This window comes from Simochromis diagramma, unplaced genomic scaffold (assembly GCF_900408965.1).
Source record: "Simochromis diagramma unplaced genomic scaffold, fSimDia1.1 OVJJ01000672.1, whole genome shotgun sequence".
In the NCBI taxonomy this organism is placed as follows: domain Eukaryota; kingdom Metazoa; phylum Chordata; class Actinopteri; order Cichliformes; family Cichlidae; genus Simochromis; species Simochromis diagramma.
In genome coordinates, this window is record NW_024387215.1 from 440873 (window position 1) to 512429 (window position 71557).

The window sequence follows — 71557 nt, forward strand, 5'->3', positions numbered from 1 at the left end:
TTCAGTCAACTGAATACATTTTTAGTCTCCTAAAGTCTTATGATATTTAGTCGACTAAAACTATGAATTTAGTTGGCTAAATTATGACTAAAACAAGATGATGTTTTATTCAACAATTTTAATCAAAGGTCTGCTATAATATTAATCATATTCAGTCAATTAAGACAAGATTAAAATTCAAAAGATTTAGATGCCTAAATGTTGTTTTATCCACAAAAAAAAAATAAAATTAAACTAAATTAAAAGCTAAATAAAACATTTGATATCAAAATTAACACTAAAAAAACTGCTGAGGGACTAAAATCACAGACCAAACAATGCAATAGCAGGTGCATGTACTAGGGTATACGGTTTACTAAAGGACTGTGTTTCTAATTTCCATGATCCTGCAGATTTGAAGTTCATGTTTTTTATTCCTAAACAAATGTTGGCCTTCCTGACCTGTTTGTGCAGAAGAGGGAGACCGGAAGGAGGCAGTAGAATTTTGAGCACCTGCTTATAAAAAAGACAAAATAAACAAGAAAAAAAAGTTAATTATTAATATCCACCAGGAATCACTAAGCATGCTTATTGTTATAAAATAAAAAGACATGTTTTGATGAGTATACTGTCAACATACCTGGTGTCAAAGAAGTTTCTTCTGTGTGATTTCTGATGGTTTGTTGATGTTTATTACGTTGAAACACTCCTACCAATATTAGCAGAATGACCACCAATAAAACACCCAAACCAATGCAGAGCCCCAGGTAGATCTCCAAGTAAGGCACTGTAGGATGACCTGCCGGAAAGACAATTGCAATGTGCATTAGAAAGGATTAAGATGTTTTAAATTACTCTCTCTCTCTCTCTCTCTCTCTCTCTCTCTCTCTATATATATATATATATATATATATATATATATATATATATATATATTCATGTAAAAACTTAAATAAATCCTATTCAAGACAATTATGTATACCCAATATGATTTAGTCCCATTTCAGAAGGCGGCATACTGATCCAATCATTAGCCAATAGAAAAAATGTGCTAGGATACATGGGACAACAAAAGGCAGCTAGAGCTGACTGTGTGTTGCGTGAATGATAGACAACAAATAACTTTGACAAACAAAAAGTGAGCCTCTTATAGAGGGTGACAACATGAGTACACAAACCAAGGTAAAAAAAGAACTGGGACAAAACTAAACTAAGGCTTAAATCGGAAGAAACAGTGACTACGAAAACAGTGACATGAACACGATTGTGCACAGGTGTATGTGAGAAACTATGAAGAGTTTGTATGGACAAGAAACATGAACATGAACATAACCTGAACAGAATCGTGAACGCCTTAATCTCGCTGTGATTTGGAGTAAAGAAAAAACAGATGACCTCACAAAGACTGAATGACAACGCACAGACTAAATGCACACGGGAGGTAATCAAGGGAAGTAGAAACACATAGTGAAACAGTTGACACAAATGAACAACATCGTAGGAGAAGAGTTAAACTAAACACTGAACAAAGAAACACAAGACTTACAAAATAAAACAGGAAACATGTAGAGACGTAGACATGATAACATGATAACACAAACTTGACAACATGAACACGCAGACAAGAAACCTATGACAGACTAACACAAAAGACAGGAAAAGACACAAACACAGAGACATGGGTGAAAACACAACTAGACTAAACGTCAACTAAACCCTTACTAAGAATAACACCACAAGAACTTCAGATATTTCAATATAACCTAAAAGTTTGTTGTTAAAAAAAAAAGAGATGTCAACAACGACCACATTTTGACTACACATACCTGTGTACAGCAATCCTATGGACGTCAACACCAGACTATCATTAGATATCGAAATAAAGATGTTGCCTTATGTTACAAAACAACCAACTTCAGGACTGAACCTCCAAAAATGACATGTAAAGGCATCATTCTGATGTCTCTTTGAACCGTGGCTATGTTCATCATGGACCATATATTATTTCTCATTTACACACTTTATCATGAAGCTTTAAAATATAGTTTGGGTACTTTGGCGCGGTTGCAGGTGAGACAGACACACCTTAGCTGCATCAGCTCGTCATGCCTCCCCTGCATAGGGGAGACCGGGGATAGTTGTAACGTGGGTCAGTTGTAACACTTCCAATTTCTCCAATCAGGGCTAAGTTTCAAATGATGTGACTCATCCTGTGCATGCCCAACTCAGTTCTGCTATCACATGTGAAAAATCAGCACATTTTGTCAAACACAGACAATTTAACACGAAAAAAAGTAATTTGTATGCCAAAAAGTACGTTTTTCTACTTTATTTCAATGTTTAATAGCATTATCTGCTTTGCAGTTAAACTCATCAAACTTAAATTATGTTATTTGTATGTCTATGGGGATATATTCTGTGTAGGTCTTTAGTGCTAATGTTTTAGCCGTTGGCTGTAATGTTAGCTAGTTCATGGCTATAGGAGTCTGGGTCAGTTGTAACAGCAACAGTCTGGGTTAGTTGTAACAATAATGCAGATGTTACAACTTACCACACTATTACTTTAACTTATATTAAACAAGTTGGGGCAACGACATCAGCAGAGAGAGGTTCACTGGTCGCTTTTGTATATGCGGTTAATGCCATTGGCAACACAATTCCTCCACTGTTTGTGTTCCCACACATACATTATGCAGACCTCTGTGTCAGAGATGGACCAGTAGGAAGTACTGGTAGTGGAAATAAATCAGGATGGATGCAAGAAACAGATTTCCTCATCTTTCTGAAGCACTTTGCAAACCACACCAAGGTAAGCCATGATAAAAAGTAATGGAATTGCGATGCTGGTGAACAACTACATTTTTTCAGCTTCATTGTTATGTTTAAAATTGGTGCAAGAGTTGTAGGTTATAATGCCCACTGAGCCAATGAGGCCAAACTCAAGGAAGACAAACCAAAATTAATGAAATATTCAGTTGCAGAAAATTCCATAATTTGTCTTTTTTGGGGGGTTGGAATATGTTCAAAAGCTAGATTTCTGCATTCTGTCACACACACAGGTAGCTACATAAATGAATGAAGTGCATTCATGTGTTGAATAAACAAAGATTACATGTTAATGTTTTGTTAGTACCCTTATTTCATTGTGTTACATTTTACCCCAGGATATGTTACAACTAACCCAGACTATGGGGTTAATTGTAACATTTCACTCTTCGTGTTTGAGACCATACCATGCAATGGGTAATTGTGCTGCAGAGAAAATAGCTGCACTATTTAATAGCAGAGACATGTAAATACTTTGCATTACATTTTGAATCCACTACCTTAAAAGAGCTCCAATTTACAGACAGAAATGTCGAAAATGTTACAACTATCCCCGGTCTCCCCTATAAGGGTGAACTGGGTCCTGACAGTGTTGTTGTTGTGTACATGTGGCTGGCAGCTAAAAAGCTGCGGCTGTGAGTGTATGACGCAAGAAACTGAGTGAATAAAGATGCTGAAAAGCATTCAAGTGTAATCAGGTCCATCTTTGCTGCCACAGATAAAAAGTTTGTCTCCATTTTTGGGGGGAAAATATTGATGCATCTTACTTCCAACAGTTAGCCAGCTCTCTGGTGATTCTCCAGCATCAGCAATGCTACATTTGTAAAGTCCTTCATCAGATTTGGATACAGTGGGAATCATTATGTTTCCTGATGAGCTGCTCACAGTGGGAGACGCCATTTTTATAGAATTCTGCAGTGTAGTTGGAGTTTGCATCCTTTTTTCTACAATGCAAGGTCACGTTTTCTCCCTGTATCACAGGTTGGGACAGGAAACTCCAGGATCACATGACTCTCTAAATCTAAATGGAAGAATGTATAACAGTTATTGTTTCAAAAAGTGATATTTGTTAAAATTATACATATATGGAAATCATTAATTATATTCATTCATTACTAACAATAATAGCTCACATCATTTTTAAATAGAAATCTCTTTCAAAACATATGATACTTCTGATTATTACAATGCACATGCAGTAAATAAATATGTATTTGTGTTATTTTTTATTATGATTGTGATGCATTTTATGAAGAAAAATTATCCCTTAGTGTTATGAAAATGTATATCAAATATGACATTGTGCATTACTGTAATCGATATACTAAACAGAAAAAATGGTGAATGGACTAAATATGTTAACGCATAATTGCTTTTTTTCTATGTACATACCAGTTACAGTGATGTTGACAGAGTTGCTTTTTTGTATTCCTCCATATTCACACCAGTATTCTCCACTGTCTGTTGATGGATATGCATTGATAATATTGCAAGGTCCAATCGATGTTTCCCAGGTTGAAGCACATGTTCTAACATCTCCATTTATCTTTTTCATCACTCTCCATCCAGTCAGCCCATTTAGCCGTTCACAGCTGATAGTGATAGGCTCTGTTTGAAAGAACTGCTGTCTGTTTGGAACAACTTGAGGAAAACCTGAATCTGAGACAGAAAATCAAATAAAGACTCTGCCGTCAATGTCTGAATATATAGAATAAAACTTGGATATATAGAATAAATGAACCTCATGTTGATGGTTAAGGTTTTCTGAATTATCTGCCTTTACAAAATGGCAACAGCAGAACAATTTCAGTAGTTTGAAGAGTTTGACAACTGTTTTGTGACAGCTGTTCAAACGAAGAGAAGATTTTGCACAATACTTGAGAGAAATTATCAATCAAAGATGGAAATATCAACTGAGATAACATGTCAAGCAGAAGCTGAAGCACATGATAACACATAATACCATATCACTGAAACCGTTACACCATTTTACATCCAAGATAAGTCATAAAAATGCAAACAAATTTAATGTCACTTTTCATTAATTTAATGTCACTTTTCATTAAATATATTCAGAAGATCATTCTACATATATATATGTATATATGCAACATATATATACATACATATATATACATACATATAGGGGGCTATTTCAGAACTGTTTTAGAGGTTTATGTTGTAGCTCTATTTTTAGCTGGAAAACAACAACTGCATTAGTTTCACAGACATTCAGATTGTTAAGAGATTATAAAATCAATTACACACACTATTACATTCACACACACACACAGACACTTAAAAAAACACAAAAAACAACATGAATAATTAAAAACTTACTATGTGTTTGAGAATCACTGAATTCAGCTACTGTAACCAACAGCAACAGAACATTCAGCACTGAAAAGGTTAAGAATGAGACTTTTAATATTTAATATTTTTGTCAGTGTTTTTGATAACACTTTTTAACACAACCAGCTAATAAAGCGCAAGTACCCTGTATTTACTTGCATTTTGCAGGAATGTACTGGCAGAAGATCTAAGATGGAGAAATATAGTTGTTGGGGTTTTTTTCCCCAGGATTTTACCTTGAAATCACCCAGTATTAAAATTACCTAATTAAATTTTATGTTATTATTGAAATATTTCATATTTCATATTTCATGAAAGTACAGGCTACTTGTGCCTTAGTCATGTGTGCTACAGTGTAATTGTTTAATTGTTTCAGGGGTCTTGCAGGTGACTCACATTTTAGAAAGTACACAGTACTTACAATCTACTTGTTTCATCGTTGACTTCAAAAACATGAGTTGTACTTACAGTGTACTTTGTTCACTGCTTCTTGCAAAAACCTGACTTGTTGCTTGCAAACTGCATGTAAGTACAGTGTATTTGTGCCTTGTTGTCTGCAAAATGCACGTTAGAATAGGGTGCTTGCACCTTATTTATGGTTCATATTATAAAGCATAACCATGTTTTTTTTGGTTGTTTTTTTGCATCATTAATAATAAGTCCTATGCATTTATTAGTGAGCTGTTACAAACAGCTGTTACAAACAGCTCACCATAAAAATACATGCAAATATATGGCTGTATTTTGGATATATTAATTTGCCCTTCAGTCTATCCATGTATTTTTTTAAGACAATGTCAGTACTCACAAATTCTGATGGTGGGAAATCTGACCTCCATGCTGTCTTGCTGCTGACTGCATGAGCATCAGACTAAATTGAGGATATATTATTTTGTACGAACTTCCTCTTCCTGTGCTTCTGTGGTGACTGAGGCCCAACAGGGTTCCATTTCAAAGACATGTGATTGCATGAAAATGTCCCTATAGCCTACTATTTGTTTTATGCCCTTTTATTTATTGAATTTTGTGTTTTCTCAATTTTAGATTTCGATCAGTCAGCCTACTTTTTGGCATCTGGTGAAAATTTTAAAAAATAAAGTAATTGCTCAGTCATAGAAACCCACAGTGCACCGTGTTTTATTGTTTTTTTGTTTTGTTTTTGCTGATGGCTGATGGTAATGCCATAGTTTAAGATTTCTGCAGTTACTGAGTCAGCAGAGTTTGGGTAATAGAGAGAACTTTAAAGCACTATGGCTCTAACCACTTGGCGACCCCTGCTTTGTAACTTTTTTTCTTCCACTTTGTGGCTGAGTCACTGTGATTCCTAAAAGCCATTTTGAAATAACACAACATATGACTGTGGAATTTTCCCAGGAGCGAAAGACAAACGGTCTTGTTCCTATTGCAGTACAACCCTTTAAATCAGTGACCAGGTTTGTAGAAGCATAGGTGCTTGATTTAATGAGACTAAGAACAAATCATTGCCTTTTGACCTAAAGACAAAGGTGGTTTTGGCCTTCTGGACTTCATGGACCTGAACTGTACATTTAAGGAGAAAATGTACAGCTAAAGCTATAAGCTAAAAGAATGCTTAAAATCTCCTGAATCATTATGGCATTTTAATCCACACAACATTTTTAGGAAAGATTCAGATTAAGTGGTGTGGCATAGTATTTTTTTTCCATATAGTTCATGTTGTCCCAGGTATCCCATTATATTTTTTTAAGCTTCATTACAATTCATGAATAAATTATTACAAAATGGCTTTTTTTCTCCTCATGGCTCATTTGTACTGTACATATCTATTCTATGCTATACATTAAAACAGAGATGCAGTTTGGTCAAGAGGGAAACAAAATTTTATGCCAAATGCAATGAATTATTATGAATTATGCATGTTGACTGTGCTTCTTATATGCATCCCTCCAATTTTGCACCAGTATTCTCCAATTATGTCTCTAAAATGTAAAATCTCTAAAATGTAGACTTAAAATGTGGACTTAAAATTAGATATCTAGAAAGCTACTCTTTCTGTAGTTGATAAAAATAAAATACAAAAATAAATAAATTAATTAACTAATTTAAGAGTTAATTAGATGGTTGGGCTCACGTCGCTAACCTGGTCACAGAGGGAATACCGGTGAGTCTTGGCTAACACTGCTAACTCCGAAACGAGCGTGACACTAACTGGATTCCAGCTGCTGCGGGCGACCAGGACGAGAGAGAGCGGTAAGCAGTAAGCGGTAAGCTCATGGGTTGTCAAGTCCTGCGCAGACCAACTGTGTGGGATGATGGAGCGCATCTTCAACCTGAGCCGGAGGGTGGGGAGAGTCCCACAGCTCTGGAAAACCTCTTGTGTTGTACCAGTGCCAAAGATTCCACGTCCCAAGGACCTCAACAGCTACAGGCCGGTGGCTCTGACATGTCCAACTGATGAATTTTATTTTATTTGTTTTATTTATTTATTTACAAAGCACATTTAATAACAACAGAGAGTTGGACCAAAGTGCTGTGCAAAGTAATAATTAAACAGTGACATTAACATCAACAACAGGTAAGAAAATTAGGATAAAAGAATTGGTAACTCTCATGCAGTATCGAAAGCCAAAGTGAAAAAAAAAATGTTTTAAAATGGGATTTAAAAAGAGTAACAGTTGGGGCCTTTCTAATGTGGAGAGGTAGATCGTTCCACATTTTCGGTGCCACAGCCGCAGCCCCCTGGTCCCCTCTATGAACCATCCTAGACTTGTGTAAGGTAAGGATTAAATTATCACTTGATCAAAGGGCTCTAGAGGGCGTATAATGCTGCAAAAGGTCAGACAAATAGTCTGGTGCCTGGCCACTTAGCTCTTTATAAGTCAAAAATTTAATTCTAAAATGCACTGGAAGCCAATGAAGGGAAACAAGCACCGGAGTAATATGTTGATGTCTCTTCACACAAGTCAAAAGGCAGGCTGCAGCATTTTGTACAAGTTGGATCATAAAAATGATCTCACCTTGGATAGGAGCCTTAATTTAAAAAAGGAGAACTGAACAACTAATTTAATTTGTTTCTCAAATGTAAGTTTGTTCATTGGCAGAAGACTACCGCTAGCTCCTTGGTTAACCAAGGAGCTAGCGGTAGTCTATTGCACAAAGATTCTCCACTGCAACTACTAAACATCCAAGGAAAGTTTTAAGCCTTATCCTAATAGTAGAGATAGTGTCTCCCTCCCAAATCTAAAACTTTACAAGTTAACATGTTTTCATGTTAACTAGTTAACATATAGTTAAAGTCAAAGTTAACAGAGAAAATGATTTTTAGGGCCAAGTACAATAGTCTCAGTTTTACCTGAATTTAGAAGAAGAAAATTAGAGTCCATCCAGGTCTTTATGTCTTTAAGACATTGCTGCAATTTAACCAATTGGTTTGTGTTATCTGGCTTCATGGATAGATTGTCACGGTTGGTGTTTGGAGGACACAGATGAGGGGGCAAAACTTTTACTGAACTCAAAGCGAGCCTTTATTAGGGCCAGTAAACAGTAAAGCAAAAATAACCAAACATAAACTATGGCAATAACCCAAACAAAGAACCTAAACTGGGAAACAACTAAAGACTATCAATTACTAAGACTCTGACTTATTACTGTAACTATGAGCAATGAACACGACATGAAAAGGCAAAGAACAGAATTCTGGACTGGTACATGAAAGACTATGAAAACACAACAGGAGCAGATAACTATGAACATGACCAATAACAGAGTCTTGAGAACTATGAATTATGACGTGTAGCTAAAGTGACAGGGATGGTAACAGATGACGCGACGCAGACTGAATGAAACACAGAGGCTGTATCCCAATTCAGGGTCTGCACGCTTGAAATGCGCGCACTACGCGTACTACGAGTAGTACGCGTAGTACAAGAAGTGCGGAAGTAAGAGGCTTGTGAAATGGGACGGTCTAGCCTTCGTCGCACTGTTCAGGTTGCCTAGCAACCATGATACTAACCGCGAGAAACGTTACATACAGCTTTGTTTGACAGAAATGAAGGAGAAAAATGTTTTGTTGGTCATTCATTTTTGTCATGACATCACTTTGATTAGTTGAGTATCTGAGGCTGAGACCACAGGACTGTAAAACACGATTGTTGGGCTTCATTTCTGTGCTGAACAGTCATTTAAGATTAGTTAGTAAATAACAATTAGTCAATGTTGTTCATGAGACTAAGGTCATCTCACTGTGGTAATGTAAATGTAATATGACAATATATGTATTGTCAGATTATTATGATATATAGATATATATAGTGAGCTTGAACTCTTTTTTCAAGTTGCAGTTATTTATATTTCCTATCACCTTAAATCTTCACTCAAAGACAAGTGTAGATTTAACAGTGTATATACAGATGTATTATATATAAGAGACATATTATTCGTTTAGTATGGTAAATGGTCTGTATTTGTATAGCGCTTTACTTGGTCCTAAGGACCCCAAAGCGCTTTACACTATACACAATCATCCACCCATTCACACACTGGTGATGGCAAGCTACAGTGTAGCCACAGCCACTGACAGAGGCGAGGACACTGAGACACCGGGCCCTCTGACCACCACCAGTAGACAACGGGTGAAGTGTCTTGCCCAAGGACACAACGACCGAGAGCCGGGGTTCGAACCAGCAACCTTTCGATCACAAGACGAACGCCCAACTCTTCAGCCACGATGTTGGCATTATTACATTTGGCTCAATGCCTACATATATGTGTAAAAAGAAAATGTAAAAGCTGTGATAACTATTTCTGATAGAATGAAGAGTAGACTGATATATGAAATATTCCTTTATTGGGTGTGAAAATCAGACCATGTCATAACTGCTTTAAGTCATACAGAATAGATATCAGAGCCTTAAACAGGCTGACTTCTGCTAAATGGGTCAAACTGGGTAGAAAGTATACAAACACATAACATCCTTATAGAATATGATGTAACACTATAGATCAACTTACCTCAGAATATATAAAGCATATAAACAATTACAGCAATATGATGCAACAAACACAGCAGTGCTACTAATCCAAAATACTCAAAGCTTCATAGAACTGAAACAAACATTTATTTTTAGCTCCATTCTGCTGCTGATACATACTTTAGATTTCTGAATGTTAAACTTGTTGCTGCCTTTCATAGTGTGTAACTTGAAGGCCCTGAGTACTTTCTCCCACACTGAAAACACTGGGATGATAAAAGTATTTGAACATTACCTAATAAGACTGATTCAGGACAGACAATTAGTTATGTTAAACTTTCCTAGCAGTCCTTCACAAACAGGGAACAGTCTGTCTATTCTCTCCACCTGTCAGCTGCTGCTGGCTCTTCCTCCTCCTCTTCCTCACACACTGCTGAGTTTGTCCTGGTGGATCATCAGGGATGCAAAGCCTCACAGATGATGTGCAGCAGTGTGTCCCTCAGTCTGTCCTCACTCTGGACACTTGCAGTTGTCGCACATGGAAATCAAATGTGTGATAAGCTGCAGGATTCAAACACAAGTGTAACTTATAAATACATGTTCATACTTTTATTCCACAATCAGAGAGAAAGAAACAGAGAGAGAGTGCAGGACAGACAGGTGACAGTCTCAGGTGTATACACTGCTACAAAACAGCACCAGAGAAGGAGGATTTAGTGTTTGTGTTATTACGAGGGCTAAACAAGAAGAGTTCCCAGATGGTACAGTGGACACATGTGTGACTCCTGTGATTAAAGCATCTTTCTTTCATCTTAACGAGTGAACCGTCAGCTCGTTCAAACACACGTTAAAGTCCGTTTGGCTCGACACCACCGAACAGAGGCAGCAATATAACATAGATAACATTAACAGTGCAGTGGATCCTGCTTGTGCCGTGATATTCAGGACTGCAAACCGAGCAGCATCACTGACTTTCAGCTTGTTGTGTTTGTGGATATATGACTGACTTTAATTATCCACAAAATCATCACATTATCTGTAAGATAAGATGTGATAATTATTAGGTTATCTACATTATTATGTAAATAACAAAATAACTTAAAGCAAAACTTGGGAAACGTAAAGTCCGAAGTCTTTATATTAAGGGCCATCAGTCAAACAATATTGTTTGCTCTGGGTGTACAGAGCACTTTGTGTGTGACGTCTTCTTTTGCGCATGCGGGCCGCTTTGAGGGTTCACACTAGAGCACGTTTGCTGTCCCATTTTATTTGTAGTGTGAACAAGCAGACAAAAAAATCGGATTTGATCCAAAAATCAGAATTGAGCATTAATACCTGCAGTGTGAACGTAGCCTTGGTTCAGGGGGGGATGACAAAAAGAACTAAAAAACAAAGGACTAAAATGCAACCTAGAAATTAACTAGATGAGCTAAACTAGAACATAAATGAATACAAAAGATACATAAAAACTCAAACACTGGGTCACACGACCCAGTACTGTGACATAGATAAAGCTGTATGCAGTGTTGGGGAGTAACGGAATACATGTACCGCCGTTACGTATTTAAAATACAAAATATGAGTAACTGTATTCCGTTACAGTTACCGTTAAAAAAGGTGGTATTCAGAATACAGTTACTTTGTTGAAATAAATGGATTACACTGCGGTACTTTCCTGTTTCATTTTGTCGCGGGTCAAGATTGTTTGGGTTTTGTTTGACAGCTATGTTCTGTTGTTCCAGGCAGCAGCGTTACGGTTGCCATGGTTACAGGGCGACGCTCTCTCTCTCTCTGCGACTGTGTGTTTCCTGGGTGAGAGAGCGCCTTTTCATTATTGTTGTTGTTGTGCTAAGCTAACAGGCAGAATGTTACAAGCATAGCTCTAAAGAATGTAGCATCATGGGCAGTGTAGTCCGTGCTGCAGGGAGAATGGACTGCCATACACGTTATGGGTCTGTGAGCGCGAGGAGGGAGAAAAAGGGGAGTGGAAAGGTATGAGTTGTCATCGAGGAAAAACGGGAGCTGGAAGCATGTAAATATAATAATAACCACTTCAGCCAAGAAGAGTGGCCTGACCAGCCCAGTTGTAAGTAAGCTATTAAGACTCGACTGTACACCGTGTTCGTGTTTTCCTCCGAAACAATAAGTTCCGTTGGAGCAGTCTTTCAACGCCTCTCTCTGTCTGTCGCAAGAAAAGTTGACCCACACAACAAAGTAAAGCTAGTTTTCGGCTACAAGCCGACAGGGACCCCGCCGTATTAGTCAGAGGTCCCTTTACTACAGTTCGGAGTCGCGGACCTTCAGTAATAGTAATAAATCACACAGCAATAGTACATTCACGTTGTTGTAAAAAGCATGATAATATATTAAGTAATCCAAAGTATTCAGAATACGTTACTGTCATTGAGTAACGTAACGGGATACGTTACAGAATACATTTTGGGGCATGTAATCTGTATTCTGTAATGGAATACATTTTAAAAGTAACCTTCCCAACACTGGCTGTATGTCATCTGCATAGCACTGAAAATGTTTGCCATGCCTACTGATGATACTGCCTCATTTGTAACCTTCACTAAAGCTGTTTCTATGCTGTGATGAGCTCTGAAACCTGACTGAAACTCTTCAAATAAGCCTTTGCAGATGACCTGTTAGCTGTTCGACAACACCCTTTCAAGAATTTTTGAGATGAAAGCCATGTTGCAAACATGTATTTTAGAATTACTTTACCCAATCTTCACTATTTCATATAAGACAAGTCTTGTGTTGACAATATTATCACCATTTTTCCTATAAATGAACATTGTGTTGATGGCTTATGACATTTTAGCTTTATGTCTTAAGCTACATTTGTCATATTGTGTTGCTGCAAAGGCCACGGTGAGTATATTTTTAAAAATTTGCAACAGCACTCTCATACCTGTAATGAGGCAGAGTAAATAGAACTGTCTCTCTCTGTCATGTTTAATTTTAACACACTGCTACCTTTTAAATTAGAAGTGATGATGTGAGGTGGGTGAAGTTTCCTCTTTCATGTGAAGAATAAAGACGATGAAAAAATATGGTCTTGGGGTCATTTTTATTTCACGCAAACTGACACCATTTCATCAATTATAAATCAACACATCTAAAACATCAAAATTCTGCTAATAAACACAGAAATGTCCATTATCTTCTCTCTAAATGCAACTCTTTTGACAGTTTTTTTCCATACATTCATAGCTTCAATAACATTAAAATTCAAAAAAGAACATTAGAGACTAATGTATCCTTCATTTGTGGCTTTGGGTTGTACAAAAGAAGTGTTTCAAATCCTCTTCTGTTAAAACTGAGTTGGTACCTTCATGAACATGCCTGCTAGGGTTGATTCTCTTTTGAGTACAAATTAAATTTCAAAATATTCTTTTTTTTTCTTTTAAATGAAACCTGAAGCATTCTGGGAATTATATTTGAAACAACACATGATTTATACATTGTTGCTCTTCTACATTATTTACTCTAATACGATTTGTTCATTTATGAAATGCAATTATGAATAAAATAAAATAAAATAAGGTACCAAATTTAAAAACGTCTAGTCTTTTTTTATTTCACTTGCAGACACACAACTTAAGCTGTCAAGTGGCTGAGCATGTGACCACCAGTTAAAAATATATCTTATGTGCACATTCATTATGGTACTTCACAGCCTTCAAACAACCTACATGTTGAAGTGAGGGTGCTCAGCTGCATACATTTTTGTATCTGGGTTTCTGGTGTGGTTATTGTCAGACATCATGACCTTCTGTTAAAAAAAGAAGCTGGTAAAGTTTGTCTTTCTCTCTGTGAGAAGATTCAGCTGCTGACACACAGTGTAACAATGATTGAATAATGACAAGACTTTAACAAATGCTCACAAAAACATCAGATAAATTTAAGTCTTGATCAATAATTTCTGACTGGAGCAGAAAAGTGATGGACTGCTGAAAAAATCATTTATTTTTCTTTTTTAATGATTACATTGTTTCTTCCACTAGCTTTTTAAACAGCTAGAGATGTTGTAGTTTCAATATTTTCACATTAGGCAAATTACCTTTCATCAACTTTGCTTCTTGTGATGAGGGTACGCATCGCCTGGGTAGAATTATTTACGCTGACCCCTGCAGACATTGAAACATACAGGCAAGTCAAGACCATAATACACAGATAACTATGAAGGAAGAATGTTTCCTCAGCTTGACTAGCACATGCCAAGGCTAATCACAAAGTACAGATAGTGTAACATAAAAGATACGCATTTATGATATTATGTAAGTACTATGCGATCATCATGCTGCCTAGCAACCACCTACCAAATAATAATACCAAATTTACAGTGTTTCAGCACAAGAACATCTTAAAAAAGGACAGCATGATTTTAATTTCATGAAAGTAGCATCCAATATGTATTCACAAAACCTCAACTATGTATGTCATATTATGGCATTATCATGTTACCTAGCACCCACCTAAGAACAGACTAAAATTAAAAAACTTTAAAACTCTAAAAGAAATGTAGCATGGGCATGTATTAGTTTTTAAAATCTACTAAAAAAGGTGTAAGTCTTCATCTCTACTCTGGAGTGACATCGGAGAGGGCCAGGGCAGCCAATGCTTATGATTTGGTTTATTGGTTTCAAAGCTAAACAAGAAGTCATGTTCTATAATGGTGAGCCATACTTGGTGTCAAAGAAGTTTCTGCTATGTGACGTCTGGTGGTCTGTTGATGTTTCTGATGTTGAAATACTCCAGTCAGAAGGACCAAAATAATCACCATTAAAATACAGAAACCAATGCCGAACACAAGGTAGAGGTCTAAGCGAAGCACCTGAGGTGGAGCATCAGCTCCTAGAAAGATAATTGCATGCATTGTGTATTAGACATAATTATAATGATGTAAATTAATATAAACAATTTATATTAATATAAAAAACCAAACACAAACCCTAAACCATCAATTTATGGTATACATTCATCAAATAATGCGTATCTGAACACATGAACTTCATGTTTATGCAAAGCTTCAAAATGCATTGTAGATAAAACACACAGCTATTAATTGTCTATAAAACTTACTTCCAACAGCTAGCCAGCTCTCTGGTGATTCTTCAGTCTTAGAAATGCCACATTTGTAAAAGCCTTCATCAGACTTGGAGACAATGGGGTTCATCATCTTTCCTGTTGAACTGATCCCAATGGAGGCACCATTTTTATAGAATTCAGCAGTGAAATTGGGGTGTGCATGCTTCTTTTTACAGAGCAGGGTCACATTATCTCCCTCCAACAAAGGATAGGCAGGACTCTCCAGGATCACAGGACCATCTGAATGTGAATGGCACATGACTTGAAAAGTTTCTTATAGAAAACATGATTTCTGATTAAATTATATAATCTTTCAAATACTACAGGCAATAGGTCAAAAATCATTTTTAAGAAAAAATGCATAACAGATTATACAAACTTTGACGAAGATGCTTTTGTTATCAGAGTAATGCTTAATTTCCAAATATAATGCGCTGTATTTGCTACCAAAAACAACTGACCAAAAAATTGGTTTCCTTAAGCAAAATGTGTAAAATGATTCTTATTTACCTGTTTAAGCACACACACACACACACACACACACACACACACACACACACACACACACACACACACACACACATGCACACAACAATGTAATTGACATACCAAACGAACAGATCTAAAAAGTGGATGGACTAAATATGTTTTTATATTTTTTGGTGTATGTGCATACCAGTTACAGTGATATTGACAGAGTTGCTTCTTTGTGTTCTTCCCATTTCACACCAGTATTCTCCACTGTCAGTTTTCGGATATGCATTACTAATATTGCAAGGCCCACTAGCTCTATCCCAGGTTGGAGCACATGTTCTAAGGTCTCCATTTATCTTTTTCATCACTCTCCATCCAGTCAGTCCACGTAGCCCTTCACAGCTGATTGTGATAGATTCTAATTCAAAGAACTGCTGTCTGTTTGGAACAACTTGAGGAAAACCTGAATCTAAAACAGAAAATCAAGATATGTTATTGCTTCTGTCTTTCAAAACACAAATGGACAATATTACTATATTTACTGAAACAAATGCACATGTATGTTGTATTTTTAGGTTTTTCTTAAATACAGATTTTTTTTCAAAGTTGTATTCTAATGTAATGTTGTGTTGGAATGCACTATGCTTTTGCAGCTGTTGTAGCCCAAAAGTAAGTGCAATAGTTGCCGAACTTTTCACGTTGTCATGAGACAATATTTACCTATTACATTTTTGTTATAAATAGATCAACATGAATTTTTAACTACTTACTATGTGTTTGAGAGTCACTGAATTCAGCTACTGTAACTGAGATCAACAGCACATTAATCACTGTAGGGATTAAGAATGACAGTTAAACATGTCAACTTTTTGAATATTTTTTCTTCATCATTACAGGGAGTTCAGAATTATTAGGCAAATGAGTATTTTGTCCACATCATCCTCTTCATGCATGTTGTCTTACTCCAAGCTGTATAGGCTCGAAAGCCTACTACCAATTAAGCATATTAGGTGATGTGCATCTCTGTAATGAGAAGGGGTGTGGTCTAATGACATCAACACCCTATATCTGGTGTGCATAATTATTAGGCAACGTCCTTTCCTTTGGCAAAATGGGTCAAAAGAAGGACTTGACAGGCTCAGAAAAGTCAAAAATAGTGAGATATCTTGCAGAGGGATGCAGCAGTCTCAAAATTGCAAAGCTTCTGAAGCGTGATCATCGAACAATCAAGCGTTTCATTCAAAATAGTCAACAGGGTCGCAAGAAGTGTGTGGAAAAACCAAGGCGCAAAATAACTGCCCATGAACTGAGAAAAGTCAAGCGTGCAGCTGCCAAGATGCCACTTGCCACCAGTTTGGCCATATTTCAGAGCTGCAACATCACTGGAGTGCCCAAAAGCACAAGGTGTGCAATACTCAGAGACATGGCCAAGGTAAGAAAGGCTGAAAGACGACCACCACTGAACAAGACACACAAGCTGAAACGTCAAGACTGGGCCAAGAAATATCTCAAGACTGGTTTTTCTAAGGTTTTATGGACTGATGAAATGAGAGCGAGTCTTGATGGGCCAGATGGATGGGCCCGTGGCTGGATTGGTAAAGGGCAGAGAGCTCCAGTCCGACTCAGACGCCAGCAAGGTGGAGGTGGAGTACTGGTTTGGGCTGGTATCATCAAAGAGGAGCTTGTGGGGCCTTTTCGGGTTGAGGATGGAGTCAAGCTCAACTCCCAGTCCTACTGCCAGTTTCTGGAAGACACCTTCTTCAAGCAGTGGTACAGGAAGAAGTCTGCATCCTTCAAGAAAAACATGATTTCCATGCAGGACAATGCTCCATCACACGCGTCCAAGTACTCCACAGCGTGGCTGGCAAGAAAGGGTATAAAAGAAGAAAAACTAATGACATGGCCACCTTGTTCACCTGATCTGAACCCCATTGAGAACCTGTGGTCCATCATCAAATGTGAGATTTACAAGGAGGGAAAACAGTACACCTCTCTGAACAGTGTCTGGGAGGCTGTGGTTGCTGCTGCACGCAATGTTGATGGTGAACAGATCAAAACACTGACAGAATCCATGGATGGCAGGCTTTTGAGTGTCCTTGCAAAGAAAGGTGGCTATATTGGTCGCTGATTTGTTTTTGTTTTGTTTTTGAATGTCAGAAATGTATATTTGTGAATGTGGAGATGTTATATTGGTTTCACTGGTAAAAATAAATAATTGAAATGGGTATATATTTGTTTTTTTGTTAAGTTGCCTAATAATTATGCACAGTAATAGTCACCTGCACACACAGATATCCCCCTAAAATAGCTAAAACTAAAAACAAACTAAAAACTACTTCCAAAAACATTCAGCTTTGATATTAATGAGTTTTTTGGGTTCATTGAGAACATGGTTGTTGTTCAATAATAAAATTATTCCTCAAAAATACAACTTGCCTAATAATTCTGCACTCACTGTAGTGTTGATTCCTGCATTTAGCACTGAGCAGTTACAAATTCCATAATTAATTCATTAATACTTATAAGTGTGTTTTAGATATGTTAAATTGCCCTTTAATTTCACACATGCATTTTTTCAATAGCTGATTCAGTATGTTTGTATAGATAGACAAGGATCAGTACTCACAGACTTTGATATCAGTAACTCTGACCTCCATGTTGTCTTTCTGCTGGCTGTGTGAGTGTCAGACTGAAATGAGGATGAGTTGTTTGTAAGAACTTCCTCTTCCTGTGTTTCTGTCTAGCTCACCGACAGGTTTTAGTCTTCCTGAGACAGAGAAATGCTCTGTGTTTAAAAGAACATTGTGTGCATAACAGGATAAACAAGGATGTGGTTTCCACTCCATTTACATGCAATCAAATCAAAAAAGCCCCTAATTCAGCCTAAATGTGATTATTTTATGCACTGTTCTTTGTTTTACATGATTAAAAAAATGTCTGTTTCTATGCAGCGGAAGAATGTATAAGGTCATATAATAATCATGTATATGTAACCCTGCCAGTCCAAGGATCTCCCTCCACCCTGGACTCTGCGTTGTGTGATTTTGGTTTGGATTGGGGTGCACAGTAGAGAGACCAGTCGGCTACAGGCATTCAATATGTGGTGCGGACCACACTGCTTATTTAGACACTGGGGCATAAACAACTCCAACTCAGCTGCTGGCATCTTAACAACATTTGTTGGTGTCAGGTACGTGTATGAGGCAAAATTTACATAACAACACTACTAGCAAACTGTAGCTGAAGAATTAAGAATTAATTCTTCATCTTCTTCATCCTCTGTTAGCAAGCAGAAGTGTAGCCCCAAATCGCCACAGATATTTCCAAACATAAGCACACTCTCATCAGACAGTACATGAACATCTCAATAAATACAGTATATTCATAGTTTGACTGGACAATCACCATTTTACAAAGTATAATACTGATTTTTAAACTAAACCCGTGTGGAATGCCAAAGACAGTGCTTACTTTGCAAAGTAATCACAGAAAACTCTGAGCCAAGATGGTGCCCGCACAAACAGGAAACTTGATCTAGAGTGTCCTGTAGGGGACAATTGTCAAACTTGCTCAAATCTACAGTGTATATGCAGCTCAACAGTGACACCCTGTGACTTATTATTTGTAAGTCACTACCTTACAAATACAATAATGAGCTTTTATTTTAAACATGATTATGCATTCTATGTTAAACTTCTATCATTTCAATCCATTGAAATATAAAATGATATGGATGGATTTGTGTGTCCCAGGGATCCCAGGTGCTATGTTGTCTTTCGGACTGCCTCAAAGTAATTTTGGAAAACAGTCAGGCGACTTAGAAGGGGAAAGTGGTGCTCTACCCACACTGTGTATAGTGTGGGTGGAGTCTCGCTGTCTTCAACTCAGGATATTGTCGGATGGTGGAAGGAGTACTTGAAGTTCACTAACATGTCTTCCGTAGAGGAAGCAGAGTCTCTGGATGAGGTAGATGACTCATCTACTCTGAGGGTAAGGTCACTGAGGTAGTTACACAACTCCATGGTGGCAAGAGGGCTTGGTGGTGATTAGGTTTTCCGTGTGTTCCTGAAGGGCCTTTCAGTTAGACTTCTTATGTAGTGGCTTGTTTGTGTAAAGATGACCTCAGAGGCTTTGAGTCTGTGTGTATGTGAAACGGATGGGAAGGGTGAGTGAGTTACACAGCCTGTTTGAATATATTGTAAATGTACAATATATTCAATTGACTATTTTTATTGAGTATATTGTGATCAGCAAACCACAAGTTTTAAAGAGAAAAAGTAAAAGGAGATTATGTCAAAATGGACGCTCATCCGAGAATGAACTGAGGTTGAATCTAATTAAAGATAAATTTCATAAACTGAATGAAAAAAGGAGTGAAGTATATTCATATGTGACTAAATTTTCAAAAGTAATGGGATTATTGTTAATTCCATGTTAAGAAAAAAATGGAAAAGGAGAAAAAGTAATAAAGTTGTTTTAAAGTTCAAACTTAAAATTTTCAACTTTAAATTGTCTAAACTCATGTTCAATCATCCAGGTAAGGAAATCCCAAAAAGGTGATTCTGTTCAACTGGACATTTTCAGTGGGAGAAACGTTTCATCACTCATCCAAGTGACACTTTCAGTCTGAGTTGAAGATTATGCAAATGTTTTGTTTATAAGGTTGGGGAAACCTGCATTCAGCTGCAAATTGATTTTATATTTTTTGTCTTTTTTTCTCTGCTCGTTTTGCTGTGTTAGAATATAAACTCTAACGGATCCTGATCTTCATTGTTTACTCGAATAACTGAACTAGATCCAGTTAATCCAAGAGCGCCCTAACCCATTCTAGCGAGCCCACCCTACAAGCTACAGAGAAGCAAACCAAAGTTAAAGGCTATTTTCTAAAAGTGTGTTTTCTAAAAGGCAAAAAGATCCAATGTACCTGAGTGTGTGGGTAATTCTTTAAAAAAAAATAATTTAAAAAAACAACCATTTTTAGGCATCTATATAAAGTTCAATCATTTCTGCCGTTCAATACCAAAGAAATCTAAACTGGTAGATGGTGCCAAAATGCTCCAATGGCAACATGTCTGGCAATGAGTTTATTAAAAGTTTTATCACCTTTTACTGTTTCACTTCAGCAGCATCAATCTTTATATAATGTCCATACATCGGTTCCTGGTTTTCTGGAGTTTATTGTCTACTCAAGCATATTTTCAAAGTGGTTTTATGCAATAAAATCCAAAAATAAATTAGAAGAGGTTAAAACATACTTACTTTTTCTATCTTCGAGCCTTAGTAACATTGACACAATAGAATCAACTATAATATTTACATCTCTGATGAAATCTCAGAAGCAATAGCTCTATTTTAATACCAAGATTCGTTTGTTATAGCAAAGAAATACTGTTCATTTTGCGTGTGGTGTTTTTAAGCAGGAAGCTCAGAAAGACATTTCAGACTCAAATAATAGCTATTCATTTCTGCTGAAGATATTTGAAAGGTTAACATGTGAAAAATTAAATAAAAAGCAGCTTTTTCTAAATCAGTTTCCATGAAATATTTATATATATTTTTTAATAAATCATGGAATAAATAAAGAGTGCGTAATTGGTTTCTATACATACAGTGTATACACGGGTGTGTAGAGTAAGGAGTATAAACAGCACACTGTGGTTCAGCAGCAGGTATGGTAGATGTTTTAAATAAAGACTGTTTAGCCTGTGGAAAGAAACCGTACACATGTCAGAGGTTAGCAGCTGTTACAGTGTTCAGTGTGTGACGGGTCTGCAGTGATGATACCTGCTTGTTTCCTGATTGGAGGTCAGTTCCGCAGCAGTGATGTTTTCTGCAGACCTCACTGTCTGCTGTGGTCTGTTCTTGTCCTTTTTGGTGGCTGATCCAAAAAAGCAGTGATGGACGAGCAGAGAACAGAGAGGATTACTGCAGAGTGAAAATGGATCAACAACTTCAGCTGAAACAGTTCTCTGTCTGCTGCTTCTTCATGTTGTGACCTCCTCTATCGGTTTGTTACAGAGATTTTCACCATGACGTGAAAGCAGCTCCCAGTGACTCTAATATGCAGTAGTGTTTGAACATGTGTAGCACGGCTCTTTGACTCTGGCCGGATGCTCAGGGAATATGTGAATATTTGAGCTTCACCCTGTTTTAAAAACACTAAAACGTTTCATGTTTCCTCTCTGTGTCTCAAGTTATCCTCAGTTCATCTCAGCTAATCGTGTCCACTCATGACAATGATGCCATCCTGCCATGTCATGTTGAGCCCCTGGTTGAGGACCATGAGTGGTGGAGACTGGACCTTCCTCCTGACCCCGAAGACCCACAGAGCCAGCACAGGCATGTGCACTTTAAAACTGAAACCTGGGAGGACGGAGCTGTTCAAGGATGGCCTGAAAAGCTGCAACGCATTGATCAAGATCAAGAAGGTGGAGCTCTCAGGTGAAGGAATATACAGATGTTTCCTCCCAGAGTTACAGAGTCATGTTTTTTTTCTCTCTCTCTGTTAATTAAAAACATTTTTTTCACAGTCAAACGTTGCTAAAACTGTGGTGACAACAGCAGCACTGCGATCCAGACCTCTGCAAACAGCAGCTATGACTGAAAAATAACAAAATTAGAGGTAAAAATATTCTTTGTAAAGATCACAATAAACAGTGACCTGTTTTGTGCCTTATTCTCAAATAAGTTGGAGCTTTGTAGAAAATATAAATAAAAACAGTGATTTGCAAATCACATAAACTCATTTGATTCACAGCAGAACATAGAAAACACCAAGTGTTTAAATTGAGACCTTTTACTATTTATTGAAAAAACATCAGCTCAGTTTGAAGCTGATGGCAGCAACACAAAAAAGCTGGAAGGATAGTTTGTCACTACCTGGCAGCAGGTCAGTAACATGAAATAAAAAGAGGCAGAGCTTCACCTGTCAGCAAAAACCTGTTTCTACTAACCATGGAACAACTTCAGAATAAAAGTGCAAAGACTTTGAGTTCTCCTTCAGTAGCGTCTTCTCTGTGGGATGTTCTTATTTTTAGGCGGAGGAGGACTAATCTCTGCGGCTGCTGCAGTGAGTTTCTTTCTCCTGCTGATCCTGGGTGGAGCAGGTGGATACTGACATAGACGGAGGTCAGTCTCTATCAGAGCACTTTCATCAGATCTTACAGTTTCTGTTGTTCCGTCTCTGCTTCGAAGTTTCTTAAACTTGTGATATTCAGTTGTGTTTTGTTTTAAAGAGAGTGACTCCTGCTCACACACCAGTGTAGAGGCCTTGATGAAGAGAGCCCCAGCATGTGGACACCAACAGCTGGACACAAAGAGTCAGAAGAAGAGATCCTGGAAGCTGCTGAAGAGAAGACTTGAACATTTCCTTTTCAGTAGAAGTTTGGATTTTAGCTTGAATCTTGACGCCAGTCACTAATTAGAAGCTGTGAGCTGATGTCAGAGTCGGGAATTGAAGGAAGGAAACACAGAGCCTGATCTGATTACAAAGACCTCTGATGTTTGTCTTTAAAGGTCAGAAACTCTGCAGCCGACCTGGAGCTACAGGCTGGTTCACCTGAAGACCTCAGAGGCTGAACACACAGAGCTCCAGCTGTGCTGCGTCCTTTCAGTGCAATACCAGAGCTGGACACTAGAGGTCACCATTTGATTTAGTGTCAAAACATTAAAAACACTGATGCTGACTTGTTTCACACATGAGTGGGAGCCTCTGCCTCCAGCATATAAACATGTCAAAGAGTGTTTTAAAACTAATCTTATATACTTTACATCATTTTAAATATAATTATTTTCTATTTATGTGACTACATGTGTATTTGATTTTTAGTTAAATTCATATAACATACATGATAAATATGAAGTGAAAAAAACTTTTTGAAAAGAAAAAGATTATTTAAAACATTCAGGAACATTGTACATGTACTGTTTTGTATGTAATGAACAAAACAGAGTCGTGAAGCACGGCAACAGAATAAAGGCAACAGAATTTGAAGCATAGATGAAATACATTTTATGAAAGTTTGATCATATTTGACCCAAAAGAAGAGGTCAGAGGTCCAGAGTAACCTGATATTTACAAACCCCATGTATCATTCGCTACATGCTGTCAGTACCAACAATGACATAGTTTTAAATAAATGGCTCTATATAACATTATCATTACTCTGACTTTCAGGTTGATCCGTTGAACTTGGGGAGAGGTCAGAGGTCAAATGTGCTATGATATTGTAAGTCTTTGTACTTTATAAATGTTGAAATTACACAGCACACTTTTAAGAATCATAATTTTTGACTTTTAAGTTTTTTTGTAAATTTTCAACCAACAACTCATAAAGTTTACCGTGAAGACCTCGATGGATGTAAGCCAGATTTTATTGGATTTTTATAACACGATCCTGCTCTACACCCTACAGAGTTTTATCAGAATACATTCAAACTTTTAGAGCTGTTGTGTTTACAGACAGAATGAAATGCAAATGTTGCCAAAACATGAGCTTCTTGTTGAAGGTACTAAGAAACTCCTGAAACCATTTTGAGCTCCTCTTTGGTTTTTTACACATGATCGGATTCGGCACTGAACTGATGCAATATGCAATCAAGGTCATCCGTCCCTGTGTTCGTCATGCTCAGTGTTTATCTGATAAACACCAAAGAATGTGCAGCAGTGAACGTTAGAAACTGATCTGACCGGAGTGTCTGGTTTGCAGTGACTCGTTAATCATTGTCTCAGTCTTCGTTTCCTGCTCGGCTCCAGCAACTCGTTTCACTTTGAGAGTGACAGATTGAATCACTGTGACAGCGTGTAGGGTCCTTTACCTGTGGTAAGTCTTCTTTTTAATTTGTTTGTTTTCGATTTTCATTTGTTTTGAGTCAGAGAACAAACAAACAAGAACCTTATACCAAAACACCAAAACTGTGGTAAAAAACAAAGGGATTTTTTTCTACATGTTACTGAATAAACTCTGAATAATGTCAGACTGTTGTTTCTCTGTCAAACCATTAGCACATACAAGATGACAAATGTCTGTCAGTCATTAAAAGCTCCCACAAAGCTCCAAATGTAGCAGCAAAAAGCTGTATTATGTTTATAAAGAACTGTTCCTGGAATCGTGCAGAGACCTGCACGTAAAGCAGGACTTTGTCTCATCAAGGTGACTTAAAATAAACTCTGAGCTTTCAGTTTTAGTCATGTGCTTAAGTTACACTGATACTGAGCAAGTTAATTTTAAACCAAAAGATCATAGTCTAAGCTGATCTGTGTTCCTGGTGAATGTTTGATGGGTCACCTCCAGCCTTGGCTGAGTCTTTGTGCTTTTCTTTAATTTATTTGCCCAAAAGAGATAAAACACAGAGCTGACTGCAGCAGCAGGTTTCTCAGATTTTCTTTCTGTCAATGCCACAGGCTGGTTCTGATTGGTCTGCTGTTTACAAAGTGGGCGGAGTAAACTCACATGAATAATTTCAGTTTCTTCTTTGAAAATGACTGCTTGATACAAACTCAGGAGCACAGCTGTCTGAAACGACTGAAGATGAAGCACGTTTGCTGAATTTACTGAGATTAAAGTGTTGAACTGTGACAATCATCAGTTAACACGACTTTTCAGCTGTTTGGGGGCAGAGACAGTTTCCTCAGAAAAAAACCCTGTATGTTTGGAGGTGTTTGGTTGATGTTAAGCTTTAAGCTCAACAGATTTATTCTGTACTCTGTCAATCAAAACGAGAGAGCTCACTTTTCTGCTTTCAAAGGAAGATATAGCAGCAGCTATTACTGTTTACTACACTGTAAAAACCCACATGCCCTTCTCAGGACTTTTATTTATTTGGCAATCATGTTGGCTGTGTTATAGATTGTGACATTTTGAAGGAACTTGTCTTTTTATTCACATTTTTGAACTAGATATCATCCATACTCTGCTGATTAATCACTTAATCAAATTGAGCACTTTTCAAAATTATAAAACATTAAGTTGTTTTTAGGATTTTAAGCCTTTAAATGACAGCTTAAACATCTGATGTATTAATTATTTATTCAAACAAACTCACAAAAAATAATTTTCCATATAATAAATAGGATGAGGATGTGACATTGGGGTGATTAGATTCTTGGGCATGTCAAAGAACAGCAACATCATTGATTTGATTGCATTTTTTGTGTAGTGTCTTTCGACACAAAAATGCCCCATTCACTTCTACTGAAACCACATTTTTTATGCTCTCTTGTAATACTGTTGTAGTATAAAACCATGCATCCTGTAATGTCAGCATTTCACTTTATAGAAAAGTTGTATTTTTTGACATTTTTACTGTATTCCCTCAGATTCAACCATTTTGCCATTGTAGGCTAATGCACGAAATTCTTGTCTTTTTGCAACTGGTGTGACCACCAGGGAGCCCCAAGAGTGATTTCTATGCACGTGTGTGTGAAACTACTTTTAAATCAACATCTGTTTCATTATTGAGCACATTTATTATGCAAACTGTACCAGCACTGAAAACTTGAACAACAAAAGATAAGCACAACAGAATATATGTATAAATTTGAAACTGTGTAACTGATATCACAGGTAAATGGTTCTTAGCAATTTTCTACTCTGAGTACTGAAAGGGCTTAATTCACAGAATGTTTTTTCTATGGATGTGCTTTCAATCTTACATGCAAATCCAACCACCAACCTTCAGATTAGCAGATGACCTGCTCTACCTCCTCCAAATCTGCAAAAAAAACATCAACAATTCTGTGTTTTTCTGTCAATATGGGGTGCTGTGTGTCCATTAATGGCTGCAATATAACAAAAAGTGAAAATTTAAGGGGGTCTGAATACTTTCCATACCCACTGTATTTATATTATTTTTACTATGCAGAAATCGAGAATGCGTTCAATGAAGGACAGGCTTCTCTTGGTTTTCTATCATGATGTTATCCTTCTTCTTCTAACATGGCATTGTGGAGGTAAGTTGCAGAGTAATATTGAACAATGAACATAATGTTAATGTGGTGAGAGTTTTTGTGTATATGTGATGGGAGTGTTGCAAGATAACTGGAAGAAAGATGTAAAGACACACAACCTGGGAAATTGCAGCCGAAGAAAAATTACCCAAATGAAGTGTAATTATATTATTCGTTTATTATACTTTATCCACAGGTCAGTCTCAGATGATTGGTCCAACTCACCCATTGGTTGCAATGACAGGGGATGACATCATTTTACCATGCCAGCTAGATCCAGCTAGGGATGCTGTTGACTTGACTGTGGAATGGTCTAGACGTGACCTTAAACCAAGATTTGTCCACTTAAAGCGGGACGATGCGGAGCTCGTGACTCAGAATACTTTATACTCCAGAAGAACATCACTGTCTGTCAACAAACTGAAATGTGGTGACATTTCATTGAAACTCTCCAAAGTGCAAGTCTCTGATGCAGGAATGTATAACTGCCTTGTTCCTGAAATTGGTGCAGAAACTGGGATGGAGCTTGTTGTTGGTAAGTTGACATCAATACCATTTGCTCTTAAAAAAAAAAAGGAAATCATTAAGGCATGGGATACTGACAAATAACAAAAGCTTACCTTGGATGACAAGATGGATATTCTACTGGGAAGTGAATCATCTACAGGAGCATATGAGTTGAATAAATTTTGGGATTAGTTCTTACTTGAGCTAACATAGCTAACTGGATTGAGATTTGGACTGACCAGACGCATGGCATAGTTTATTGAGTTCTCAAGAAGTGCAGTTTACTAACAGGAGAGAGGTGTGGAAGATAGTGAAGGTATTTAGAATTAGAGACATTTCATAGGGCATTAAGGGCAATGAGAGGAACATTTGGGCAGCTGGGTAAAAAACTACAAAAGAAAAAAGCATTTGACCTGACCAGATGGACATTTAAATATGTAACAGGATTAAATCGGACAACCATAATGGATCTTTAAAAGAGCATAGTAGTATTTATAATTACAATTTAAGCCACTGTACCATTTCAACAAAAAGCTTAAGTATATGGCGTGACCACAGAGTAATCGAAGGTAATCGGGAAGGAATTTGGACTAACATGAACCACTGAAATAGTTAAAAAATGTTTTAATCCTGAACTTTGCATTCCAAGTAACTTTTATCCTTATTTTACTCTGTAGGTTCTGTTTCTTCTGTAGTCATGGAAATATCCAAAGTCAAAAATGAAATCTTCTTTAAATGCAAATCTAACGGCTGGTATCCAGAGCCTCAGGTGATTTGGCTGAACAGTCAAGGAAACCAAATCAGAGCTGAATCTACAAACAGTGCCAAAGGTTCTGATGGCCTCTATACTGTCAGCAGCACTGTGACTGTGTACAAGAGACAGACCTACAGTCTCACCTGCAGAGTCCAACAGAAGAACATCAACCAGACTGAAGAAGCACATATCCATGTATCAGGTAGAAAAATGACATATGCCTGACTCAGGGCTGGACTGGGACAAAAATTCGGCCCAGGCATTTTGACTAGAGACCGGCCCACCAGGTATTATAGGAAGAGCCAAAAAGCCTTTGAATGAAAACAAACGCTGTTGTGACAGTAATGCTGTCTTGATGTCTTGACGTAAACTGTCTTGTTGGTATTTATGTAGGATTTCTATACATTTTACATCAGATAAAAACTTTGGTTGTAAGATTCAGATAATTATTTATTAAAAGCTAGACATTTTAAATGAGAATAAGAAAGAAAAGTATTTCTTTGTGCACCCATTTCCCTGTTAATTTCCCTAACTGGTCCCCTGGCAAAACTTTGCTGGACCCTCCCCTGCACAGTTTCCAGCTGTCAGCTATGTAGAAAAGGATCCTCTCAGAAACAGCTCATAACTTCCCTTCAACTCATTCATGTCACCTAAAGGGTAAACCTGTTTCTCCATCACCTGTTCAGCTCTGATGATTCAGTAAGGACATCTCCTGGTTTCATCTTCATGTTTCCCTCTCACCACATATCCAAACCGATATCATGACCAGCTGATTTATGGCTGTGGCTCCAACAAACATCAGCTGATACTCAGAGATGGGCAGTAATGCGTTACTTGTAACGCGTTACTGTAATCCGATTACTTTTTTCAAGTAACGAGTAAAGTAAGGGATTACTATTGCAAAAATGGTAATTAGATTACCGTTACTTTCCCGTAGGAACGCTGCGTTACTGCGTTACTAAAATCGTGATTTTTTTTGGGAGAATGTCTCATGACAGTGACGTATGCAAGTGCCACGTTCGTGACAACAGCTGTGTGCAGATCAACAGTGGATAATATATCGAGTGCGGGAGAGAGTATGAGTGTGCAGCATTTAAAGCGTGGAAGTACTGACCTTACTTTAAGTTTGATTCCCTAAAAAGTGACAAAAACAGTGTCCGTTGTGCGTGGGAAGAAAACTTCTTTTTACAGCGAAAAAAAACCCCTAAACTTCCAAGCAAGTACCGAGTGCGCTACGACATAATGGGAAACTCACAGAGAAACTCTCGGATTCTTCCACTGACCGCTGCGGCTCACCTGCACCAGGGTAAACCTCCGCCTACCCCATTCCTGCTTTACAGGTGAAAATAGAGCAACAGGACCGCTGAGTCTTTGACTTTATTTATTTTCTGCTGTGTTTTACTTGCATCTATTTGAAAGACTGAGTGTAAACACACACAAAAAAATGTGTACTGGAATGTGCAGAAAATAGGTTTAAATATTAAACAAATTTCTTCCAGTCAGAGAATGTTGCAGATAATTAAATTTTTGCTTGATGCATAAAGTTAAAAGATTAAAACTAATAAAGCAAGTTTTAAAAAGAGACTTTTCCATTTTATTACATTTTGTATGATGGATTATGCAGAAAAAGTAGAATTGGGCTGAAAGATCTATCGCTTTATCACCTATTCAGGTTGTAAATCGTGTTTTTAAAAAGTAACTAAGTAATTAATTACTTTTTTCAAGTAACTTGACCAACACTGCTGATACTAGAAAGTAATATTAAATAAATTGTAACAACAGCTGATCAAGCTTAAACGTGCTGCTGTTGTTTAGCGCGACATCAGCTGGTTTCCTCTTTCTAGCGCAAAGTGGGCGATAAACAAGAGAGATGGGAATGGTGTCAGAAAAGCCGATCAGCTGATCATTGATCGGTTTCATGATTGAAGTAGCAACAGGAGAGGGAGGGGGAGAGAATGAGAGAAGAAGAGGCAGCTGTGCTTTTTGGGGGGCAGAATACCTCCAGCTTTGTGTCTTTTTTCATTCTAGCTGAAGTACAGGACAAACTTTGTTTCTTTTCAGCTCAATACGAAACGCGTAATATTTTCTCTGAATACGGGACGATTCTGTTTTTTACGGGACGGTTGGCAACTCTACTAACTAACCTTATGAATTAAATAAAGTTCACTATCAGTAGCATCATAGCACCCACCCAGCTGTATAGAAACTCTGTCATGCTAGCTAGTACGCAGTACGAGTTATTGTAACTGACTGTAAAGTCAGCACAACTAAAATAAACTACAGCTAAACTTGGTTTATATCTGACCCAGATAGACTGCAGGTCATAACTTGTTACCTGAAGTTCAGTTCACCTGCGGCCGTCTCAGGTCTCTCCTCCTCCTGCTTCCCCTCCTTTCCCTCATCCACCTGCTGGCCTCAGTGGAAGCTCCGCCATAGCCACCACCAAACAACTGGGCTATTTTTACACATCTGCCAACACCGGGCAAATGCCCGGTATGCCCGATGGCCAGTCCAGCTATGGCTTGACTTTATTAGTTATTCACATTACTTCTTATTTACAGACAGTATATTCTGTGTGCTTTCTAATTTAAGGTGATTTCTACTTGGTCCAGTGTAATCCTGCTGTTCAGATTACTATCAACCTAGCTGTTTGCTTAATATTGATTGTTACAACAGTATTACTAATATGGAAATCCGGACAAAAGAAAACCAGTAAGTTCTAACTTTATCATACTTTTCTGACAAACGCAGATAATCATTACATTCATGGATGCATTAGATTGGAACTTTAAACACGTACTGATTACTAAATTTATCCCTACCTTTGGAACCAACATAATCTATATTTTTTTAGTGTTTTAGTTTAAAATGTTTCTTAAAAACATAATATATCTACCTGATATTTGTTAGGTTTCAGATGTTGATTATAATTTCATTTTCCCCTGCAAATGTGAAATTTTGGGGGAAAAATTTTTACTGTAGCAAGCAAGTCTGTTTTTTAGCTCTCAGTGATATTACTTTTCAACATTTTTTTTTTCATTTTTATTCACACAGAAAACAAGATACATGATGAGGACAAAAATGAACTACATCAAACAGAGAAGGAGGAAAAATTACAGAGAGAATGTGAGGAAAAGAAAAGACTTGAAAATGAGTTGCAGAACAAGGAGGAAGACTTAAAACGTGTCAGAGAAACCATTGAGAAACTGATGGAGCAGAAGACATTTCTGAAGAACCAGAGAGAAAAACTCAACACACTACTGCAGGAGGACAAGGCAGAGATTAAAGAGGTCGTGATAAAAATGAAAGAAACCCAATTACTTGACAAAGAGAAAAAAATGAATAAGCGTGGAGATAAAAAAACTGACCTGGAAAAGAGAACAGAAGTACATGAAGAACTGCTAAAGATGACAGAAAAGCTAATGGAGGAAACAGAGAACATTATAATCCAAATGACAGAAAGGAAGGGAAAACTAGAAAAAGACAAGGAACAAATTATTAAACACTTGAGAGAGAAACAAAAAATAAAAGAGATTTAGAAGAAACTGTCAGAGAAACAAGCGAGAAACCATGAACAGGTGTGTAAGTTTTTCTTGTATATATTTCTTGCTAAAGTCACATGTACAAACTGTCGTGTTGTGTTCAATTTATGTTCCCAGTGTCTTTAGTGTCTCTCCTTTTTTTAATCAGCGAAGGACAGAGTAACACAACAAATAAAACATTGTCATGGTCTCCGTGCCTGCCCGGCCGGCCCCACAAGGGCCCCACACATTTGCTGTTTTGGTTCTCTCCCTCTCTGCCTGGGCGGAGCTCACTGTGGGCTCCCGCCCTTGGCCCACACACCTGACAACAATCACCTGTCATCACCGGGAGCACTATTTGAGGCTGGAACACAGATCCTCTTGTCGCTGGATGATTGTACTACTGACGTTAGTGTTCTCACAGCTCCTGTGGACTTGTGCTTCGTGATTTGTGATTAGTTTGTGACTTCCCTTCTCTTCTGCTTCAGACCTTCCCCCCCCCCGGACCTGCGACCTCCCTGCCGTGTGTACGTGTGTGAGTGTGGGCAAGAAGACGTGAGCGAGTGTGAGAGAGCTACCCTGTGATTCCCTGGAGTTTTGGATTCCCTTCACTGTATATATATTGTGCACTGGAGCCGCAAATAAACTGTATTTTGGAGACATCTAACCACTCTGCGCTTGAGTCCCTACAACCAGATCGTGACAAACATGGGTTATTTTTGTCAGTGCTGTCATTTTGCAATGTGATGCCTGATATTTCTATAGTTTTTTTTGCTTTAAATTTATACTATATACAGTTTAACAAGACATGCATTTTGAGTGAATTTTGTCATAGAAGATTTTATTTTGTTTCTTTAGAATAAAATAGAAGAGATTCAGAAGAAACTCACTTGATGAACATCTGTCTAACAAGTCAAATGTTTATTTTACTTGAATTTGTTTTCTGTGTTACAAAAAATATTAATGTGTTTATTATTTAAGTTGATTTCTAATAATAATTTTACTGTTATCATTTCTTCTGATGATTTAATCGTGTAAACTGATCCGTGATGAAAACACATCTGTGTGTAAGCGTGTATTCTTTTCTTGGTGGGAACAAAAATTTGTGTGTGTGCGTGTGTGAGAGAGAGAGAGAGTCCCTAAACACAGGGACTACCTCAACATTCAGCCCTTCTGACAACTTTCTCTTCCTGCTCATATACACCGCCATTTTTGCCTGTCCTAACTACAAATTAAGCAGCTGGCATTTGTTCTTCCTAAGACGAGTAAATCTAAAACCACAAATAAAAATAGTCAGCCCACATCTACTAAAGATTCTGTCCATTCTGCACACAGAATGGACATTTGTCTTCCACAGCAGCGTTAATAACAGAAACAAAAGAATTTACAGCAACAATGCCATGAACAATTCTCCACTGCAAGTCTGCGTGCTTTTTCGTGAGGGGAGGTTTGTAAAGGGATCTCCATGCTGGTTTGATGTCAGGTGCTAAAGAGAGATGGGTCCTCCTCACCGTGTCATTGTGTGCATTCAACTTGCCTTGATTGAGAGTTTTTACCAGCAGCCTATACAAAGTTTTCCAGAGGCCCCTTCCAGGGACACCCCCGCAACATCCACATTATCCAGTAAAGGACAAAAGCAGTTCTTAAAACCAGGAAACAGTCTGATGGAAAGATAAGGATCTAAATGATTTGGAAACAGAGTGCCAGCACAATAACTTGCCAAACGTGAACACTCAATTCCACCTAATTTGCGTTTCCAATTATCGAAAAGCTGACCAACAACTCAAGTAGACCTTATCCCAAGCTGTGCAGCGAGTCCATCCGAATTATCTAGCCAGCTCTACCACCCTCTTCAGAGAAAAGACTTGTGCAGCATGGAGCCGTCTGGATAAAGTAGTCCTACCCCAGACAGGGCAATCCAGCAAGCTGCCAAACAGTGAAGGTTCTTCCAGCAACCAGTACAAAGATTCTGCCTGCTGTTGCATCCCTTTCCTCAGCGGAGCCCATACAGAAAAACACTCTTGTAAAAAGGTGGAAGAAGTGAAGCGTTCAGCTTGCTTGAGTCCATCAGAAACAGAGATAAATCCAAACCCATATGACCAAGCTGCTGAAGAATACAGCACGATACCCTCCTCCATACTAGATCTGGGGGTCCTGTAAGCAGTCTCTGAATAAACTGAAAGCGAAAAGCAGCCCCTCTACTGACCAAATGGACCAGACCTTGTCCGCCTTCCTCTCTAGGGAGAAAAAGGACACTTTGAGGAATCCAGTGCAACTTATCCCAAAAAAAGTCCACCAGGATCCTTTGAATGTTAGACAAGAGGGTAACTGGGGGATCAACACAAGTCAACCGGTGCCACAAAGCAGAAGAAACCAGATTATTGATAACAAGAACTCGACCTCTGTATGACATGCAGTAAAAAACGAAAATAAAAAATATATTATAGTGCAAATTTGCAAATAAAACAGCATATACATCAAAATAAATTATTTTCAGCAGTGCAATTTGAGTTCTAAGCATCCCAGAAACGACACAGAAAAGCATAAAGTAAAACATGACAATAAAAACAACAGTATAGGCCCTGAAGGTAAAAAAAACAAACAAACCAAAAAATCAAAATGGCGTCAATTCCGGTTTTGGGCAGGTAATGGCGGACATGAGCTAGTTCGCGCTGACGTCTATTCCAACGTAGGAAGTGTTACGAACAGCTGATTGGATCGGCAAAGCGTGTTTCTGGAATATTATGTTTTTGTTGCTGCAAGTGCTTTTTATGCAGTTTTTGCAAAGCTACAGTGGGGCAAAAAAGTATTTAGTCAGCCACCGATTGTGCAAGTTCCCCCACTTAAAATGATGACAGAGGTCAGTAATTTGCACCAGAGGTACACTTCAACTGTGAGAGACAGAATGTGAAAAAAAAATCCATGAATCCACATGGTAGGATTTGTAAAGAATTTATTCGTAAATTAGGGTGGAAAATAAGTATTTGGTCACCTCAAACAAGGAAAATCTCCGGCTCTCACAGACCTGTAACGTATTCTGTAAGAAGCTTTTCTGTCCCCCACTCGTTACCTGTATGAATGGCACCTGTTTGAACTCATCATCTGTATAAAAGACACCTGTCCACAGCCTCAAACAGTCAGACTCCAAACGCCGCCATGGCCAAGACCAAAGAGCTTTCGAAGGACACCAGGAAAAGTATTGTAGACCTGCACCAGACTGGGAAGAGTGAATCTACAATAGGCAAGCAGCTTGGTGTGAAAAAATCAACTGTGGGAGCAATCATCAGAAAATGGAAGACATACAAGACCACTGATAATCTCCCTCGATCTGGGGCTCCACGCAAGATCTCATCCCGTGGGGTCAAAATGATCATGAGAACGGTGAGCAAAGATCCCAGAACCACACGGGGGGACCTGGTGAATGACCTGCAGAGAGCTGGGACCAAAGTAACAAAGGTCACCATCAGTAACACACTACAACGGCAGGGAATCAAATCCCGCAGTGCCAGACGTGTTCCGCTGCTGAAGCCAGTGCATGTCCAGGCCCGTCTGAAGTTTGCCAGAGAGCACATGGATGATACAGCAGAGGATTGGGAGAATGTCATGTGGTCAGATGAAACCAAAGTAGAACTTTTTGGTATAAACTCAACTCGTCGTGTTTGGAGGAAGAAGAATACTGAGTTGTATCCCAAGAACACCATACCTACTGTGAAGCGTGGGGGTGGAAACATCATGCTATGGGGCTGTTTTTCTGCCAAGGGGACAGGACGACTGATCCATGTTAAGGACAGAATGAATGGGGACATGTATCGTGAGATTTTGGCCAAAACCTCCGTCCATCAGTGAGAACTTTGAAGATGAAACGAGGCTGGGTCTTCCAACATGACAATGATCCAAAACACACTGCCCGGGCAACAAAGGAGTGGCTCCGTAAGAAGCATTTGGAAGTCCTGGAGTGGCCTAGCCAGTCTCCAGACCTCAACCCCATAGAAAATCTGTGGCGGGAGTTGAAAGTCCGTGTTGCTCGGCGACAGCCCCAAAACATCACTGCTCTCGAGAAGATCTGCATGGAGGAATGGGCCAAAATACCAGCTACTGTGTGTGCAAACCTGGTAAAGACCTATAGTAAACGTTTGACCTCTGTTATTGCCAACAAAGGTTATGTTACAAAGTATTGAGTTGTATTTTTGTTATTGACCAAATACTTATTTTCCACCCTGATTTACGAATAAATTCTTTACAAATCCTACCATGTGGATTCATGGATTTTTTTTTTTTCACATTCTGTCTCTCACGGTTGAAGTGTACCTCTGGTGCAAATTACTGACCTCTGTCATCATTTTAGGTGGGGGAACTTGCACAATCGGTGGCTGACTAAATACTTTTTTGCCCCACTGTATATGTGGAAGCAAACTGTGACCTAGGACAAGCTGATGGCATAAGATGTAAGTACAACTCCTCCAGTTTCATATGCAAAAAATTATTGCACTAGCTTACATGGTTGCAGTTCTACAGGGTTTTAAAAAATAGTTACGCAAAACGGAGCGTGCCCGCTCTGACCGGTCTTAAAGAGTTAACTTGTGTTCTTAAGAATTATCTTCTTGATAACACACATCCATACTTTGTAAGTTATCCCATTTCGTTTTGGCCTGCAAGGGGGTGACTTTCCCCTCTAGGCCCATCTTCTCCAGAATTGTCCTGATCACACACAATAAATAAGAGAAGAGAGGAAACCATGGCAACTACAGGGAGTGCAGAATTATTAGGCAAGTTGTATTTTTGAGGAATAATTTTATTATTGAACAACAACCATGTCCTCAATGAACCCAAAAAACTCATTAATATGAAAGCTGAATGTTTTTGGAAGTAGTTTTTAGTTTGTTTTTAGTTTTAGCTATTTTAGGGGGATATCTGTGTGTGCAGGTGACTATTACTGTGCATAATTATTAGGCAACTTAACAAAAAACAAATATATACCCATTTCAATTATTTATTTTTACCAGTGAAACCAATATAACATCTCCACATTCACAAATATACATTTCTGACATTCAAAAACAAAACAAAAACAAATCAGCGACCAATATAGCCACCTTTCTTTGCAAGGACACTCAAAAGCCTGCCATCCATGGATTCTGTCAGTGTTTTGATCTGTTCACCATCAACATTGTGTGCAGCAGCAACCACAGCCTCCCAGACACTGTTCAGAGAGGTGTACTGTTTTCCCTCCTTGTAAATCTCACATTTGATGATGGACCACAGGTTCTCAATGGGGTTCAGATCAGGTGAACAAGGAGGCCATGTCATTAGTTTTTCTTCTTTCATACCCTTTCTTGCCAGCCACGCTGTGGAGTACTTGGACGTGTGTGATGGAGCATTGTCCTGCATGAAAATCATGTTTTTCTTGAAGGATGCAGACTTCTTCCTGGACCACTGCTTGAAGAAGGTGTCTTCCAGAAACTGGCAGTAGGACTGGGAGTTGAGCTTGACTCCATCCTCAACCCGAAAAGGCCCCACAAGCTCATCTTTGATGATACCAGCCCAAACCAGTACTCCACCTCCACCTTGCTGGCGTCTGAGTGGGACTGGAGCTCTCTGCCCTTTACCAATCCAGCCACGGGCCCATCCATCTGGCCCATCAAGACTCACTCTCATTTCATCAGTCCATAAAACCTTAGAAAAAACAGTCTTGAGATATTTCTTGGCCCAGTCTTGACGTTTCAGCTTGTGTGTCTTGTTCAGTGGTGGTCGTCTTTCAGCCTTTCTTACCTTGGCCATGTCTCTGTGTATTGCACACCTTGTGCTTTTGGGCACTCCAGTGATGTTGCAGCTCTGAAATATGGCCAAACTGGTGGCAAGTGGCATCTTGGCAGCTGCACGCTTGACTTTTCTCAGTTCATGGGCAGTTATTTTGCGCCTTGGTTTTTCCACACGCTTCTTGCGACCCTGTTGACTATTTTGAATGAAACACTTGATTGTTCGATGATCACGCTTCAGAAGCTTTGCAGATTTGAGACTGCTGCATCCCTCTGCAAGATATCACACTATTTTTGACTTTTCTGAGCCTGTCAAGTCCTTCTTTTGACCCATTTTGCCAAAGGAAAGGACGTTGCCTAATAATTATGCACACCTGATATAGGGTGTTGATGTCATTAGACCACACCCCTTCTCATTACAGAGATGCACATCACCTAATATGCTTAATTGGTAGTAGGCTTTGGAGCCTATACAGCTTGGAGTAAGACAACATGCATGAAGAGGATGATGTGGACAAAATACTCATTTGCCTAATAATTCTGCACTCCCTGTATGTTAATCCCTAAATCCACAAGTTTTCACTGCAGAACACCAGAGGAGTACCGTCTGGACATCACAGGTTCTGTACAGCATGAGGGTTAATAAAACCATAGTCATGTTAATATGATGTGTAAATTTATTTATTCTTGTACCTCCGTGCCAGAGTGGCCAAATTCATTACCCCAGGGAAGAGGTGATCATTATCTCCTCATTTTAATAAATTGAGCCGTTCTTTGCTCTCCACAACAATATCACAAAAAGGTTAATTCGCAAAAATCTAAATTGGCTGTATGTAACCAGCAATACATCAAAGTTTGGTGCAAGGGGCACCGAAGAAACTATTTGCAAAAGATGTATACAGTGAATATTAAAATGTTTAAAAACTAATCTGATATAACTGACATAATTTTGAGTATAATTAGTTTCTATTTATGTGGATATAGTACATGTGTAGCATTCATTTGATTTTGACTCAAATACATTTACATTTTTAATGGTAAATACCAAAAAAAAGGGTTTTTATAAGAAACAGTTTATTTAAAAACATTCAGGAACATTGTACATGTACTGTTTTGTATTTAAGTGGTTGCAACCTGTTACTGTAGTGCACAAAACAAAGTCATGAAACATGTCACCAATATCCATTTTATGAAAGTTTGACCATATTTGACCCTAAAGAAGAGGTCAGAGGTCCAGAGTAACCTGATATTTACAAACCCCATGTATCATTCTCTACATGCTGTCAGTACCAACAATGACATAGTTTTAAATAAAAGGCTCTATATAACATTATCATTACTCTGACTTTCAGGTTGATCTGTTGAACTCAGGGAGAGGTCAGAGGTCAAACGTGACATGATATTTAAAATCTTTAACCTTTAATCTCTAACTCTAACTTTATAAATGTTGTTACACAGTGCACTTGTACAAGTGTACAAGTTTTAAGACTTTTTGTCAATTTTCCACCAACAAGTCATAAAGTTGACCTTGGTGGACGCAAACCAGATTTCAATGGATTGTTATAACATCATCCTGCTCTACACCCTACAGAGTTTTTAGAGCTGTTGTGTTTACAGACAGAACGTAATGCAAACACTACCAAAAACATGAGCTCCTTGTTGAAGGTAATAAGAAACTGCTGAGCTATCTACACATGCTCTGTAGTGATCTGATGCAATATGCAATCAAGGTCAACCGTCCCTGTGTTCGTCATGCTCAGTGTTTATCTGATAAACACCAAGGAATGTGCAGCAATGAACGTTAGAAACTGATCTGACCGGAGTGTCTGGTTTGCAGTGACTCGTTAATCATTGTCTCAGTTTCTGTTTCCTGCTCAGCTACAACGATTCATTTCACTTTAACAGCAACAGTTTGGATCACTGTGTCTTTATCTGTGGTAAGTCTTTTTTTATTTAGTTGTTTGGTTCTTTGTTGTTTTGTTGTTTGATTCAGAGAACAAACAAACAAGAACCTTATAAAAAAACACTGAAATGTGTGGTTAAAGAAAAAAAATGATTTTTTTTTTTGTTGTTTTGCTGTCAAACCGTGAGCACATACAAGATGACAAATGTCTGTCAGTCATTAAAAGCTCCCACAAAGCTCCAAATGTAGCAGCAAAGTGTGAGAAAAGCTGTGTTTATTTTTATAAACTAATCACTTATGTTTATAAAGAACTGTTCTTGGAATCGTGCAGAGACCTGCACTCAAAGCAGGACTTTGTCTATCGAGGTGACTTAAAAGAAACTCTGAGCTTTCAGTTTTAGATATGTACCTAAGTTACACAGCTATGGAGCAGGTTAATTTCAAAATAAAAGGTCATAGTCTAAGCTGATCTATGTTCCTGGTGAATGTTTGATGGGTCAATTCCAGCCTTGGCTGAGCCTTTGTGCTTTTCTTTAATGTATTTGCCAAATAGAGATAAAACACAGAGCTGACTGCAGCAGCAGGTTTCTCAGATTTTCTTTCAGGCTGGTGCTGATTGCTCTGCTGTGTAGAGAGTGGGCGGAGTCAACTCACATGAATTGTTTCGGTTTCTCCTCTGAAAATGACTGCTTGATACAAACTCTTGAGAACAAGAGTCAGTTTCAGAAAAAATCCTGAAAGTTTGGAGGTGTTTTGTTGATTTTAAGCTTTAGACTCATCAGGTTTGTTCTGCACTCTGTCAATCATAGCTAGAGAGCTCACTTTTCTACTTTCAAAGGAAAATATAGTAGGGGCTCGATGGGTGAGAGCACTAGCCCAAAGACTCACAGTTCATGCTGAAAAAAAAAGCAAAAACAAAACCGGTTACACTGATGATGACATATCACCCGCAATCAGTTGTGGGAGTGTGACAGTCAGGCATTAGTACAATGTCAGCAATGTTACTCTAGTCAGTGAAACACAGGAGTGTTTGGTTGCGTTATAGCTTGCAACATGAATTTTTGCCAAAAATCTTCTTTTTTAAAATCTAGAGTCTTTTAGTCTTTTACTCATCCATACTCTGCTTATGCATTTTGCACCATTTCGATACCTTTGTGTACAAAAATCTACACTCTCAAAATCTGCCAGAAAAACCTCAACCAACAATATTTCTTCTGCTTTTTTTCATATATCACTTGTATTAAAGTATTCACAAGTATTAAATTATCTTCTGGATTTTAAGCCTTTAAATTCCACTTTAAATGTTTGAATCATTTACTATTTATTGAAAAAACTCACAAAAAATAATTTTCCATGTAATAAATTGGATGAGGATGGGACATTGGGGGTGATTAGATTATTGGACATGTCAAAGAACAGACACAAAATGGATTGTATTGCATTATTATTATTGAGAAGACAGCTCTCGCCTTTGTCAGCTTCAGCGTTGGAGGGAAGCTCCGGCTTGTTTGCCTTGATATTCCCTACCAGTATTATTCATGCTCTGCTGATACAGAGTATATGGATGATACTGGGCAAGGGAGTAGGTTATGAAAAAATTATAACAAGTAAGTTTGACAACCTGGAGCCTCCTTGTGTTGATAAGGACAATTGAGTCGGTCATCAAATCGGAAGTTGGTGCTTACTATCTGACGTGGTGGCCCTGAAGATTGGTTACCCATTATGCTCATCCCACAGGATGGGATGAGGATAGATTCCCCTTTGGACTGATACACATCTGCTAGGATGAGAAGTCCTGTGTACTCAAATCTCTTCACATCACTCCATCCTGACATCGAATGCCTAACTTGAGGTTTGTCATTTACAAAATCAATAGCATCATGTCAGGAGAGAAGAAAAGGTCCGAAGAGGCCACATGATAGATTCTTAAAATTGAATATCTTGTGGGCCCTGGCATCATGCTGGGGGATGCCTGAATGAAGGGGATCTATGGCACATAAAAAAAATATTGCAAGTACAAGTATTGAAGCACAAGTAAAAGTTCAAGTATTGTATTTTGAGGAAAAATTTATTTTGAGCAAAGAAAAGCTCAATTTGAGTGAACAAAATTTATTGCTGCGTGCAAACAGTGTATTTCAGTGTTTGCTATTATCCATATCCACACACAGTAACAGCCCCTCTAGCTCTGTTTTTGCATTTGCTCTTGGTCAGATCTCTGGGGACCTGCTCGCAGTGTGTCGCTCGCACTCTCAACATCTCTGCTCCCTGCATGTTCAACTCTTTCTGCACACCGTTATATTTGTACTACAAAACCAACCAATAACAGACTTGGATGCAAAAACTTCTGATTAGCTGTTTTTGTCTCCAATCAGCTTGCTCGCTACTGCATTCTGGGAAAACTGTCCAAAATGTAGCTAAATCCAGTGGAGTGGTTTGGTTTAAACTAGCTTAAAAGCAACAATAGTCTTTAAAATAAAATAATTAAACATACTAATCAAAAATGGGGCGGTTTCTCAAATTTCAAGTAAACGAGTCCGCACTCGCGTTCAGACTTCGCAAGTCCAGACTTCCTGAGAACGCCAGTTTTTACTGCCATTCCCTCTTACTTTAACTGTGATTAATATTTGCAATTGAAATTACACATGATGTAGATTTTCTTTTAAAGATAACTTTAAAAAGCACTTTGGCCAAAATTCGCTTTTACATATCAGGTTTCATAATGTCTAATAAACGTCATACAGTTAAGCACAATGACTCACTACATGACAGAAACACAAGCTTAATCTCTCTCTCAATAAAAATTGTACACATGTATGCCTGAATAACAACAAACAGGTGAGACGTTAGAACGCTTTTGTTTTTATTTTAGTAGACACACAAAACTGACAATAGATGGCTGGATCTTGGAAGAGAATTGAACAAATATTTAACATATAATCTGATCATTTTTGTAGCAGCCTTCAGGATCTCCATGTATTAACATGCTGTTATTGCTCCCGGTGAAATGTTTCCTCCTGAATTTAAATATTTTTTATGTTAGATTTAATTCAGAGTCAGCTGTTTAACTAAGAAGAACATTTTACATCAGGGGATATGACGGGTGAAATTCAAAATAGACTGACAGCTCTCCAAGTAAGACTTCAGTATTAAATAAAACGGTCCAGTTATAAAGCCGAACTTTAATTTCAGCCAAACCAATTTACTCAGGAACAAATCAAACACTGAAATAAACCAAACATGAACATTTAGAAGTGATCTAAGTGACTTATATATCATGTTTAACCCGAGTAGCGAAAGACCGAGAGGGAAATGAAAAATGATGAAAATGATGCGCTGGGATTCTGTGCCTTGACCACCCAGTCAGCTGGTGGGTAAAAGCCATCTCGAAAAACGTCAGAGCACTTTTGCAAATATGTGATGTCTTGATAAATCAAGCAGATAGTTGATAGTTTACACAGCAAAATTCTCACCTGAAAGTATCTTAAAAGTGCCAGGGCTCAATGGCCCGTGAAAAAGGAAGGGACTCAAGCACAGAACCAAAAACTGGACCTAAGTGACGGGCGATGGAAACTATAGCGGACCAGGAACACTGGTCCGCTATAGAAGATAATAATCAGAGTGGTCCGCGGCGTTGTAAATGAATCTAAGATTTCAAAACTAAGAGGTCTTACGTGGCTGCAGGTGGAGATTAGCTGGAGGAGGTGGTGAACTAGATGAAGGTGAGTACAGAGTGCGATGTGGGTGTGCAGGGAGGCAGGCAGGTGAGGATGGCAGTTTGTGAGTGAGTTTTACCAGCAGCAGCAGACCAGAATCCTGAGACGTGACTATGGCGAGAGTTGGAAAATATATCCAGCTGCCGACTAGCGAGCAGGAAAAAAGGGTTAAGCGAAACATGCTGAGGAACTCAAGACAAAATGTGAGGCAGAGAACTGACTATGGCAGGCACACAATCTGGCGAAGGTTCATTGTGAGCGCTGGTCATAAATACTGCTGGAGTAATTGCCAACAGGTGAGGAGCAGGGAGGAGCAAGGAGAGCTCCACCCAGGGGAGGAGAGCCGATGCTGTGGAAAATTACTCAGACTCACCCAAAACATGACAAGAAGTTTATTTTGTGATCCAGAAAAAGTAATATTTCAGACTTTTTAGCCGCGTTCCTCCGCCATTGCCTTGTTTGAGTTTTGGACAAAATGCATTCTGGGATATTTGTCTGGGGTTAGCTACAGTAGCTAGTGAGCTGATTGGAGACCAAAACAGCCAATCAAAAAATTTTGTCCTAGTGTTTCTCTTTAAGAAAACACTTATTTTTAAAATTGCCAGCTGTGCCGTGAGTGAGATGAAGCTCTTTCTCTCAGATGAGGAATGGCCATGGTGTTGAAGAATTTTAAAGTCCCAATGCAAATATAGCTGAGAACATTGTTTTTACACCCTTATTAATTAATTTTATTTGATGGAATGGCTCATGCAATTATTGAAGTGCTGCTCTTGCATACATACACCAAGAAAACTGTATGCATTATATCTACACTTTATATAAAGATATCTAAACATAAATAGATGTGTTTCTATTTCTTTTCTGTCTTCTTCTCTCTGTTTTCACCTAACACTCTACTAACTAACTAACTGATAAAACTACACCCTCAGTTTCATATCACTCCTTGTATACAGTTAGTTATATTTGACACCTTTCACAAACATAATGTCCTTGTTCATTCCTAAACTCCTCAACATGGAACTCACAGCATGTACGATGTTGAAACATATTCAACTGTTAAAAAACAGCTTTGACTTAAACTTTCAATTTGATTCATTTGTTCATTTAAACAAAGTTCAACTCATTTTATGAAAAGAACTGACCTTTGATAATAAAGTCAACTCACGTTATTGTTTAACAGAGGGTTGGGCTGAGAGTGCACATTGTTTTATTACAACCTACTTTCTTTGAGCTGTGGGGATGGTTTTAAGCAGTTCAACGGGTATGTAGATTTTTACCATGTAAGCTACACTGTAATCATTTCCTTCTTTATTTATTTTGATTATTTACTGACTTTACTTACTAAATTATCTAGCAGGTGTTTATAATACATAAAATCTGATTACTCACATAAGCATTTACAGTTACCAGAGGCACAAAGAGTGTGTAAGCGGAAACATTTTTTGTAGTGAAGGAGTGAAAGTAACATAATTATTATTTCTGGATACTTGTGCATTCATAAATATTTAGAATGTGTATTTTTAATTACATGCTGTTATTAGTTGCTACTTGGAGAGTTTGCAATTTCAAACAAAATCCATATCTTCTATCAGCATTAAATAGACTTACTGTCTATTTAATGCAAACAGGACAATAGAAACCATGACCTATGCACAGACACAGCTTATTGGAGGACGACCTCATGGATATACTGAACTCAATATTACTTGTGTCTCTTGTCTCTCTACTTTCATCGCTCTATTAATTTGATCTCTTTAGCGGTTACTGGTAATAGTAGATGTGGCAACCAGAAAATGTGAAAAAGGCACAGTACAACAGCCAATGTTTTATCACTGTTTATCAACAAAAACATACTTTTGTGCAAATTTTCACAGACCTTTGATTTATTAAAAAGTGCTTTTGTTATTTTGCTTGTAGTATAATGACTTCGTAAAGATGAGTAACTGGGCTGTGTCCAGATGACATGGTAGCTCTCATCAAGAGATAAGAAGAAAAAGTCAACAATTCCCAGTTTGTCCAGATTTCCTGCAATGTTCTTGATCTCTCTTGTTACTGTTACTCCTGGAAAGGAGCGCATTTCCAAATGATTACAAATAAATTTAACATAATGAAATACTTTTTTCAAATGTGATATTACCGTGACAGTCTACAAATCAGTCTTTCACTGTTTCATTTTTTCTATCAGAGAATGGCTTAATATAAAAAGTGTGTGTTGCTATGCTTTTTGTTGCAGACATCTAGAATGAGTCCTATAAAGAATAAACATCTCTTGGTTTTGCATCATGTTGTTGTCGTCCTCCTTTTTCTAACACAAACTTGTGGTGGTAAGTTGCACACAAACATTTATAAAATCCACAATTTAAAATGCTTACCTGTAGTCTTTCACAGAAGATGAAAACACACACTGTAACAGCACCAGTTTATGTTGATGTAGTTAAATAAATCAATTACATATCTTGCTCAGACTAATCTTCACAATTACAAAACTGCAGAATTTGTTTGTGTGTCTAAATTTGTTAGGTCAGCATCAGATGATTGGTCCAACTCAGCCAGTAGTGGCCATGATTGGTGATGATATCATGTTGCCATGCCACCTGGAACCTGCTGTGGATGCTGTTGACCTGACTGTGGATTGGTCCAGAACTGACCTCAAACCTAGATCTGTCTATGTGAGGCGAGAGGGTGTGGAGCTTCTGACTGAGCAGAATCCTTTGTACAAAGGAAGAACATCACTCTCTGTCAACAAACTGCAGTGTGGAGACGTTTCATTGAAACTCTCCACAGTGCAACTCTCTGATGCAGGAACATACAAATGCCTTGTACCTAAATTTAATGCAGAAACTGTGGTGACGCTTGCTGTAGGTAAGTTTCATTTAATTTAGATTAATTTCTTCACTTTGCAATTTAGATGTGAAGAAAGACTTCAAGCAACATATATATTGAGGGTCAAAGGGCACTCAGAATGACAAGAGGGATAAAGGAACACTTGGGTCAGCTCCAGTAGAAAGTGGATCATTCACAGAGGCATATGAGTTGAGAATAGAAGTGCATTTATTCTGGGTAACCAAAATAGCTCTTACTTGGGCTAGAAAATACTTCCTGGACAGATATTTGGACTGAGCATATTGACATGAACATGACAAGCGAATGACTACCAAGTCATTGGCATTCTGGTTTTCTGGCCATTAGGGCACACAACCTGACCAGTGTAGCACATGGAGCAGCTGGGTTATTAAGCAGTACAACTGGACAAATAAGAGAGATACATAACAAAAAAAAAAGTACTTAGAATCACAGGCAATTTGTGCACCCACTAAATGGGCTTTTTGCCAACTGAGGGGTATCTGGCCCCATGAGAAAAATACTTCAGCCAAGGAGGCCCTTTTACCAAGATGAACCAGAGGAAAGCTGATTTGACAAAGAACTACTTGGATAGGTACAAGTTAATTTCAGTCTATATACAGGAACTTTGAAAAGAGAAAATGGAATAAATAAATAAGATTATTAGAGTTTTGACCAGTTAGATTGGCACAGTTGATGTCACATAGCACTGTGCCTCTCTATAAGCTTAAAAGGACAATTTGAGTTAAGGTCAATAAGAGAGACATTTGGGCGAACTGTAACTATTTTAAGAATCTTTTTTTTAGATATATATTTTGCCAACTACATTTCAATATTTTGTCTTTCATTCTTTTCTTTGCAGGTTCAGTTTCCTCACCAGTCATAGAACTCACCAATGTCAAAAATGAAATGGTGTTAGAGTGTAAATCTAATGGCTGGTATCCAGAGCCTCAGATGTTGTGGGTGTACAGTAAGGGAAAACCCATTTCTGTGGAACCTACAAAGAATGTCAGAGGTTCTGATGGCCTCTATACTGTCAGCAGTAAAGTGACTGTGGAGAAAGGACAGAGCTACACCTTCACCTGCAAAGTTCAACAGAAGAATATCAGTCAAATCAAAGAAACACACATCCATGTTTCAGGTAGAAATGCTTTTTTTAATATCACTCACATTAATTTTCAGTTACAGAAAGTAGAATCTAGAACATTTTGTCTCCTTATATTCACAGGTGATCTCTTCATGGTTCAGTCTAATACTGCTGTTCACATTATCATCAACTTGGCTGTCTGTTTAATAAGCGTCGGGACAGTAGTAATCCTAATATGGAAATGTGGACAAAAGAAAACCAGTAAGTTCAAACTACATTGTACTTTTTACCCCAACCTCAAATTATCATCAGGCCTTTTTAATGTCTTGTTTTAGTGTAACTGCCTTTAAAATTAAGGGCTAAGAAGTACAAACGTGATTCAAATAAAAATGACACAAACACACAAACAGTTATGTTAAAGACGCTCGAGGGAAAACAGTGGATGGAGATTGCAGAAATTACAGAGATTTGCTAGCAAAAATGGAGGCTCTCAGCAACTTTACTTTTATAAAGGAATATAACCCTGTGTCCTGTGTTGTAAAGAGATGTGTTAAGACATGCAGAGTTGGTCCCATCAGTGCAGACTGACTGAGATTGATTGCAATATCTTGACTCTCTGTTTGAATTTATAAACTAAGTGTTAATTACTGGTAAGTGGTTGCCCGTCTGTCAGAGAGTAACTAGACTTAGTTCAAGTCACGCTGTGATTATTTGTTGGCAGTTTGCATCCCATTAGCAACCTGTGCAATTGCCTTGTGATCAAAAGGGAAGTATAGAACACCCTCAACCTCTAGAAGACCAACTGGTTGCCACAACCACCTGCTGAATGTGTAGAAATTCCACTCGAGGAAGTTGCCTTCCTATTGTTTTCCTCTAGTGTGACTGAGACATTTTGGGGGCGAAGGTAAAAATATTTGAGGAAATCACCGACTGTAAAATTCTAGTTATAGCAACAATATAAATTAAAACTTTTTGTGTTTTATCCTTGTTGTAGGAATTGCGACCAAAATGTCATGTTCTCACTCGTTTACTCATATAAACAAAGCAGTGAAAGAAAATTAAATGTGAAAATTAGATATGCATGAATGTGCGTGATTTTGAATAAAATTGGCCAAACCTCTCTGATTCACATGTAGCAGTTTCAGTACATCTAATGTTATTTTAAATATCCTTCATTAGTGATTTCTGAACGTCTATTTTCACTGAATTTTGAAATACATCTGAAAGTCAGTCCTTCTCAAAAGAAGACTTTTGTTCTAGACTCTACATTGTTGTAGGGTGGTAACCATAGTGTCAGTCTCTATAGTAATGCTTCAAATTCTTTATTTCCATTTATATTTGATTACTGGTATAGTAAATTAATACTGTCAACACATGTGAACACATAAAAATGACTAATATGTTGTCCCTATTTTCCAAATATTTTTTTTTCCTGCAATTTTACTCACACAGAAATCAGCAAACATGATGAGGATGAAAATGAACTACATCAAACAGAGATGGAGGAAAAATTACAGAGAGAATGTGAGGAAAAGAAAAGACTTGAAGATGAGTTGCAGAACAATGAGGAAGATTTAAAACATGTCAGACAAACCATTGAAAAACTGATGGAGCAGAAGACATTTCTGAAGAACCAGAGAGAAAAACTCAACACACTACTGCAGGAGGACAAGGCAGGGATGAAAGAGGCCATGAAAAAAGAGAAAGAAACTCCACTAACTGACAAAGAGAAAAAAATGCAGAAGCGTGAAGATAAAAAAGCTGACCTGGAAAAGAGAATAAAAGTACATGAAGAACTGTTAAAGATGACAGAAAAGCTAATGGAGGAAACAGAGAACATTATAATCCAAATGACAGAAAGAAAGGGAAAGCTAGAAAAAGACAAGGAACAAATTATTAAACACTTGAGAGAGAAACAAAAAAATGAAAGAGATTTAGAAGAAACTGTCAGAGAAACAAGCGAGAAACAATGAACAGGTGTGTAAGTTTTTCTTGTATATATTTCTTGCTAAAATCACACGTACAAACTGTCGTGTTGTGTCTTCAGTTGTGAACCTAAAACGTTTTTTTGCTTTTCTTCCTCAGCAAAGGACAGAGCAACACGACAAATAAAACATGGATTTTGCTGTTTTTTTCTCTTGCTGTCATTTTGCAATGTGATGCCTAATGTTTCTTTATTTGTTTGCTTTAAATTTATACTTCATACGTTTAAACAAGAAATGCAGTTTGACTGTATTTTATCATAGGAGATTTTGTTATGATAAAAATGTATAAACATTTTTGTGATTCTTTAAATATTTTGTCTGTGTGTAAGTAAGAATTACACTGTGAGAGGAAGAAGAAAATATGTCTGTATTGTCGTGAGACCTGGGGTAGAATGAGACTGAAGTCCCCCCTGGCCGCCTCATCATCACAGCTAAAAGATATTGAAGGCCTTAATAGTCAGACTTATGTGAGTAAAAGTGATCAAAGTTCTAAAACAGAGCTTTCATCTATTTCCTAATAATTAAGCATTTTATTCTTAATCAAGATAAATAAAATACAAATGTAATCAATATATTAATGAGAAACATAGTTTGAGTAATAGAAATAACTGTTTTAATGTCTGAGTTTTGTGGTGAAATGTGTGAGTGCTCATGAGCAGCTTCAACCGTGGCAGTTTTGTTTCTAATAACAGGCCTCACCAAGAATCTGACCTGTGTGTGTGTGTGTGTGTGGGGGGGGGGGTGAAAGAGACACACTGGAACCACTAATCTCAGAAAAGTGTCTGACTACAAAATGTATGATTTAATAAAAGAGGTTTTTTTTTAAATAAATTAAAAAACAGTTAGTTAGCAGAGTTTAAAAAGGTGAAAGAAAGTATTCCTCTGTATTTTAATTGAAAAGAGATTATGTTACAATGAATATACATGTGAAAATGTGCTAAAAACAAATTCTGCATGTTAAGAATAACAAAGGAAACGTAATAAATTGAATTTAAGGTTTAAAAGTACAAACGTTGTGTTAAATCATGTAGGTCAGACATACAGAGAGACATAGAGAGACAGATAAGATGTGGGTGGACATCGGATGATTAATGTAAACAATTTGACTGGATGTCCAAAATGTGAAGATGTGATGCCCAGCAGGATAGGATGGATGGGTTTAAAGACCACAGAGACCCGGTGTTTAGAAAAAATGCATCTCAGCTGTTCCGATACTACTGACACATACAGGATCACTACAGGTTTTCGCTTGGGCAGTGGTTGTTCTTCTCTCCTGGATCGGCTGGAGCTTTCTTTAGGTGCCTTTCCAGCTTTGACAAAAGTCCAGCTGGGAAACCACATTTACTCAGGGCCTTCTTGATGTGCTGGTCTTCTGCTTCCCTGGCCACTGTGTCAGTGGGGATGGTGTTCACTCTGTGTTGTAACGTCCTAATGACGCCCAGTTTATGCTCCAGTCTATTATGAGAAACCTTAAATACTGCTCCATATGCTTTGATTTACGGTAAACATCAGCTTTTAGATGTCCCCCATTACTGATGGAAATCCAGCAGTCTAAGAAGGCTAACCTGCCACTTTTCATATCCTCCCTGGTGAATTTGATGTGTTGGTCCACCAAGTTAATGTGATCCGTGAATTGTGGTACATCCTGAGATTTCATCACTCATCCAAAAAGTCACATGGATGAGTAATGAAACGTTTCTCCCACTGAAAATGCCATGTCCAGATGAACAGAATCAACTATCAGAGTTTTGCTCACATCATTTTTTTCTCCACACTTACTGTGTCCTTATTTATTTTACACTCAAGCATACATTACTAATAATGCAAGCACATCATCTAATTACGTCAGCAGTTTCTTCCCAACATTAATAAAATATTAAAGATCGTGATAATACTCTGAAGGAATTTTTGCTCTAATATCATATATTTGTTTTTTTAATAATTTGAAAAAAAATGTTTTATGTTCGCAAGTGCATAAATATCTGAAGTTTTATGGAGATGATTTGATGTGGTTATTCAGCATGTAATTAAAGATTATTTTCACTTTTGAAATCCAAAGTAAAAATAAGATTTTCACAGAAGAACTCATAACTGCATCAATAAATAAATAAATGCTAGAACTGATTTATGGTGTAATATGTCCAGTGACATCTTTATTGTCTGAGAAAAGCAAATAATTTTTAGGAACACAGTAAACAAAATAAACAAACAAACACAGAAAAACTAAAGCATATATTTACATTGGAGAGACCAAACAGCCACTTCATAAACACATGGCACAACATAGAAGAGCCACCTCCACAGGACAAGACTCAGAAGTCCATCTGCATTCAAAGGATAAAGGACACTCTTTCGAGGATGCCAATGTTCACATTTTGGACAGAGAGGACAGATGGTTTGAAAGAGGAGTGAAAGAAGCCATCTATGTCCACTGTGAACGACCGTCTTTGAACAGAGGCGGGGGTTTACGACACCAACTCTCTGCCATCTATAATCCAGTTTTGAGATCCCTTCCAAGATGCCTTAACGCCCACTCACACCCTGGGCCATCTGACCTCAGGAAATCACATGATAGGGTGGGGTTAGTTTTCACAATGAGCTCACCCGAAACCCTGGCTGATTGTGACCTACACCCGTTTTCACACTTTGGCTCGTGTGATTAGGTAGAGGATCATTAGGGGGTCCATTGTCCCTCCTGGAGGGTTACTCCCACAGGGTTTAAATCTGGGACTCTCCACCATTTGACCCTAGAACTGAAGAAGCTTCCCGGATGAGAGGTGAAACGTCTTCAAGCAACTTGAAGAAGTCCAGACACCTATCTTTCCAAGCAACTTAGACTAAGATGTTCTAGCTTTATGGAGAGCTTTCTTATAAAGCAGCAAACTATTTCTCCAGACTAAATGAAGATCTTCTAAATTTGTGACACGCCATTTCCTCTCCAGCTTACGAGTCATCTGCTTTAGGCTACGTGTTTGAGAATTATACCACGGAGTCAGGTACTTCTGATTAGAGACCTTGGTTTTCACTGGAGCTACAGTATCCAGAGTCGTACGTAGTGAGGAGGTAAAATTATTAACAAGATAATCGACCTCTGTTGGGGTAGCGTTCAGATAGCTGCTCTGCTCTGTGTTGGTACAGGGCATTGAAGATGATAACAGTGGGTGGATTATATTCTTAAACTTAGTTACAGCGCTTTCAGAAAGACATCTACTTTGATAAAGTCTACTCTCCACCGCTGTGTAATCAATTATTGTAAATGTAAATGTTATCAGGAAATGATCAGACAGGAGAGGGTTTTCAGGAAACACTGTTAAATGTTCAGTTTCTATGCCATATGTTAAAACAAGATCTAGAGTGTGATTAAAGTGGTGGGTGGGTTCTTTTACATTTTGAGAGAAGCCAATTGAGTCTAATAACAGATTAAATGCCATGTTGAGGCTGTCATTTTTAGCATCTACATGGATGTTAAAATCACCCACAATAATTATTTTATCTGAGCTCAGAACTAAATCAGATATAAAGTCTGAGAAATCAGACAGAAACTCTGTGTAAGGCCCAGGTGGACGATAGATGATAACAAGTAAGACTGGTTTCTGAGTTTTACAGCTGGGGTGGACAAGGTTAAGCATCAGGCTTTCAAATGAATTAAAAGTCTGTCTTGGTCTTTCATTAATTAATAGGCTGGTGTGAAAAATTGCTGCCACACCGCCCCCTCGGCCTGTGCTTCGAGATTTCTGGTAGTTAGAATGACTCGGGGGTGTTGATTCATTTAAACTAACATAATCATCCTGCTGCAACCAGGTTTCTGTAAGGCAGAGTAAATCAATTTGTTGATCAATTATTAAGTCATGTACTAACAGAGACCTGGAGGAGAGAGACCTAATATTTAATAATCCACATTTCACTGTTTTACTCTTTGGTTCAGATGTGGATACTGTATTGTTCTTTCTTTGTGATTGTTTATGTTTAAGTTGTTTGTTGCTGGTTTTTAGTTTGTTTTTTGTCTTTTTGGAAGCTGACACAGTCTCTATGGAGATGGGTTTTTTGGGGGGTAGCAGGAGGAGAGAAGCTGCAGAGAGGCGTGTAAGACTGCAACTCTGCTTCCTGGTCCCAACTCTGGATAGTCATATTTTGGGGGGTTTAATAAATTTGTCCATATTTCTAGAAATGAGAGCTGCTCCATCCAAAGTGGGATGGATGCCGTCTCTCCTAACAAGACCAGGTTTCCTCCAGAAGGTTTGCCAATTATCTATGAAGCCCACATCGTTTCTGGGACACCACTCAGACAGCCAGCAATTTAAGGAGAAAACATGTCACTCCTGGTCTGATTGGGGAGGGGACCAGAGAAAACTACAGAAAACTATTAATAATATTGCAAGGTCCAATCGATGTTTCCCAGGTTGAAGCACATGTTCTAACATCTCCATTTATCTTTTTCATCACTCTCCATCCAGTCAGCCCATTTAGCCCTTCACAGCTGATAGTGACAGATTCTGTTTGAAAAAACTGCTGCCTGTTTGGAACAACTTGAGGAAAACCTGAATCTGAGACAGAAAATCAAATAAAGACTCAAGAAATACAGAACAAAATAGTTTCAAACTTAAGGTTATTGCATATGTGCTACTTCATGTGTATTGTTGTCTTTATTTTTTCTGGGGTGGCTGTGGCTCAGGTGGCAGAGCCGGTCAGCCACTAATCAGAAGGTCAGTGGTTCGATCACAGGCTGCCTCCTGGCTGCATGCCAAATATCCTTGGGCAAGATACTAACCCCATGTTTGCCTACTGGTGGTGGTCAGAGGGCCCGGTGGCACCTGTGTCCGACAGCCTCGCCTCTGTCAGTGCGCCCCAGGGCAGCTGCGGCTACAATGTAGCTTGCCATCGCCAGTGTGTGAATGACTGAATGTAGTGTGAAGTGCTTTGGGGTCCTTAGGGACTAGAAAAGCGCTATACAAATGCAGGCCATTTACCATTTTTCTGATGAACACAAATGTATACACATCAAGCATCAACACTTTTATGAGATATATCATCTGCAGCAGTTACAAATTTCCATAATGAATACATGCAAATACATGGGAACATTTTGGATATATCAATTTGCCCTTCAGTTCATCCATGTATTTTTTTTATTTATTTATTTTTTACAAAAGGCAAGGTCAGTACTCACAAAGTCTGATAGTAAGAAATCTGACCTCCATGTTGCCTTGCTGCTCACTGCGTGAGTGTCAGACTAAAATGAGGATATATTCTTTTGTAAGAACTTCCTCTTCCTGTGGTTCTTTGTAGTGACTGGGGCCCAACATGGTTTCATTTCAATCACATGTGATTGCATAAAAAGATTCCTGCAACCTACTATATGTTCAGTTTCTTGAATTTTATGTTCAATCTAGATTTTGATCATTCAGCCTATTCTTTTAATTAAGTTCTCAGTAGAAGTACTGTGTACGATAGATAGATAGATAGATAGATAGATAGATAGATAGATAGATAGATAGATAGTACCACCCAATTTCAGTGTTACTCACACATTGGTTAGTCATTCTCAATGATCACCAGTTGTGTATAGTATGGAGTTTGGAGACCCCTGCGTATTGTTGTTAATATAACATGGAAACAATCAACTCATTATTACTTTAGAAGTCCAAAGAGAACTGAACTAAAGAACTTCTGGTACAGGTATGTGTGGGACTGATGACAAGTGACAACAGCCATTAATTCAGGTGATAACATCTGAAATGAGTAAGTAGTATGCACTGACTGATTCAGTGCATTTTAAAGCAATTATATATGTAAGTATGCAATTGCTTATATAACTGCTTATATAATACAAGGAATTATATTCAGTTCCTTGAGTTTTTGTGCTTTGTATTACTTTTCCCCTTGTTGTCTTGTAAATGTATATTGTCTGAGTCTACCCTTGTCCTGTGTTATAGAGTGCCGTCTTATTTTATCTTTCCCTGAAGTTTGCTATTATTTGGATTCCTAGCACTTCCGTTATCTGAATTTTCCCAGGCCTGAATTTTTTTCAGTATTTAAGCTGTTGTTTTGAGTTCATTCCGTTTCCCATGTCCTGTGTTTGGGTCCACAACAGGCCTGTCATATAGCCCTCATATAATAGTTTTCTATGACATTTTGTCTCTATATCTGTATGTACTAGCACTGTAATCTTAAAACTATGATTACATCAGCTGACATGCATCAACATACATTTATTGAGGATAGCAGAAGCTATTCCAGAATACACTTGGATACAATATTGTGCCTGCTATTCAGTACAGTAGCAGTAAATTAATTTTTATGAACAAAAAAAAACTCTTACCTGTCATTGACAAATGTCACTATAAAGTTAACAGAAAGAGAAGTACTAGTCTACTTTTTTTCTACAGTGACAGAACATACAAGAATGCAGTTGCATTTAAGATGACTGGTGTGCTTTTCCAGTTTGTTGGGTAGATTTTGACTTCGCATAGTGAATGTTTCTTTATATTTCCATAATCCTGGAAGTCCCACCAACAGAAACTTGGACACCAACAAAAAAATTACACCAATGGTGCGTACCATACTAAGCATGCTGCTGGACTTATGAGTGAGTTCTTCTAGACTTAGACTTAGAAGATTAGAACTTTTAGTGTCATAGTACAGTTGCTTGCCCAATGAAATTATGTAACAAGACCACAAGGTGTGAATGTAAAAAACAATATACAAAGGAAGAATAGAATATATATATATATATTATAAAAATATATATACTATTAAAAAGTTATGCAATATTGCTTAACTTTGAGAGAGAGAGAGAGAGAGAGAGAGAGAGAGGGGAACACTATGTACACTAGAATATAATAAATAATAAATAAGGGTGGAACGACTATGGAAATTGCTTATTTTGCGCGGAAATGGCACATCTGGAAAAAAAAAACAACATATTGCACAATGGAAAAAAAAAAATACAATAATAAATACCAAGTACTGCTCACGCTCTTATCATATCGGATAATGTCTGTGTCTTATGGTTCCTGTTTTACTTTGAAGAGGTCTTGTGTTCTGTGTTCATTGTTTTAGGTTCACATTTTTCCCTGTTATGTCATCACGCCACATGGTCATAGGGACACATGTATCAGCTGTGTCCCCATGTGTTTTCCGTCCCCTCGTCACCTCCTGTGTATTTAAACATCACAACCTTTCCTCAAAATGAAATACTGACATTACAGAATGCATGGTTTTATACTAAAATGGCAGAGAGGATTAAAAAAATGTGGTTTTAATGGAAGTTAATGGGGGCATTTTTGTACACGTAGGTGTCAAGAAGGAGTATTTGGCACTACAAAAACAAAATAATGCAGTGAAATCAGTTTTGTTGCTGATGGTTGTCCAAAACTTTAATCACCACCAATATCCCATTCATATACTGTTTAGTATATCAAGTTTTATTGTCATTTCAGCCATGTACAGTGATACAGTACAGAGTGAAATGAGACAACATTCCTCCTTTTTGGAAAATAAATTATTTGAAAGCTTGCCAAAATATATCTAAAGAGATTGTCCAGGTTGAAAGATTTTACAAGAACAATCTCAGTCCACAGGCTATAACACAAAGGCTCTCTGGCCTTAAGTACTAATTGCCAGGGTACCTCCTCTCTGTGGAGAAACAGCTCTACACAGAGGTGGTACATAAGGCTGGAAAGAGGGTAGGACACGTCCACGCAGGCAACACAGCCAGTAAACTCTAAATACTCTGATATGCCATATCAAACAAGGTACAGATCAATGATTAACAGATGAGGTCATTTCAGTGGACTTTGACAGAGAAACTGACTGCATCCTGTGACTGTGCGAGGCAAGTAGGCTTTAATAATACTTTAAATTTCATTTAAAATTATCAGTAGGGAAATGATTGGTTGCATAAAATGCTTTTAATCATTTGTTCAATCTGTCCAAACCTTTTAGTCTGTTGTTTGTTTTCCACATCTGACCGAGTGAATATGGAGTGTCACGGTCCTGGGTCGGTGACCCAGTGTTTTGACTTTTGTTTTATTATTATTATTAATCTGTGATTTCGTTGTGGTTTATGATTACTTGTGTTTTGGTTTCTGTTTTGTATGTCATGTCACTGTTGTCTCTGTGCTCCGTGGTCCCTTTGTTCAGTGTGAAGTCCTTGCCTCTGTCGTGTGTTTCCTGTTTTACTTTGACGGTCCCTTGACCCATGGCAGTGTTTCTGGTTTTACGTCTCCCCTGTCTCGCCTGTCTAATTATTGTCATCTGTGTTTCCCTCCTGGCCCTCATTCCCTCGTTTACTCCTTGTATTTATTGTCCGTGTTTTCCTCCGAGTATAAGTACCCTTATACTCGCCTGTGTGTTCTGTTCACAGTTTTTCCGGTTTGGTTTTATTTTGACTTGTGCAAGCAATAAAGCTTAGGTTTTTTGAGTTTAAGTTTTACATCCTGGAGTCTGCTTCTGGTTCCTGCCTTCTGCACACAGACCTTGAAAGGAGGGTGCAAAAGTGCTTGAAGTCATGTCATATGATATTGTGACTGGAGAGCTAGGGGAAAGTAGACCACAGAAAAAAAGTTGATATAAATGTGTATATAAGATATATATGAGTGTCATAATATTTAATATGTTTTCTCATTGGTACATTTGATATGCAATATAATATTTTACAAATGAAGTATCAATATTATATAAACATGGCACAGGCACTCCAACTCTGAGAGTGATTTATCAACAGCATATCAAGCTGACTGTGTGAACCATGTAGCCTAGACTTAACTGTTCAGCCTTTGTAGTGTTTTAAGTTGTTATAACCCTGAAAAGTACATGTATGGAGAATTATAACTGAGAACACATTCTACAATTTTAGCATCTGTGTCGTATGATCATCCAATTAAAGCTGCTGTCTGAAACTCACAGACCGGGGGCCTCTTGCGGCCCACGTCACCCCTACTTGCGGCCCGTATATTGAAGAAATATAACGCAATTTGGCCCTTGAAGTCACTTTTTTTGTTAGGGAGAATTTGTTTGTTGCTGAGTGCAATGTCCAAATACATTCTTTTAATTCAAAAAATTAATTCATATGAAGGCAATATGAGCAGAGAGTACAAACATGTTGAGGGATTGGCTCTGTTGGTTCAATGAGAGAGGTATTTGTAAAGAAAACAATTTTCACTAGCAGTCAGAAACTAATGTGTACACTTATGTCTGCATTTTTAATTTTGTTAAATACGAACAAAATTATAGCAGAAGTGCTGCCACGCGTCTGGCCAGAAAAAGATTTGTTTTCAATTTGTTCATTTGGTAGTTGACACACACACAATGACACAATGACAGTTGCCTCAATATGTTTTATATGTCTACAATTGTGATGTGAAAAGCCAAATCATAATTGTTTATAGTGATTATTTGTATGATTAATGTGCAATTTCTTTATGATTTTTTTCCCATATTTTTCATTTCAGTCTTCAAACTTCTACAATGTTTTGCCTGAAGGACGGACGTTGCTGTAAAATGCCACATGGGGCCATCTGTGTCTTTCTTTTTCATCACTCTATTTTTTTCTTTCAGTTTTGTGGAGGTAAATAAGTCTTATGTTCATGAAGTTACACAAATTATACAAAACATTGAAGTCTATTAATTACACAGATATTTATGTTATTGATTAAATATCAGCCATTTAATTTATGTCATAGAGTAAAACAGCAAATTTAAAAGAGTTACATCACCTGGGCTTCCGAACCTTTTTTTTTTTTTTTTAACATGTTTAACACGTATTTGTAATTTTCCTTTAGGTGTGTCTCGGGTGGTTGGTCCATCTGAGCCAGTTGTGGCAATAGTTGGTGATGACACTGTGTTACCATGCCATCTGGATCCTGCTGTGAATGCTGCTGATATGACAGTAGAGTGGACACGATCTGACCTCACACCTAAATTTGTGCATGTTTGGCGTGACGGCGTGGAGCTCGTGAATAAAAAAAATGAAGCCTACATGGAAAGAACATCCCTACCCATTAACAACCTGAAGCTCGGAGACATTTCACTAAAACTCTCCAAAGTGAAACTGTCAGATAGGGGATCATACAAATGCTTCATTCCTGCCCTTAGTGGACAAACCAGTGTTGAGCTTGTTGTTGGTAAGTGGAGATATCGTCCTTGTACAGAAAGGTCAAAATGATATCTGATGTTGAAAATCATCAGTCATTATTTAGTTTAGAAAAAGTACAATGATAGTAGTAAAAAATCATAAGGGTAAAATATTCCTTTTCATTTTTAGATGAAGTGTTTTCTCAGCTAAAAGACACACTGTGGCCTCTTTATTCTATTTTACAAAGTGAGCCAATGTTTATTTAAATCAATTTCCACAAACATTTTTGCTCTAGTTTTTTTTTTTTGCATTCTGTTGTTTTATTACATATATATTGAATCCATTCAAAATTAATGTTAACAATTAAAACAAGTGAATCCTTGTTGTTGCATTAGTACTGGAATAAATTTAGGAAAGGTTCACTCATAAATTAAAGATAGCTTGTAATAATAAGTCAAAGACAGCTGCAATGAATGCAATCAATAACAATATCAAAAGTTGTGTAATGTCTTATTTTGTTTTATTGTAGTTAGTGTTGGTAAGGTGGCACCATTTATCAAATGGAAGTACAAAGGTAGCTGATAAGCAGTTTTAGACAATGTGTTAGGTCCAACATTAAAACTACTTGATTAAAAGGGTCTTGGTGCTGCTTGCCTGGTCAGAAGAGATTGATCTATTGTTTGGGCTGTCCTTTTTGTGCCTGAGACAGGGATATATAGGCAGGAAATCATTTGGCTTCTGATGGTTGTGGAATGGCCATTTGAGGACAGGGCTTGTTGTATTCAATTCAATTCCATTTTACTTATATAGTGCCAAATCACAACAACAGTCGCCCCAAGGCGCTTTATATTGTACAGTAGATCCTACAATAATAGATACAGAGAAAAACACAACAATCATATGACCCCCTATGAGCAAGCACTTTGGCGACAGTGGGAAGGAAAAACTCCCTTTAAACAGGAAGAAACCTCCAGCAGATCCAGGGTCAGGGAGGAGCGGCCATCTGCTGTGACCGGTTGGGGTGAGAGAAGAAAAACAAGATGAAAGACATGCTGTGGAAGAGAGACAGAGGTTAATAGCAGGTACGATTCAATGCAGAGAGGTCTATTAACACATAGTGAGTGAGAAAGGTGACTGGAAAGGAAAAACTCAATGCATCATGGGAATCCCCCGGCAGCCTACATCTATTGCAGCATAACTAAGGGAGGATTCAGGGTCACCTGGTCCAGCCCTAACTATATGCTTTAGCAAAAAGGAAAGTTTTAAGCCTAATCTTAAAAGTAGAGATAGTGTCTGTCTCCCGAATCCAAACTGGAAGCTGGTTCCACAGAAGAGGGGCCTGAAAACTGAAGGCTCTCCCTCCCATTCTACTTTTAAATACTCTAGGAACAACAAGTAGGCCTGCAGAGCGAGAGCGAAGTGCTCTAATAGGGTGATATGGTACTGCAAGGTCATTAAGATAAGATGGGGCCTGATTATTTAAGACCTTGTATGTGAGGAGCAGGATTTTGAATTCAATTCTGGATTTAACAGGAAGCCAATGAAGGGAAGCCAAAACAGGAGAAATATGCTCTCTCTTTCTAGTCCCTGTCAGGACTCTTGCTGCAGCATTTTGGATTAGCTGAAGGCTTTTCAGCGAGTTTTTAGGACTTCCTGATAATAATGAATTACAGTAGTCCAGCCTGGAAGTAATAAATGCATGAACTAGTTTTTCAGCGTCACTCTGAGACAGGATATTTCTAATTTTACAGATGTTGTGCAAATAGAAGAAAGCAGTCTTACATATTTGTTTAACATGTGCATTGAAGGACATGTCCTGGTCAAAAATGACTCCAAATGACTCCAAGGTTCCTCACAGTGTTACTGGAGGCCAAGGTAATGCCATCCAGAGTAAGAATCTGGTTAGATACCATATTTCTAAGCTTTTCAGGGCCAAGTACAATAACCTCAGTTTTATCTGAATTAAGAAGCAGAAAGTTAGCGGCCATCCAGGTCTTTATGTCTTTAAGACATTCCTGCAGTTTAACTAATTGGTGTGTGTTATCTGGCTTCATGGACAGATAGAGCTGGGTGTCATCTGCATAGCAGTGAAAATGTATGCTATGTCTTCTAATGATACTGCCTAAGGGAAGCATGTATAATGTAAACAGAATTGGTCCTAGCACTGAACCCTGTGGAACTCCATAATTAACCTCAGTGTGTGAAGAGGACTCTCCATTTACATGCACAAATTGGAGTCTATTAGATAGATATGATACAAACCACTGCAGTGCAGTACCTGTAATACCTACAGCATGTTCTAATCGCTTTAATAGGATATTATGGTCAACAATATTGAATGCTGCACTAAGGTCTAGCAGGACAAGCACAGAGATGAGTCCACTGTCAGAGGCCATAAGAAGATCATTTGTAACCTTCACTAAAGCTGTTTCTGTGCTGTGATGAGCTCTGAAACCTGACTGAAACTCTTCAAATAAACCATTCCTCTGCAGATGATCTGTTAGCTGTTTGACAACTACTCTTTCAAGGATTTTTGATATGAAAGGAAGTTTGGAGATTGGCCTATAATTAGCTAAGACTGCTGGGTCTAGAGATGGCTTTTTGAGTAAAGGTTTAACTACAGCCAGCTTGAAGGCCTGTGGTACAAAGCCGATTATTAGAGATAGGTTGATCATATTTAAGATCGAAGAATTAATTAATGGCAGGACTTCTTTGAGCAGTTTTGTAGGAATGGGGTCTAAAAGACACGTTGATGGTTTGGAGGAAGTAATTATTGAAGTTAACTCAGAAAGATCAATTAGAGAAAAAGAGTCTAACTTAACATCAATGGTACTAAGAGTAGCTGTAGATAATATTACATCTGTGGGATGATTACTGGTAATTTTTTCTCTAATGATAAAATATTTTATTTGTGAAGAAGTTCATTAAGTCATTACTAGTTAACGTTAAAGGGATGGTTGGCTCAAAAAAGCTCTGACTTTTTGTCAGCCTGGCTACAGTGCTGAAGAGAAACCTGGGGTTGTTCTTATTTTCTTCAATCAGTGATGAATAGTAAGAAGTTCTGGCTTTGCGGAGGGCTTTCTTATAAAGCAGCAAACTATTTCTCCAGGCTAAATGATGATCCTCTAAATTTGTGACACGCCATTTCATCTCCAGCTTACGAGTCATCTGCTTTAGGGTACGTGTTTGAGAATCATACCACAGAGTCAGGTACTTCTGATTAGAGACCTTAGTTTTCACAGGAGCTACAGTATCCAGAGTCGTACGTAGTGAGGAGGTTATTAAAATTATTAACAAGATAATCGACCTCTGTTGGAGTAGCGTTCAGATAGCTGTTCTGCTCTATGTTGGTACAGGGCATTGAAGATGATAACAGTGGGTGGATTATATTCCTAAACTTAGTTACAGTGAATGAATACTCTATCATATTATTATCTGGGGAGTTTGAAGGATGGGTTGACAACAAAGTCATTCCTGTTCCTTGAGTGGTTTTTGATGTGTGCAAAAGGAAGGAAATTATCATCTGTTTTTTGTCCTGTCTTCTTCCGCTCATCAGCGACCAGTTATGGCAGATGGCTGCCGCTCTCTGAAGCTGGTTTTACTGGAAGTTTCTTCATGTTTAAAGGGAATTTTTCCATTCCTGTTGTTGCCATGTGCTTGATCATAGGGAGTCATCAGTTTCTCTTTATTATTGAAAGGTCTCTACCTTGCAATATGAAGCACCTTAGTTTGACTGTTTGACTGTGATTTGGCACTATATAAGTAAAGCTGAATTGAAGTGAAATAAAAATAAAGCAGTCGGTAGTGCATTACAACTGCTTGATTGTTGATATGTTAAAGAAGCCCCTAAATGAATGTCAGTACCTTATGTATTGACAGCAGGGCATGTCACTATTCAGTGGTTCAAATATGATTGGTGTAAAAGTAGTCAATACATTTCCCAGAATTTTAAACTTGGCTCTTTGGGTGACTGTAACTGGTAGCAACACTAATGTGTTTTCTCTTTTCCTAATCTTTAGGTGTAGTTTCATCACTTATCATCACTTTAATGAGAAATAGTGCGGACAGTAGTAAAGTGGTGTTACAGTGTGAGTCTGCAGGCTGGTATCCAGAGCCTGAGCTGCTGTGGTTGGACGGTGAGGGAAACCTCCTCTCTGCTGGCCCTGCAGAGACCCTCAGAGGTCCTGATGACCTCTATACTGTCAGCAGCAGAGTGACTGTGGAGAAGAGACACAGCAACAACATCACCTGCAGAGTCCAACAGAGGAACACCAACAAGAGCAGAGAGACACACATACATGTTCCAGGTAAAAAAACAAGTTATTTAGTTATATTTTTTCTTTGTTTGTTTGTAAAATTGCTGCAGGCTACTTGTTGATATTCTGTGTGTTCTCATTACAGGTGATTTATTTAATCCTCCATGTAGTTCTGCTGGTCACATCATCATAAGTGTTGTTGTGACAGTCCTGCTTATTCTGGCAGTTGTCTCTGTTGTCTGGAAATATCGTTCAAAACATCAAGGTACAGTTTTTTGACTAAAAATGAAAATAAAGTGACTAAGAAAATCATCAATTATTTATTAAAGAAAGACAAAATAATGTATTTCTGTCAATTTAAATGACTTTTTTTGTACAACAGGAAGAAACACAAAAATTTCCACTGATCACAGAGAGCGTCAGCCCCTCACTGAGAAAAAAAGAGAAGCACTGCATCTCACAGAAGATAGTAGTGACACTGTCGACTTTGATATGACACAAGAAAACCTCAACACTTGGTTTAAAGAAGGAGAGGAAGACAAATTTCATTCGATAATGTTGGTTCAATTTTTAATGAGTCATAAATGTGACTTAGAAAATGATATTTATGAACTGAAACTGAAACTGCTCGAGCTACAAAAACAGCATGATGAAAATCAGAGTCAGCTGGTAAACAATATTAAACAAATAGAACAAAATGAAAAAACATCTGGCAAAATAAATGAAGAAGAGGGCATTGAAACAGAAAAGAATTTTGAAAAAATGAAGGAAAACCTTGAAAAAGAAATAGAGGAAAAGGAAACAGAAAGAAAATCAGTGTTGTATGGGGTTGATGTAATGACAGAGAAGAAAAAGGAGTTAGATGACACTTTATACAAAATTCATACTCAGAGGGAGAAAATAGAGAAGAGGATAAATGAAATTCAAATACAGTTCCAATCAGGAAATTCAGAGGCATAAAAGTGAACATTAAATAACACTCACATTATTCATTTAAGCATTCATTTATCACAGTTAAAAAAAGTAAGACATTTACAATCTCTAACACAGCACTACAAGATATATTACATGGATGAAACCAAATCCAAAACAGCAGCTATAGTAAAGACGATATGAATTGTACTTATTTCACAGAAGAGAGCCTGTCATCACCAGTTTTAACACAACAGCAGAAATTGGTTGAGAGACCCTAGTGACACAATTTTAAATGAACTTTAGTTACCTCTAGTGGGCATATAATTTATGACAACTGCATATAAAGAGAAATGTGTTTCAGAGCCAAAAGACAGTTGCGCTCTTTCAGTCACAAAGAACATTACAGTGTTATTGTTCCATTTTAATAAAATTCTAATTATAATATAAACCTAATATTAGATCATTTTACATATTTGGTGCCATGTACCAGTCCATACATATACTTTTTCTTTTTTTTCTTTTTTTTTTCTTTTTATTGTCTTTGTTCTTTTTTAATGTGCAAGTTATTTACATTTTATATAATATGAGATAATAATCAGATTTCTGACTGTAACTTGTCTTTCTAAATTCCCTACAAGTGTGTATTTCTTTTTTGTTTGGTGAAAAAGAAATCAGTTTTTGTTGTGTAAAAATATTAAGCATGCCATTAAAATCTTTAAAATGTGTAAAAAAAAAAAAAGAAAAAAAAAAGAAGTACCTTAACAGGAGAATTAACTTTATTTGCAAAATGCATTTAGTAATATACAATTACTATTAATTGTATACATTTATGGCAGTTATGATCTGTCACATGATGGCTTTAGGAAAGTGTAGAGTAGACATGGGAACAGAGTCTAAACACAGGCTAATATAAATACTAAGGGAGGAAGGACTACAATCACTAAGAACTAAAGAAAACCAAAACCATGATAACAATAATCAAATAATATAATTACAGAGTCTGAAACACAAATACTGGGTTGGAGACCCAGTACCGTGACATCTTCTCCTCTATTGTTCTTTCCCTCTCCTTCTGTTAACTCTCTTCCTAATTTCTCTTTCTTTCTCTTTGCTGTTCTCTGGTCCTGTAGCAGCGATACAGAAAGAAATAACATATTCAATAAAATTCTGTAAAACAACGTCAGCAATTCAGATGAGACTTTAAAATATGTAATTTTCCTTAAAAGGAACAGTCTTTGCTGAACTTCTTTGGTAGTGACATCAGCTTGAGGCTCAAAACACAGTCAAAACAGTTTGTGGTCAAGAACAGCCCCTAAATGCTTTTAAGTCTTCACAAACTCAATATCAGCAGCTTTAATAATAGTAAGGTGATGAACTGTAAGAAGATTTCCTGAAATCAATAATCATGTCTTTTGTTTTTGGCACATTGAATGAAAGGAAGGACTGATCACATCAAACCACAAAATCTTATACACCCTGCCCATGGCCTGACTCGTCCCCGACAAGAAGACTAACGATCACTGTGTCATCAGCAAACTTTAGGATGTGTCTGTTAGTAACACTGCTCATTCGTGTACAGAATTAAAAGAAGGGGTGAGAGATAGCAACCCAGCACATCAGAAAGTACATGGTTCACCTTCATGCATTGTGAGCTGTTAGTGGAAAAGTCTAGCACCCAACTAATCAGACTAAGATCGAGCTTAAGGTGGTTATAAAGCCCATCAGCAAGTAAGGTGGGCTGAATTGTGTTGAATCTTGTCGAAAAGTCAGCAAATAATAATCTTGCATGAGTGTTAGGGCCCTCAAGATGCTTATACAAGAAATGCATGAGTGTGACAACAGCATCTCCCACACCTCTTCCTGCTGGAACAATGATAGCATTATTCCAAATCTTAGGTACTGTCTGTAACTCTAGGGAAAGTGAAAGAAATGTGATGGAAAATCCCACTCAACTGATCAGCACAAGTTTTCAGTACCTGCCCACAGATGTTGTCAGGTCCAGGACTCTTAATCTTAGTGTGTCTAAAGACATTAGCTACACCCCTCTCCTCAGTACAAAATGATGAGGGAGTGGTAGTCTTTTTTTTTTTTAGTGTACTCGTCTCCATAAAACAATCAAGATTCTCAAAATAAAGATAAAAACTATTACAATTATCTGCCAAATGTCTGTCAGAGGTAAACCCATCTTAAGAAATGTTACAGTGACCCTTAGTTTGTAGCCCTTAGATGGTTTTCATACCACACCAAGCTCTGTTAAGGTAATTACTACTCATTTCTGCTTCAATCTTATTTTTATATCTCATCTTAGTCTTCTTTATTACAGCTCTCACCTCCTTCCTTAATGTCCTCATAGTGGAAACGTCATACTCATTAAAAGGAATTTTCCTTTTAAGAATCAGATTCTTGATGTCTTTGGAGATCTGAAGAACATAGTGCAGGTCCAGCCACAGACTTATATTTCTCCTTAATTGATCCATAACAGAAATCCAGCGTTTTGTTATGCCTTGTAGGACAGGTGAAATATATTTTTTTTAATTATATTGTAGTCTGGGACGGTCTGCTTGCCTCCACCCCGGGGGGAAGGGTAACATCTCTTGGGTCTGAGTTCTGTTTCCCCCTCTGGGGGCGAGGGTACCTGGACCCGGGGTATAGAGTATGTTTGGGGAGTGTGATTGTGTGTACATGTCCATTTATGTCAATCCTTACGTTGGGTGAGTGCTGAATGTCTGTATATGTGTGCATGAGGGTGGGAATGCATGTTTGTGTCTGTGTGTGCCTGTGTGTCTGTGTCTATATGTCAGGTCGGGTCTTAGACTCCACCTCTCTGGAAACTCCCAGGCCCTCCAAGGCCTATCTCCCCTCACCACACTCCCTGCCGGTGACTGATGCCCTTAGGGGTCGGTGCGTTGGTGGTTCTTGGTGTCCGGGGCTGGGCACTCAGGTATGTACCAGCTCACTCCCAGTGGCTACCTGGCGGGGCCTGGCGCCTGTTGCTCGGTCAGGCCTCCTCCGGGTTCCGGGCGGCCCTCGGGCCTCCGGCCTCTGGGCCTGCGGCTCGGTTCACTCTGACACAGCTGGCTGCCGGCAGAGCCGGCGGGCACGCCGGTGCAGCCCCCTCTAGTTTCTGCTCGGTGGCTACTGGGTGACGCCTCGTCTGGGGATCCTCAGCCCTTCCCGTGGCACGGATGCCCCTCCAGTGGTCCTCTTTGGGCTCTCGTGCTCTGGGAGCCTCTGGATGTCTGGGGCCTGGATCTCCTCCATGCCTGCTTCATGCCCTGGGGGACGGGGCTATGGCTAACTACATCCTCTTGCAGACCATTACATGTGGAAACCATTTGAATACAAGCGCGCTGATCCACACAGGTGTTCACTGCTCGTAGACTTAAATTACACCTTTCTTGGCTGCTACTTCAAAGCACATTGTGCGCTGTCTGTCCTGCATGCTGCACAACAACATTGAATATTCAGTATTTACTGCTGTTTACACTTAGCTAGATTAATGCGATGGTGTTGTGTTTAGTATGTTGGGACAGGCCCCTGCACGGTATGTACCACCGGCAGATAGAGGAGGTGGCTGATATCCAGAAATCCTACCAGTGGCTGGACAAAGCTGGACTGAAAGACAGCACAGAGGCACTAATCATGGCAGCACAAGAACAAGCTTCTGAGTACAAGATCCATAGAGGCTGGGGTCTATCACATCAGGCAAGACCCCAGGTACAGGCTGTGTAAAGATGCTCCAGAGACAATCCAGCACATAACAGCAGGGTGTAAAATGCTTGCGGGCAGGGCATACATGGAACGCCATAACCAAGTGGCCGGCATAGTGTACAGGAACATCTGTGCCGAGTATAACCTGGAAGTTCCAAGGTCAAAATGGGAGATGCCCCCAAGGGTGATGGAGAATGACAGAGCTAAGATCCTGTGGGACTTCCAGATACAGACGGACAAAATGGTGGTGGCTAACCAACCGGACATAGTGGTGGTAGACAAACAGAAGAAGACGGCCGTAGTGACCGATGTAGCGGTTCCGAATGACAGCAATATCAGGAAGAAGGAACACGAGAAGCTGGAGAAATACCAAGGGCTCAGAGAAGAGCTCGAGAGGATGTGGAGGGTGAAGGTAACGGTGGTCCCCGTGGTAATCGGAGCACTAGGTGCGGTGACTCCCAAGCTAGGCGAGTGGCTCCAGCAGATCCCGGGAACAACATCGGAGATCTCTGTCCAGAAGAGCGCAGTCCTAGGAACAGCTAAGATACTGCGCAGGACCCTCAAGCTCCCAGGCCTCTGGTAGAGGACCCGAGCTTGAAGGATTGACTGCCCACAGGGGCGAGTCGGGGATTTTTTTTATACATATATATATCACTTAAGATTATATATTTATTTATTTATATATTTATTTTCTTATACTTTATGGATACTCAAAAAACAACAACACAAGCTAACAAAAAAATTATTTTACATAAATTTTCTTTTATTAAAAGAACGCACATTATTTGCATTAAATTTATTCCCCCATCTTCATAATTGTACATAAGATTCACCTTGTGTTCACAGTACCACCATCTTTACCATAAAAGGATATTCTGTTGATGGCTCACATTACATTAACATAGCATTTGTCACACTGTCTTGCCACAGAAGCCACAGTGAGCATGTTTAAGAACTGCAACAGTGTACTCATGTCTACAATTAGGCAGAGCAAATAGACCTGGGCTTCACTAATAATATTTATTAACACACTGCTCCCTGTTTAAATAGACATGATGATGTGAGGTGGCTGAAGTTTTCACTCTCAGAATAAGAACAGAGATAATTTTTTTTTTTTTAACATGCAGGTTGAGATATTTGCAATTTGATATAAACTGCCATCTTTTCACAAATTAGAAATTAACTAGAAGTTAACTAATTAAATGTGTTTTTAACCACAAAAATGTTTAATTGCATTTTATATAAATATATATAAACATGTCACTTTTTCTAGATTTCATGATACGGGTGGCATTAACAAAGAAAATAAAATGCACACTGAAGACCAGACCCTTTATTTTTAGTCTTGTACTGCGCAGTAAAAGTTATCCAGATCCATGCCAGTCAGTTGTGGGTCTCCAACCAGCTCACTACTGCCATCTCTGTTTGGAGGCACAATACATTTCAAAACAGTTATTTGTTAAAACAGTCTTATCTGACTGCTGCATGATAGACCGAGGAGACTCATCGACACATTTTTGCCTGTGGGTTTCTCGTGTGGGGTTTTTTCTGAGATGTTAAAAACAAAGCTGAAAATATCAACAGCATGAAACACGTGCATGCTGTGTTTAAACAAATATATAATTTAAAAACCAAGAATATAACATTACTGTCAGATTATATATCCATCTTGTCCAAGATGTATTTGGCCTGGCCCTTTGCTCAGTGATAATGGGCAGAGGGTCCAGTCCTGCTGCAACCCTAAATTGTTCCCAAAACATGGGGTGAGCATTAAGGATTAAATAGTCTACTTTCAGTGTCAATTACCTTTCACATCACTGGGTTTCCTGACCATAGCATACATCACCTGGACTGATTCAAGTGCATTGTCCTCTGCAGGCATATAACAACAAAACATCATAAGAGTGATTTTTCTTTTCATTACATTTAAAATGTAAATTGTTCTCACTCATTTCTGGCTGGGACACACGTATGGTCTTCAGAGCGATGTTACTTTTTATATGGTGACATGTTTTTCTTCCTGTCACGATCTATGCTGTTAGATCATGTGTAGGGGAGAGTAATGCAGACAACCAAAGGCAAAAAAAAAGGATTCTTCATAAAGAGTGAGGCATTTATTATGGCTGGTGGCAAACTACAAAACAATGGGGAAAGGCGAACCAAGATGAAGCTAAATAATAACCTAAAATGGGAAAACCAAAAATAGACATGAAAAACCCTAAACATGAAATTTGGTGTGGGTGTGTGGATACCTGGAACATGGAAACTTGAAAACATGGCATGAACTTAACAGACAACCTGACCGAAAATGAATGACAAAGACTACCTGAATACACATGAGGGTGACAAAGGAAGAGGAAACACATGCGGAGCTGGGGCAACTTGACACAATGACAAGACAGGAGGAAGTAAACTGGACATACTGAGCATGGGGCGTGAGACTTTCAAAGTGACACATGACAGATAGGGGAGACATGAAATGAGACACCAGGGGAGAGATGTAAACAAGAAGAAGAGATGAGACACAAAGGGAAAGAGCAAGAGAAAGGGACAAAAAGGGAGTTAAAGACATCATGAGACATAAAGGGCAATGGAGGACAGACTCACACGATTAAGACACAACAACATAAACAACATATTGAGGAGACACAAACATGGGAGGAACCTAAACATACAAGAACTAAACAGGGAAACAGCACTCAAAACATAGAGCCAAATAAAGCCTAGACTAAATAAATAAACTAGAACATAATAAAACACAAGTCACCAAACTCAGAATGCTGGGTCAAAAACTCCAGAACCATGACACTTCCCCTACACATCTAAGCAATTAAGGGTATTATAACTTCAATGTTTTCAGTTTAGGCAAATTACCTGTCGACATTCTTGGTTTTGTGATGAGGGAATATGTCTCGTTGTTTTCTTCAGCTATGCTTACCACTGCAGGCACTGAAATATAGAGACAAGTCAAGACCTTAAACGAATATGATATGGGCAGACATTTTTTAGTTGAAATTTAAAAAAAACAAAAAACAAAACCCAACAACAACTCTGATTCTAGACACTCTTTCTATATGATAAGAATGTCAAAGTGCAGACAGTAAAATCAAAGAGAAATAACAAAACCAGAGTGGTGGTTAAAACTTTTTGTTGTTTTTTGGTTGAAAAGGCTGATTTTTTTTTAATTGAATCTCACTAAAATAAACAAACTTAACAATTTTTTTGAGCTTCCAATTTATAAACATCACTTAAACTTAAACAGTCTGTTTTACAGCTGATCAAAAGGTCAGGACCACATGCCTTTAAAATTTATAATTGAGATGTTTTTTTTTTTTATGCACCACAGTGGAGGGGGCGCCACAATGGAGCTTCAGGAGGTGAAAGGGGCATCAAACGGCCAGTGGCTATATCGAGATGTTGCAGAAAGCATCCCTAATAACTGAGGGCCCTTGTTTGTGTGGTAACGACTGGGTTTTTCAACACGCCAACACTACAGTACACAATGCCCGCAGGACAAGGGACTTCTTCCAATAATAACATCACTCTTTAGGACTATCGTGCATGTTCCATTGATCTAAATTCAACTGAGAACCTTTGGGGATGAATGGCAAGGGAAGTTTACAAAAAATGGACTACAGTTACAAAAATGGACAACAGTTCCATACAGTAGACGACCGTCTTCACCACTTGGAGAAATGTTCCCACTCACCTCATGGAAACGCTTGCATCAAGCATGCCACAACGAATCTTTGAAGTGATCAACGATAATGGTGGAGCTACTCATTATTGAGTTCATGTTTGGAACTTTGATTTCTGTTTTGAGGGGGTTTACAGGTTCTTTTGGAGGTGTGGTCCTAAGCTTTTGATCAGCTGTAAAACAGCACTATCTTATGAATGAATGAAGG

The 71557-nt window shown here is 38.2% G+C and overlaps 5 protein-coding genes and 1 long non-coding RNA gene across 8 annotated transcripts in view; 3 read left to right on the forward strand and 3 right to left on the reverse strand.

Moving 5' to 3' along the window:
- LOC120746524 overlaps positions 1-4231 on the reverse strand; it is a 6319-nt gene extending 2088 nt beyond the window's left edge. The window contains exons 1-3 of one of the 2 annotated variants that reach the window (XM_040051956.1): positions 3573-4231; positions 620-778; positions 442-492 (exon numbers count right to left, since the gene is read on the reverse strand). In XM_040051956.1, the coding sequence (XP_039907890.1) occupies positions 442-492; positions 620-778; positions 3573-3741 (379 nt within the window). In that variant the 5' untranslated portion in view covers positions 3742-4231. Of the gene's footprint in view, positions 1-441; positions 496-619; positions 779-3572 lie in introns of both variants that reach the window. The other variant, XM_040051955.1, reaches the window with a different exon arrangement.
- Positions 4232-13168: 8937 nt separating this feature from the next.
- On the reverse strand, positions 13169-18699 carry LOC120746517 (low affinity immunoglobulin gamma Fc region receptor II-b-like). 2 transcript variants are annotated; one of them, XR_005698868.1, is made up of 7 exons: positions 18307-18699; positions 16451-16510; positions 15883-16149; positions 15201-15446; positions 14805-14972; positions 13953-14245; positions 13169-13887 (listed from the first exon to the last, which is right to left on the reverse strand). XR_005698868.1 is itself a non-coding variant. In XM_040051946.1 (7 exons), the coding sequence occupies exons 1-7, from the start codon at positions 18335-18337 to the stop codon at positions 13881-13883; spliced, it is 849 nt and encodes a 282-aa protein (XP_039907880.1). In that variant the 5' UTR covers positions 18338-18699; the 3' UTR covers positions 13169-13880. The 2 variants fall into 2 exon arrangements, 1 of the variants encoding a protein (XP_039907880.1); XM_040051946.1 differs by having other exon boundaries at positions 13169-13890; positions 14179-14245.
- Positions 18700-24347: 5648 nt separating this feature from the next.
- On the forward strand, positions 24348-31605 carry LOC120746510 (butyrophilin subfamily 3 member A2-like). The gene is made up of 6 exons (XM_040051930.1): positions 24348-24502; positions 26544-26631; positions 26825-27163; positions 27813-28091; positions 30482-30601; positions 30944-31605. The coding sequence occupies exons 2-6, from the start codon at positions 26553-26555 to the stop codon at positions 31426-31428; spliced, it is 1302 nt and encodes a 433-aa protein (XP_039907864.1). The 5' UTR covers positions 24348-24502; positions 26544-26552; the 3' UTR covers positions 31429-31605.
- Positions 31606-38855: 7250 nt separating this feature from the next.
- Positions 38856-49265, forward strand: LOC120746509 (butyrophilin subfamily 3 member A2-like). Its single transcript, XM_040051929.1, has 7 exons — positions 38856-39103; positions 45016-45106; positions 45303-45644; positions 46486-46764; positions 46852-46971; positions 48163-48687; positions 48796-49265. Exons 2-6 carry the CDS (start codon positions 45025-45027, stop codon positions 48681-48683), a joined length of 1344 nt encoding a protein of 447 aa, XP_039907863.1. The 5' UTR covers positions 38856-39103; positions 45016-45024; the 3' UTR covers positions 48684-48687; positions 48796-49265.
- An 8708-nt stretch (positions 49266-57973) lies between these two features.
- LOC120746508 (butyrophilin subfamily 1 member A1-like) lies at positions 57974-64652 on the forward strand. The gene is made up of 5 exons (XM_040051928.1): positions 57974-58263; positions 58478-58819; positions 62790-63077; positions 63172-63291; positions 63409-64652. The coding sequence occupies exons 1-5, from the start codon at positions 58164-58166 to the stop codon at positions 63984-63986; spliced, it is 1428 nt and encodes a 475-aa protein (XP_039907862.1). The 5' UTR covers positions 57974-58163; the 3' UTR covers positions 63987-64652.
- A 4280-nt stretch (positions 64653-68932) lies between these two features.
- The window catches only part of LOC120746500, a 4268-nt gene continuing 1643 nt past the window's right edge, over positions 68933-71557 (reverse strand). The window contains exons 2-4 of the long non-coding RNA XR_005698866.1: positions 70527-70601; positions 69459-69524; positions 68933-69073 (exon numbers count right to left, since the gene is read on the reverse strand). This is a non-coding gene — a long non-coding RNA (uncharacterized LOC120746500). The remainder of the gene's footprint in view (positions 69074-69458; positions 69525-70526; positions 70602-71557) is intronic.

Bases quoted from the DNA above. Each gene is read 5' to 3' on its own strand.
- LOC120746517 (XM_040051946.1), bottom strand. From the start codon at position 18,337: ATGGAGGTCAGAGTTACTGATATCAAAGTCT. The intron at 14,973-15,200 runs GTAAGTTTTATA...TTATCTTTCTAG, and splicing joins GAGCTGGCTAGCTGTTGGAA to GAGCTGATGCTCCACCTCAG. The intron at 14,246-14,804 runs GTATGGCTCACC...CAATGTCTGCAG, and splicing joins AGAAACTTCTTTGACACCAA to GGGTCAGCGTAAATAATTCT.
- LOC120746510 (XM_040051930.1), top strand. From the start codon at position 26,553: ATGCGTTCAATGAAGGACAGGCTTCTCTTGGTTTTCTATCATGATGTT. The intron at 26,632-26,824 runs GTAAGTTGCAGA...CTTTATCCACAG, and splicing joins TCTAACATGGCATTGTGGAG to GTCAGTCTCAGATGATTGGT. The intron at 28,092-30,481 runs GTAGAAAAATGA...TTCTAATTTAAG, and splicing joins AGCACATATCCATGTATCAG to GTGATTTCTACTTGGTCCAG.
- LOC120746509 (XM_040051929.1), top strand. From the start codon at position 45,025: ATGAGTCCTATAAAGAATAAACATCTCTTGGTTTTGCATCATGTTGTT. The intron at 45,107-45,302 runs GTAAGTTGCACA...TAAATTTGTTAG, and splicing joins TCTAACACAAACTTGTGGTG to GTCAGCATCAGATGATTGGT. The intron at 45,645-46,485 runs GTAAGTTTCATT...TTTTCTTTGCAG, and splicing joins TGTGGTGACGCTTGCTGTAG to GTTCAGTTTCCTCACCAGTC.
- LOC120746508 (XM_040051928.1), top strand. From the start codon at position 58,164: ATGTTTTGCCTGAAGGACGGACGTTGCTGTAAAATGCCACATGGGGCC. The intron at 58,264-58,477 runs GTAAATAAGTCT...ATTTTCCTTTAG, and splicing joins TTTCTTTCAGTTTTGTGGAG to GTGTGTCTCGGGTGGTTGGT. The intron at 63,078-63,171 runs GTAAAAAAACAA...TTCTCATTACAG, and splicing joins GACACACATACATGTTCCAG to GTGATTTATTTAATCCTCCA.